This window comes from Thermobia domestica, chromosome 6, assembly GCF_964235325.1.
Source record: "Thermobia domestica chromosome 6, izTheDome1.hap1.1, whole genome shotgun sequence".
Classification (NCBI taxonomy): Eukaryota; Metazoa; Arthropoda; class Insecta; order Zygentoma; family Lepismatidae; genus Thermobia; species Thermobia domestica.
Window position 1 is genome coordinate 233,576,626 of NC_137459.1, and position 72,089 is coordinate 233,648,714.

A 72,089-nucleotide genomic window follows, 5' to 3' on the forward strand; every position below is an offset into this window, starting at 1 on the left:
CTCTAAATTTACTAACCTAGGAGACTCCTAGGTTATCAATCGTTAAGCGCTCCCTGTTTTACATATTAGCGCAAAGTTATAACAGTTTCTATATATTTCAACATTTTTACTACTGAACGAAGCTTTAGAAATCAACTGAAGAGAATATTGTAAATTTAGAAGTGAACTTTCTTTTATTTATATTTGTTTTTTTCTTTCTATTTCTCTTTATATTTGTGTTTTCAATGTTGATGTTCAGTTTCAGTCAAGTGGCCTTGTACTGAGTGAAACTTAGTGAATAAATAAATAAATATTTTGTGAAAAACTTAATTAGACTTATCTTGTCCATTACTCCCGATTTCGAGGCGTCGGAAACTAGATTCGGTGGTTTCGACATGTTTACCTAAACAACAGGCCCAAATTCCCTAGGGGACTCTTGATAAGTAATAAGCAGCTGACAAAGATTGACTTCGTTTCTCTCCGGAATCACTGCGAACAAATGCATGATTTCGTATGAGGGTGTAGCACGTTTTATGCTGGATAGTTTTCCATGATAGGTTTCTCCGAAAATTGAACGATCATCGAGTCTTGAGTGAAAAACGGTTTAAATTTAACGGTTTAAATCGTTAAACTGTGTGTTTCCGGTCGATTGGGGCTTTTGTTTTGGGTTCGCTTGGTAGCTCATGACGAGTTCTTTCGATCGCAATTATCAAATCAGCCCCATTCTGATCTACTACTCTGTCTGATTCCTGGGTAACACTAACGTTAAAATTCGAGCAGTTTTCCCCATTAATGTAGCAGAAATGAGGTAAAAGTTATATTATTAAAGGTAATGGTATTATTAAATCACAATTTTGGTCTATGTCCGTACTAACTTAATGTCAATATATAATATTTAAAACTGAAATAATGACGTTGTTTACCGAGCAGTAATATTCAAATTCGAACAATTTTCAGCAGGAATGTAGCAGAAGTGATCGAAATACTCATATTATTCGTAATTTTTGCATAAGGTACCAGTTGACTTAACTTTAATACGGAATACTTTAAATGTGAATAACTACGTTATTTATCTAACAAAAACGTTCAAACTCGAAAAGTTTTCACGTGCAAAATATCGAAAATGGTTCGCGTTATCAGATTCAAATTTTGAAATTTTGGGACTATTGCCGGGCTAACTTGATGTCAAGTTGGCTGGAACATTCGAAATATTAATAATGCTGTTATACATATCTAACAGTAACGTTTAAACTCGAATAGTTTCCAGCAGAAATGATTCGCGCAGTCAGATTATGGAATTCTGAATGTATCTCAATCATCTTGACGCATAATGTGAAAATAGCTGGTTGAAGGAAAGATATACAAGGTTTCCAGGACGGAGATAAACAGTAGGTGTCCATCTACTTCCCCATTTCCTTACGTTAATTCTATTTTGTTTGAAACTGCAGTATGCGTAAGATTTTATTTATTTACTCACATTTTAAATAAATCATTAAGTGCGAAAATTGCTTTACTTTACTTGTGGCCTGCACTATTGTATATACACTGATGACTATTTGACACACTTAAGACACTGAATTTGACATGTCTGATCAAGTGCATCTAACACAAAGTATGAGACCGGGGCTTGTTGTGACAAAAATAAGTTTTTATTTTTTCTAGGATATCATTTTTATTAAATGTGAGAAAATTTTGTCTTAAAATGAAGTTTGGACATTAGACTACTTCCATATTTTTTCTGCATCTGTATTTTTCATTATAAGAACAATACAATAGAAAAACAAACACAAATGTTTTGTCATAACATGTCCTTGCTGGGGTAGGTTGTGACTTTGATCGAGTAAGTTGTGACAGAAAGAAATATGCCCGATTTCGCCAATGTAATTTTAATATAAATTGTGCTAAACATAACGCAAAAGTAATGTTTCCTAAAAAAATATTTTGCATACATAAAGAAACTACTTTCAATTTCTCATGTTAATACTCTTTCTACATTATCGTTATTGGACACAGTTAAATGCGCCAACAATACTTCCTTCCTAATACTCAGTTTTATAATAGAATCACAATTTCTTTCAGAAATGACTTATGATGCAAACCTAGACCACATAGACCCCCTATCATCGCCCGAGTTGCAATTGTGGCATACATGAATAGGATTACCTTCTGCGCACGCTTCGTGTGACCACTGATTACAGTCAACACATTGAACCCACGATTCTCTGGGTTTGGAATTCGAAAATGGTTCCAGACTCACAAGACAAAAACAATCATCTTCACTATCATCGTCACTATCATTTTTACGTTTTGAAATTTTCATCCCCTTTGTTCATAGAGCCGTTCAGAATATTACGGCTTATACCCTTCTTTAGAGACTTTTCATGTCTTGCTCCTGCTTCTGCTTCTAATACTTCTTTAACTGGAGTATCAGTGAGTACAGCGGACACTCGCTTCTTCCTTCCTCGTTTAGTTTCGCTGGGTATAGCTTTTGGTAACGGACGAAGGGTGCTGGGACTAACATGATGAGAGTTACTGTCATTTCTGGACGTTTTTTTCGTCTTAAGGCATTACTTGCATAGACGACAGTTGTGGTTTTTCTTTACCTGTAGAAGGTCTATTGACAACAGTCGATAAGGTTTCAGATTCTTTACGGTTTGTTCCTGGATAAGGCTGGTTTGTTTCCTCAGGTAAATCTGGGAGTTCTGAATTCACTTCTTGTATAATGTTAGTTGGTCCTTGTTTTTCATTATGACCTGAAAAGTTCGTTGAGGATGAGGATGTTGTTGAACTTGAGTGATGTGTTAGCGAAGTACGTCTTAGTGCTAACTTTATAATGTGGTCATCATCTTCAATGTAACGATCAGTTACCTGCGGTTCCAAAAATTCATCATCTGTAAAAATGTCTCTATTAAAGGGATATATACCAGTTATTCTGAATGCATTAAGAATATTAGATGGATTTACACTAAGAGGAAATGCCGTTTTCACAATAGTCGGAATATCATAGATACTAAATGCACACCCAGGATTGTTTTCCATCCATGTATCCATTCCATTTGCAACTAACTTTTTAAATGAAAAATATACTCCTCTGTCCAGGGGGTGCAGCTTATGGGACGTGCCAGGTGGGAATGACAGAAGAATAACACCATTTTTCTTGGCATAATTGATTACCTGCACTGAGATATGAGATTCGTAGTTATCAAACAACAAAAGGACATGATGTTGTAGAGAACTGCCTGTATGTTTGACAAAATGCTCCTTGAATTGCACAAACAGGTCTCCTGTCATCCAACATGATGGATTATTTCCTGCAATACTTCCAGTAGGACCTTTACCATGAAATCTAAGTCGGTCGAGTCTCTTCTCTATGCAAATTAAGCTGAGTCCTAGGTTATAATTACCTGCAACAAACTGCTTCTTGTAGAATCTGTACAGTGACTGTCTATTAACCTCATATTGTGCTGCACTTGTCTTGAAGATCCATTGTTTTCGTGGTATGCTCGTGCTGCATCTATGTGTACTTCAATTGGTATCTGGTCTTCCTCTTTCTCTTATACGTTCGTACCATCTGCAATGAGAAAGTTTGAAGTAAACATTAAAATGCAAATTCAAATTGATGCAAATTACATGCAAAAGGATGTTATTGTTAATGATGATGTGGTGTTCTGTCCAAAGGCCAGTCTTTGATTCAAAGTATCGGGCATGGTGAACCCATGGCGGTTTACCTTTCTTTTCCATGGGATGGTGATGACGTCCTAAGGAGGGATGTAGAAATAAGGTGGAATCCGAACCATTTGTGTCTCCACCGGGAATCGAACCCGGGATCCCTTGAGTACACTCACCCACAAGAGACATATGCAAAAGAAACCGGTATAAATCTGCAAACATTGATGCATATACAATCAACAGTATGCTAATGATTTTATGCGTTAGAAATCGGAAATTTCTTCCCAATACTATTAACGTATCCACTTCCTAACAAAACATTGATAATATCCCTTATGTAAAATTAATAAAATTAATTAGACAATAAACTTCCATTGACTGGTTTTCTGCGGGGTCAGTTGTGACATTTGTCACAATTTACCCTTAGCAGTTTGTCACAACTAACCCCAATGCGTATTTTTTGCTTTTATTGGCAATTGAGTATTTCAGTTTTACTTTACCAAGGAACAAAACCGTTTAAATGCGTATTATAGTTACTTTAGTTTTTAGAAAATACCATTAATATTTCCAACTATTTTATATTGAAGAAAACAGAAATCAAACTTACCTTCAAAAATAGATCAAGTCCTCCACAGAACCAACATTCTTCTTTGCTGTGGCTCGGCGCGATTCACACTGATGGGAAACAATAGATTGTGAATTCATGACTGTAGGCGTCAATCAGCTTCGCCAGATTGTGTATATTGTTTGCACTTTTAATAGAAGCATAACTGTCACAACCTGCCCCTGTCACAAAAGCCCCAGTCCCCTCTAAACTTCAAGGTGCGTTCACCTTTCCTTCTAGCTTTATCAGACCAGTAAAAACTTAATCTGACGCGAAATAATCGATAAACAAACACAAGAGATTTCTTTCTTTCTTTTCTTAAATAGTAGTTAAAAAAGAGATCACCAGTTTCATGTGCACTCAATGAATAAATATACCCGTAAAATTGTTTTCATATTTAATTTACTACAGATTGTTTTTAATATAATTAGTATTGGTTCAGTACTTTCCTTATAATTAGAATGCTGTGTATTTGCACTTAAATAACACATAAAATCATCCTTGAGGAGTTAATAGTATGAAAGAATATAATGTTTGGAAATCAGTAATATCAGTCATTTAGTAACATGAAACATAAGTGTTAAACTCACGTAACGAAAATCGTATTCAAACCTTCAAGTTAATAAATCAGGTAGACTTTATTTTTACCTCTTGCATCGAGTACTTCATTGTGTGCTCAAGGTCTTTATAATGCGTTTCAGGCCTGAAGCAACAATCATTGAACTTGATGTATTTGCAGAGATCCCTGCTTCTGGTTAACAACCTTCCCTCTTTACAGTGTTGCTTACAACAGATCGGAATTTCCTTCTTTGCCGCACTGCAAAATTCAAGGGCAAGCAAAGTGAATGGTGACGCACGACTTTTTTTCCTATAAACGGAAACTATTACGTCATTTTCAGTGTTAGAATAGGTTTATTATACAAGAAACATTTCTGTAGTTTTAGTAATCTGGACGGCACAACGAGCAGTCTCTTATATCTAGAAAATAAATTTAAGAAAACTAAACTTGTTAATTAAAAAAAATTAAAAAAAACATCGTCTCAAAGTTTTTTTAAACTACCCAGAACTCGAACTATACGAGAACTCAAACTATAAAAATAGTTTTTTTTTAATTATTCTGTAGTGATTGTTTAGAAATGCATACATTTTAGTAGAGATCAAGTAAACGTTCATTATTATTTTTTTTTCTTCCAGTCTCTGCATAAGGAAAAGTTAAGAAATATGACAAACATTAACCTAATAAAACATAACTTTACAAGTCTTAGGTAAATTAATACATGTAATGAAAATTAAATGAAATGCTTCAATTTAACGTCCCACGATTGTGCTCTTTAGGCTAAGTGAGACGGATAATTAAGCCAACTGAATAATGATGGAAAAATCGGTGGAATGATATTGTGGAAGGAAATGGGAGTACTAAGAGAAAATCCACGAATACGATGTTGTCCACCACAAGTTTACTTTGCCGGGGATAGAACCAAACACCACACACTGGAGGTAAGCGCGACCACTGAGCCCCCATGATCCAGTAGATACGTTAATAGTTTACTGTTATAGTTCAAAACAGTTATTATAAACCACAAATTATGCAGCAATTCATGTATGTACAGCCTTGTTCAACAAAATTGTTCCAAAAAATGTATCAAAAAATTGCGATCTTTGCCAATAATTAGTTTTTGAATCAGGGGCCACAAAAGTTTTGAACGGTGACTAAATCGAGTTTTCTTATTTTCTATGGAGTAAACACATCGTACTGAGTTAAGTGTAAGTTTGCGTTTTTCTACACTATATGAAGTTCTACAGATATAAACCCTACTAAAAAATGTTTGATTGAAATATATTGGATCTTTTGATCCAAAAATAAACATCTACCAGCAACCTCAATCTTAAATGCTCTATATTCTAACCCACAGTTGGAGTTCAATCAAACAAAAATATTGATTTTTTTAAACCTGCCGTTTCTACTTAGATACAAAGTATTTCAATTTCCTATGCGCTGTTACCAGAATAAGACCTTTTGAAAAACGTCGGTGTCCAAGATTTTTGAACAAGACTGTACATGCATGTTCATTCATTGTTGTTATATTATATAATCTATGCACTGTGTATATGAAATTAGGTCCATCACCATCAACATTCCGTTGTCGCTGGTATGACACTTACCGTGAATGAACACTGCTGTTCACAATGGTCATCATATGTAACTTCCGGGAGACTCGATTTCCATTTCAGTGAGAGGTCATATTGTTCTGATCCTACGTTAAGCTGTAGGTCCGTCTTTCATATAGTCTCGCTGCTGAACAGGATGTTTAACTTTAAATAAATCAATATTCTCTTTTAAGATTATACAGCATGTCGGAAAAGTACAGGAACTTTTTCTTCCGGATAACCACTAGCTCCATTTATTGAAACAACATATCATCGAATAGCTGGATATCTGCTTAACAAAACGAGATCAAATCCTGAGAACCGATTAACGGAGTGTCAAATTATAGCAAGAAAAGTGAGTGTATCTAGTGTCACGTCGTCACAAAAACACGACAGAGCAAGGATCCAATATTATTTTTTTTTTCAAACTAGGTAAAACATTTACACAAACATTGCAAATGATTAAACAAGTGTATGGTTATGAATGCTTGTCTCGTACACGTGTGTTCGAATGATACACGCGATTCCGGGACGGTCGTGAGTCCTTGGAAGACGACCCAAAGCCAGGCAAACCGAAAAACAAAAATCGCGATGAGTTGGTTCAACAAGTGCGTGAAATGATTGTCCACGATGTGAATTCGACTACTATGAGATGGATGGCGTTAGGAATTAAATACGATGAAAGACATGATTCACGAAATTTTGACAAAAGATTTAAAGGAACGGAAAATCTGAGTTCGATTTGTTCCGCACACCTTATCTGACGACCAGAAACTTGCTCGCGTTGAACACGGCAAAAAGCTGATTAAAACAGCCAGACGGAAGGGAACATTACTGGAATCGATTGTAACTGGTGATGAGACTTGGCGCTTCAAGTACGACCCGCAAACAAAACGCCAAAGTGTTGCGTGGAAGTACCCAGTTCTCCGAAAGTTTTTTTTTTTTAAGCGTTTACAAAACTTACGTAAAAAGACAACGTTGATTTGTTTTTACGATCCCAAAGGTATTATACTTCGGGAATTCGTTCCACAGGGTCAAACTATTAATGGTGATTATTACCTGTGTGTTATGGAGCGTTTGTGGAAGCGAATCGTTCGCATAAGGCCCGAATATCGAGCGCCATACAGTTGGTCTTTATTGCAAGACAATGCACCATGTCACAGAACCGTTCGTGACTTTTGGCTTTAAAACAAATCTATGTGCATCCACACCCTCCGTATTCGCCTGATTTATCACCGTGTGACTATTTTCCATTCAAAACTTAAAATTGGCCATGAAAGGAGCACATTATGACAATGTTACACATGTATAGTTTGCCGTGACGAGGATCATTGAAGCGATTCCAGAAAAGGACATTTAAAACTCTATGCGAGCATTGGTTGAACGTGCTCATCGGTGTATTGATGGGAAAGGAATGTATTTTGAGTAGGAAGAACTACACTTGGTAAAATACCTAATTCATTTTGTTTAATATAAAAAGTTCCGTTATTTTTCCTACATACTGTGTATACAGAGTGTTTCAAAACAACACCGATAACATTTGGGAGATGATTCCTGACACCAAGATAAGATGAAAAGTATAGACCAACCTGGGTGCACAAATGCTTCCTTTCGGAGTTATAGGCTGCCGAAATCATGAAAAATTTAAGTTTAAAGGTTCGTAGCTCCAAAACTATGGGATCTACCGTAGTCGGGTCAAGATTTCACTTAGGAACTAATATGTGTTCTATCCAAATTTCCATGTTACAGAACCCTGAGGTATTCATGCAACAATTTTTATAGATGGAGTTTGGTTAGGGGCTTATTATTTGAAGTACTCACCAAGTACCTGGAGCTCCTTCGTGGCTAAGCGGTTAGCGTACGCGCCTTTGGCGTGGGAGGCCCGGATTCGATTCCCGTCGGGAGCTCATGTGGTTCGGATTCCATGTTAATCAGTAGATCCAAGTCTCATATAGCCTGGCTGCTGAACGGGACGTTAAACTCAAAATCAACTCAACTCAACTTACCAACTACCTCTATAAAAATTGTTGCGGAAGTACCGCAGGATTCTGAAACATGGTAATTTTGAAAAGAACACATATTAGTTCCTAAGTGAAGTCTTGACTCGACTACGGCAGGTCCCATAGTTTTGGAGCTATGGAACTTTAAAGTTCAATTTTCCATGATTTCGGCAGCCTATAACTCTGAAAGGAAGCATTTGTGCACCCAAGTTGTTCTGTACTTTTCGTCTTATCTTGGTGTTAGGAATCACTTCCCAAACGTTGTCAGTGTTGGTTTGAAACCAGGGCCGGATCTCGAATCCTGCGAACTACGCATTAGTAGAAGACGCCACGCGAAGAGGGCGCCAAAGTGGAAAATGAATTTTGTGTTTTAAATGTGAATATTTATTAAAGAAAATGTTATGATGAAAAATGTTCCAAATAGCTTCATATAAATATTGTACAGACTGAGATACTGATAAAAATACATTAAGAGGACAATAAAGTCAAATCTTTGCGTGGTTGACGTGGTAAAAACACCTCTTTACAATTGAAATGAACTCATATACCAATTGGCACCAATACCACATTCATAAGTGATGCCAGTTTGAGGAAAATTTCTGCGGCGCAGGGAGATTATATAAATACGAGATAAAAGGTAGTAAAATTTATCTTTTCAATGTGTGTTATATTAAGTACTACGGCAGTATGACTACAGACGGAGGCATTCTTTGCACAATCCCACCACATACACAAAATACAAATATAATACTATTCATTTCTTTCCCAACAACCCTTCCGCGACCTTCCTAGAGAATATCATTACCAAATATGTCTTTGAATTGGGAATGGATCAACAAACGAAAGAAAGTTAACTGTACATGTTGCTTATGGATTGGGTGGTATTATCACAGTAGAAAGAAATGTCTTCAAGGGTGCTTCGCCTTGTCATAAATAGTGTCCCCCCATTGTGGTTCCGTTTAATGACTGCAGTTAAGGATTGAGAAAGGTCAGCGTAAATGAATTGCATATTATTGAAGTTCAAACGGCCACGCTTTTGTTCTCCATTGGTCCAGGGAGGGGAGCAAATAGTAAGACAAGTCGCGTGCTACAAATTGAATTTTTGATCCAATGATGTGACTTTTTACTTTTCAATAGTACTTTGTTTTACGTGTAATAATAATGGCCAACGATAAAAAGCCAAGTAATTATTTTATCGGAAAAGAAAGCTACGATACTTTAAAGATGATGATATGCAAACGAAAGCTCTATAAGGTTTCCTTCGGCCTCTGGACAGAATTTCGAAAGGGATAATCATACGAATGTTGAGGTGGGGGAGTTGTCAATACCAGTTACTTTTAACGAAGCATCTGTAAGTCAAACTTTTGAAACTAAATTTATTTTACTTAATTGCAGTAATTTAATTGGAATGGATACGGCCTCTTCGGTTATGAGTTAAATTTAATGTATTTCAAAATTTGTTAGAATACAGTTAGTTTTCACGCAGTAAATGGGTATATAACTCCAAAGGGTAATTGCAATCGAAAGGTCATTATAAGTAACATTTTTTAAGAACTCTCACTGTCAATCATAGCAGCGTATACATATATTCGTTGTATTATAACAGTGTAACAATCATGATCAATCCATTCTGTCGTATTAAATTTAGATGAAGCGATATTTTTAAACATTTGGTAACAGTCCTAATGCAAAATAGAGTTTTGATTATTAGTTACTTTTGTTCAGGGGCACCGACGGACGTGTCCTGAGAGTGTGGATTCACCAGAACTTTTAATTTTAAAGAAAATTAGCACTATTTCAGGGGCAAATACACTAAATTATTTGCATTTTGAGGCTACTCCGAAAAATCTTCGGACCAAAATGAGAAATCTTGGGTGCGCCAATGTCTGTGTTTACATTGTGTTACACATTATCTGATTTCGAACATCTATGTTGGAAAGAGATATGAAATGATTAAATTATTTATAGGCCTAAGGGACCCTGAAAATAATTGTTGCGAGCGGTTGATTTTGAAGCCTGCCACCGGATCAAAGACAAATATTGATTAAGGCACAAACTTTTCTCATTTATTGTGTATTAAAGAAGTTCAGCTAAAATTAATAAAGAATTATTTGAAATCAACTATATCTCAAGAACGATTAAATAAATTAGCCTTGATAACCATTGAAAATGACATACTCAACGAAATAAATACGGATGCAATAATAAGAGACTTTGCCAAATTGAAAACCAGAAAAGTGTCTTTATAACATGAACAAAGAAAACGAGAAATTAAGCTAATTACCATATCGTATCATTACCATCGTAGAAAATACTATGTAAATATGGTTTTTTTATGAAGCATAAGAGCTTCAAAATCAAACCTGTACTAAGGTTAGACTTGAAGCTTTTGAGTTTTATTTTGTTTCAATTGTATTTGTCAAAATACATCTTAAGTGTATATCTTAGTTGTGTCTTGTGATTATTTAATAAACATGGTATTATTATTAAAATTGCAACTTTGTTCAGTATTTATCCACGGTCAATTAGTTATAATTTCGCCATTTTTGGTTAATATTCACAAGGAGACTACAGGTATTGAAGAAATTCGCAACTGTAACAATTATTTGAAGAATATTTTTCCATTATAACTTTCTACTCTTTTATTATCAGTTAGGTGAGGGCGCGTAATTATTGTTTGCTTACACTTAAGAAATGTCTAGAACCGTCCCTGTTTGAAACAACTTGTATATATTAACGTATGAGTAAGTAACCACTTTCATTACACAGAGTACTAGAACTTTTTTTAAAAAAATAAAGCATTTCCATTTTTATAAATTCCTTGGTTTTGTCCAACATTTTTGTGGTCAGTATAACATTTGTAATTTATTGTCTAATATTTGTAAGATGTTATATTATCATTAGCAAGAGTTGAAAGCTGGTGAATTGTCAAGCGACAAAATGACAGCCAATAGTCCGATTACGGTTTGGGAGTACAGTGTTTGTATTAACACTTTCGTATGTGTACAACAGTTGTAGCATTATTAAGAAAACGTGGGACTTCTAGAACATTGCTAAGAAATGCGAATCACACATTTAACTTCGTTAAACACAATCATCTGATATACTTTGCCTATCAATGATCTTGATTGAGGATTCTATTAAACGTTTAATAGCCTAAATACTTCAACATACCGCTGAACAAGGTAAACACATATTTAAACAAGAAGTACTCAGAAACATACTGTACATAAACTCCGACTTAACTTTACTTCCAAAATGTTTAAGCCAATTGCACAATCGATGCGAATTTTGCTGATTAAAGAAGACTTTGGAACAATTCGACAAATTAGATTACAGTCCGTCTATTTTACAGCCTACTGGTCGCTGGAGCGGTAATTGTGATAAAAAAAAAAGAATCCACCTACAATCCGAATACCAAATCGACTCAACACACAGCAGCTCTCATACCGGAATTGATTGTAATGCATTTACATTATTGAGCGGCCTTGTCAAAACTGTAGGTAGAGGAACTATAGGGCGTGGCGACATTTTCTCATCGGGGTGTTACTTTAGGTAATAAAAATTATTATTTAATGAAGATGGGGTCATATATGTTATTTCACTTACTATATATATATGGGTAGTGGCACAGGGGTAGCACAGGTAATTAGCACAGGGGTAATTTATATATATGATAAATTACATTACTATTGAATGCGAATGCGATCATTATTCAACTCGCGTGTCCGTGGATGAACCTCCTATGGAAATACAGTTCTGTTATAATTTAACAGTGGTCCTCCAACTATTGCGCATCAATCATACATAGCAAACATAAAAAACATTGTTCCTACCAGGGCCGGATATGCGAGTGTAGAGAACTAGTTAGTGTGTGGACAGTTTTGTGTGAACAAATAAATTCAGTGACAGTAAAAATAGCAATATGGCGGCGTACGTGAACGTCAGGTAAAACATTTCCCGCGCGTCTGTGTCAGTGCGGTGGTGCCACATCACACCCAGATCGGAGAGAAGAGGTCCAGGATTGCAGCAGCAGAGCAGTATCCAGACAGCAGCTTTGCAACCAAAGGTCAGTAAGTATCTGGCTCATCCTTTATTTTCCTTGCTTGTTTAAATCAAATTTAGAAATGAGTGAGACACAACGCCTGTTACGCCAACGTGCTGCGTACAAAGGGAAAATTTCGCGCATACAGACATTTATAAATGAATTTGATGAAGCCCAACAAAATGTAGAAGACATTAAAGCACGGGTGGAGCATCTGGACAGAGTGTGGTTAAAACTGCAAGAAATACAAGATGCCATTGAAATTGAACAAGAGGATGATACCGACAGCACAGGGGTAGAAATCGAAAGCTTGTATTTCGGTGTAAAGGCACAATTACAAACGCTTCTGTCGAAACAGGAACACAAAAATCAGTCCTCAGATCATGACGCATCAAGAGCAAATACACACACACAAATAAAGTTGCCCGCGATTGAGATTCCTGACTTTGACGGGGATTACAAACAGTGGCTTCCCTATGAAGACACATTCAGATCCCTTATGCACAACAATAAAGACATTGCCACTATTCAAAAACTGCAGTATTTGAGATCAACTTTGAAAGGGGAAGCGCTAAAATTGGTACAAAATCTGCCCATCACAGAAGCAAATTACACTGTAGCATGGAAATTACTGTCAGACAGGTACTCAAATAAACCACTAATAGCTGCATCGTACATTCAAGAGATCCTTAATATTCGTCAGGTGCAAAAAGAAAACGCAGCAGAACTCAGGGAGTTTGTAAACACCGCGGCAAGCAACATGAACGCATTACAAGCGCTCAAAACAGATGGTCAGCTATTAGACATGATTCTTATACAGCATTTTGTGTCACGATTAGACAATAGCAGTAGAAAAGCATGGGAACTACGCAAAACTGAAACACCACCACGCTTCCCACGCTTGACGAATTCCTGTCCTTTTTGGAGAAAAGATGCCAAGGGTTGGAAACAATGAATGCAAACACAAGTGAAGTAAAGGGGGCAAGAATACATCAATCACAAACAAAGGGTGTTAAGGGCAATCATACGAAGGCGTATGTGTCCACAGTTTCTCGTGCATGCCAGTTTTGCAAGGAAGCTCATCCTATATTTGCATGCCAATCATTTATTAAAGCTAGTGACAAACAAAAGAATGTGTGTGTTCGCAAGAATGATCTCTGTATTAACTGTCTGCGGGAAAATCATCGAGCAAGCGAATGAAAATCAAGTTCATGCAAAAAAAAAATGCGGCAAGAAGCATAATACATTGTTGCATTATAATAAACAATCAAGTGGATTATCGTCTTCAGAGGGAAGAAAGACAGAGAATAACAGAAGCAGCAACACGCCCAATGGAACTCAAGAGGAGCAAGATAATGTCCTGGGTTCATAATGTACACTTAAAGGGTTGCATACATCACATGTGTTACTCTCCACGGCCATGGTGAAGGTTAAGGACAGCAGTGGACAGTGCATTACATGTCGGGGCCTTCTGGACAGCGCATCCCAAAGCCATTTTATTTCAGAGGCATTGGTCCAGCGTCTGCGTCTCAAGAAGCACAGAAGGCACATGCTCATTCAAGGCATAAACGATGCTGCGTCAGAAGCACGGTTTTGTGTTGATATCGCACTACAGTCAATGGTGACGTCATATCAGGCAAACATCAGTTGTTCAGTGTTGCCACGCATCACTGGAAATTTACCGGCGGAAAGAGTGGACTGCAGAAATTGGAAAATCCCGAAGAATATAGCACTGGCGGATTCCACTTTCAACGTTCCAGGGAAGGTCAACTTGTTGTTGGGTGCGGAAGTATTCTTCAGGATACTCAAAGCGGAACGGAAGTTGCTGGGAGAAGAGCTTCCGGTACTACAAGACACACAGCTGGGTTGGGTCATCGCAGGAAGCATCCCATCAGAGTGCCACAGAAACAGTCCAGTGACGTCATTCTTCACCAGAACAGAAGACAATCTTCACGATCAACTACGTCGTTTTTGGGAGCTGGAAGAAGTGTTCACCAACCCTCGGACCGCCGAAGAGTCAGCATGTGAAACGGATTTCCAGAAAAATTTGGTGCGAGACGAGACAGGCAAATTTGTGGTTCGTTTGCCATTGCGTGAAGGCAGATCTGTACTTGGTGACTCATTGCAACAAGCAAAAGTTAGACTACAGCAACTGGAGCGGAAACTGAAGCGTCAACCCGAGCTACATGCGGCATATGTAAAATTTCTTGAGGAAAACGAACAACTGGGACACATGAAAGAAATTCAAGAATCGCAGTTAAGAGAAGAAAACAAAGGAGCAGACTTTTACCTACCACATCACGCCATGTTCAATCCCAGCAGTACCACAACGAAGTTCCGAGTGGTGTTCGATGCATCAGCTAAATCTACAAGTGGCAAGTCACTAAATGACATTCTCATGGTGGGTCCTACGTTGCAGCAAGATCTGTTCTCCATCGTATTGCGATTTCGTGCCCATTCTATAGTGTTTACTGCTGACGTAGAGAAAATGTACCGCGCCATTAGAGTACATCCCGATGACACATCATTGCAACGTATTCTATGGCGAAGATCACTTGAAAAAACAATTCGAACATTCGAGCTTCAGACCGTAACCTATGGCATGGCTTCATCATCATTTTTAGCTACAAAATGCTTGCAACAGCTGGCGGAAGAGAAATCACATCTATTCCCTCAGGCATAGAAAATATTAAAAGAAGAATTTTTCATGGATGATCTCGCAAGTGGTGCGAGCAGCACAGAGGAGGCCTTAAGGCTACAAGCAGAACTCATTTCTTTGCTTCAAGGGGGAGGATTCAACTTACGCAAATGGTGTTCAAATAGTGCGGCTTTGTTGGAAGCCATTCCGCCAGAAAATCGAGGAATTGAATCTCCCGTCCAGTTTCAAGATGTGGAGGGCGTCAACACATTAGGTCTATCCTGGCATTCAGGCAAGGACAAATTTTTCATTAAACATCGGCCAGCAGACATCATTGCAAATTCAAGTAGCATCACCAAGCGACAGGTGGCATCTGTGGTAGCGACTATCTTTGATCCACTAGGCTTGATAAGCCCAGTAGTAATCACATACAAGTGTTTTCTGCTAAGATTGTGGTTAGAACCAATCACATGGGATGATGAACTACAGCCGGAACTTCACGCAAGATGGCAAACTTGCAGCAGCAATTATCATTCATTAAAGGTATTCAAGTAGATCGTTTCGTTTTAGTAGAAGAAGAACCAGTCAGTATTGAACTATGTGGATTTGCGGACAGCAGCGAATCAGCCTATGGAGCCTGTATCTACGTACGATCAACGAATCAAAATGGTCAAACAAAAACACAATTGATGTGTGCGAAATCACGAGTAGCACCACTAAAGAAAATCACATTAGCCCGTCTAGAATTGTGTGCAGCATTGGTACTCGCAAATTTACTTCATAAAATTTTACCTGTTCTACAGTTCAAGATAGACAAAATTTATTTGTGGTCTGATTCCCAAATTGTGCTTGCTTGGTTATCGTCATCGCCCACAAGATGGAAACCGTTCGTTGCGAACAGAGTTGCCCAAATACAGGACATGACTCAAATCAGCGACTGGCAACACTGCAGATCAGCAGGCAACCCAGCGGATATGATCTTTCGTGGTGTCGAACCTGCTTCCATTCAGGACCGAAAGATCTGGTGGGAGAGGTCTCCAGGTTTGTCACAGCCCAAGGACTCATTGCCTTCTTCAAGAAAGAATTCCAGCATTCAGGACGTTCCCGAAGCAAGAGAAAAAACAATTGAAGCTTTGACTACACAAGAGCCTCAGCATGACGTCATCAGCAAGTTTTCCGGACTAACGAAGCTAGTACGAGTGATAGCTTACTGTCGCCGTTTCATGCACAATGCAAGAAGGGGAAGCGAGCGAAAGACAGGCAGTCTATCAACGAGTGAACTAAACAATTCGCTACAGCTGTGCATCAGATTAGTGCAACAAAGGGAATATAAACAAGAAATCAAGGACGTTAGTGCAGGTCGTCAAATCTCAGCACGTAGCCCTCTCAAAAATTTGTGCCCTCTATTGGATGAGAACCAAGTGAGACGAGTGGGTGGAAGTTTAGAAAACAGTAACCTTCCCTATGAAGGAAAGCATCTAGCCATTATTCCTTCAAATTCGCATCTGGCAACACTGATTTTGGAAAATGAGCATAAAAGACATCTTCACGCTGGGGTACAATTATTAGTATTATCTGTGCGTCAACGATACTGGATCCCTAAGTGTCGTCAATTAGCAAAGAAAATTATTCATCATTGTGTGACATGTGTTCGTCTCAAGGCATCACCTATAACTCAACAAATGGGACAATTGCCATCTCATAGAGTACGGCCAGCATCAGCGTTTTTAAATTGTGCGGTCGATTATGCAGGGCCAATAAACATCAAATCAACTTTCAGAAGCAAATCGCTCAAAAAATGTTATATAGCGGTATTTGTTTGTTTGTCTACAAGAGCCATACATTTGGAAGCGGTCAGTGACCTCACAACGGAATCTTTCCTTGCAGCCATGAGAAGATTCATAGCAAGAAGAGGCAAATGCAGTAATATTTACAGCGATAATGGCAAAACATTTGTAGGTGCAAATAATGCGCTTAAAGAATTATACAAGATGTTACGAGAAGATACATTTCGTAAAGAGGTGGAGAAGTTGACATCTTCGGAAGGCATACAATTGCATTTCATCCCGACGCAATCTCCGCACTTCGGGGGATTGTTGGAGGCAGGAGTGAAATCTATGAAGCATCATCTCGTCAGAACTACAAAGGGCGCGACATTGACCTTTGAGGAACTTTGTACCCTCTTAGCGCAAATTGAGGCGTGTCTGAACTCTCGTCCTATAACAAAAATTAACGACGACCCTAGCGATACAGATATTTTAACCCCTGGTCATTTCCTAATAGGCAAACCTATCACCTCTATCCCTGAGCCAGACATAAGTGACCTCCCTAACAACAGACTAGACCGTTGGCAGCAAACACAAAAATATTTACAAGTGATTTGGAAGCGGTGGTCGAAGGAATACCTGAACGGACTCCAGCAGAGAAACAAGTGGTATTTCCACAGGAACAATATAATCCCAGGTACTATCGTGTTGTTGAAGGAAGCAAACATTCCTTCTTTGCCATGGCGCTTAGGTGTAATTGAAAAAGTGCATCTGGGTAAAGACTCGCTAGTGAGAGTTGTTACTGTACGAACTGCAAGCGGCATCTACAAACGTGCAGTGAATAAACTGGTTCCATTATCTTCCCCAGTTTCTTCCCATCAGTGACAATTATGTGTGAAAGTGTCTCATTGTTTGTTGGTCGCTATCCGACCAAGAGGGGGGAGTATGTTAGTATTTTCTTATTTCCCTTCCAAATAGTGTGCTTTCTTGGCCCAAAGATGGCATTGGAATGCATTTTTTGTAAACAGTACCACTTTCCAACTTTCACCCTAAAGACAACCGTTAAGAAAGGGAGAAGGGGGGAAGAAGTGTCCTCGCCGGAGCGAAGATGGTTCGTCGCAGGGGTGCCAACCATACGATAATTTATCGTGATATACGATAATTTAAGCCGTAATACGATATACGATAATGCCCTTGCGATAATAGGTGAATATACGATAATTTTAGAACGTACACTTTTTAGCAGTTTTTGAATGTGCAAATAAATTGTAGGTGTGCATTAAAGAATTATAAAACACACATTTTTAACAGCCATTCTCGCCAAAATAAATCAGTAACGATTTGAGAATTGGTAACCCTGCATTCCTGCATCCATCACATTTACGTGGAGGTGGCAATATTGTTTGTTCATGATAGATGACTCTATTATTCGCTCACGTGAATGTTAGCGCCTTTGTTTGGATCTCAAAAACAAAGAAGTTGGAATCGTTCTGTGGCAAGTGTAATTACGTATCGCGTAATTACTTTGCGTAATTAAGTATAAGGATAGTGACACCGATGTGGAGTTCGAAAGTGAAGATTGCTAGATAAGTTTATTATATATTATTGCTATTATACTTGTTTCTACAATTATCACGCCTATAACGAATATACGATATTTTTTTGTAATATACGATAATTTTAAGGACGAAAATCGATAATTTTGTTCTCCGAGGTTGGCAACGCTGGTAATTGGTCGCGAGGAACAGAAGTGAGCAAAGATGGAGAGTGCGCGGGTGCTTGTGTAGTGCGTAAAATTAACGTGGAGTGCACTTAGCGTCCGTAGATTTAGCGCCCACATATAATATCGTATACTTAGCGCCCAGAAAATATTTGATGCTTATCAGTGTGCTAGGGTTGACCAAAGAGAGAACTAGTTTATATGTATAAATGTAGTTTCGTACTCAAATCATCTATCCCATCCCCTCTCTTTTGACGACTAAAGAACAAAAATTTTTCACTTGAAAGATCCTGCCTAAGGGGTTTTAAAACTTCCTGCACAATTGTCATGTCACTTTTAAAACCCCTTAGGCAAGTTGAAAGAAATGTGTTCTTTTCTTCCTCTTCTGTTCATCACCGTCAGCTCTAACACTCTGACTTTTCATGTACATCTGTAATTACGTACAATTTAATTAAGACTTAAGAACATTACCATATAACCTATGAGATTTTCATATATGGATGTGAATTCATGTGCCAGCGTTATTTTAAAATTTATATAGTTTTAAATAACAATAATTACACGCACCTTAATGCAAATACTACTGCATGGAAAACAGCAATTATTTATGCACATTGCATAACTTCATTTCCTATCGTAAATACAGGGTGTCAAAAAATTCAAATGCCAAATTTGCTGGGTAATTCTGTATATCAAATGAAAATAAAACGTTCTAATGAACATGTGTCAAGTGTTATAAGCCGCCCTAAACGCAATCAATCACATTTTAAACCCTAGTTTAAAAATAATGGAACATATCGTAAGTAGTTAAAGAAATTCGGCAAGAACTAGTATTTCCTCTATCTAAATATCCATACAAGGATACACTTTTAACCCTAGGACCACGGGCGGCGATTAGGGGGGGCAAAGGGGGGGCAGTTGCCCCTCCACGTTTTGAAATGACCCTTTAATGTATATAGTTTCATTTGGAAATATAAAGTTTTGTATGTATTATTGGTTTATAGAATACAAATGGTGCCATAAAATATTTGCCGTTCCATGAGTACGTATTGGTTATCTTTCCGTGAAGTTAAGAAAGCTACAGAAATTGCGTTTTAAAAATGCCACTAAAAATGGCCCAAAAATTAAGCTGTTGGAGCGAGACAATTCGAGCGTACTTTCATTTCATCTTACAAGGGCTCGATATGTTAGTAAGCCGCTCTGGATCTAATTGAGATATCATTTCGCAAGAAAAGAAGTCTTTCACAAGTTATTCTTTAATTGCACAAAAATTGACAGTTCCTAAAACAGTTCTTTTCTTGAAAAATTGATAGTTCTTTTCTTTTTTATTATAGTAAGGAATATTTTGATTTGATTTTTTTCAGTTTAACATCCTGTTCAGCAGCGAAGCTATATGAGACGTGAACTTAATGATTAACGTAGAGTCCGAACCACGTGAGCTCCCTCCGGGAGTTGAACCCAGGTCTCCCACGTCAAAGGTGCCTACGTTAACAGCTTAGCCACGAAGGAGCTCAGTAAGGAATATATAATTTTGCAGTGTAATATACGAGTTTAGGGGTGTACATATACAGTTTTGTTATACAATTAAATTTAGTAAATTCAACATAATTCTAAATTTTAGGATTATTTTGTATAACTGGAATGTGGAGTGACTAAGTATTGTTGAGTTTTGATGTATTCCAAGAAAATGAAAACTGTATCTAATGGCAACGAACATGTTTCGGGAAGCTGCAAAAATATTTCTTTGAATGTCGTAGCATATGCTTGTAGTATTCACTGTCTTTCTAAGAGTAATAACACATATAATAACATGCGTGGAGTTAAAAATATAAGTTGTTCATTAATTTCCAGTTTCAATATAACTTTTGCAGAACAAGCCTTATTATCCATTACTATGATTATTTGATTAATATTATCCTTTCTATTTATTTGTTTTGCAAATTTGTTATTAAATAGGTCCCTAATCTGATCACACAATTTTCCAGACAGAATTTTAAGATGCATGATTTTATGATTTTTTGATTTCATGAGCAAGGAATCAGATCTCTTCTTACACCTTCGTTGTATAAGAGTACAAAGAGTTAGTATCTTGTGTTGCTCTTGTCAATTTACGTAACAAAATATGAAACAAGATATACGGTATTTTAACTGAAAAAGATAGTTATACAGTTATACAGCCTTTAGTCTATATAACAGTCTCCTAATAGTTATACAGCCTTTAGTCTAACAAAGTGTTACAAGCAACCAGGAAAAGTAACATTGACATACAAATACTGTATTCAGATCATGTCTTGCCTCCCCACTTTTAACGTCCAACCGCCGCCACTGCCTAGAACTACCAGGTGGGTCCATTGCACTCGTACACATACTTTCTTTAATAATTACTAAGGCTTAGTAAGTATTGAAATTCTATGACATTTCCCTGGTTGTGTTCTTGTATTATGTTATTTAAGTATTTTTTTTTTTTTTCATTTCCGTGAGTTAAGTGATAGTTTTTAAAATTTATAGCATTGGGTACCGAGTGGGTCCATTAAACTCGAACCTTAATGAAGAAATATGAGGATAGATTCAGAATAGATTGAGATTGTGGCTCGTAGCGGAGTGAACGTTCTGATAATCTTCTAACTGTCCCAATGAAGTCAGATATATATTGCAACTTTATGTGTTATTATTTAGTTTGATTGATTTAATTATTTGCAATTTTGCTTATTTTAGTAGCAGCTTTTCTTTATTTATTCACTTATGTAAGTCCATTGTCAGAAGCATAATAGTTGCTTTTGTCTATCAAACTGTATTAATTTTTCCATTGTATGCAGTTGCGTATCCAGGGGGAGTTTCCCGGGATATGAACTCCCAAGAACCAAAATTTTAAAAAGTTGCTAGAATAAAATCTAAATGTGTGCTTTCAGTCTCCACATTAACAAAAAAGTTTTCCAGAGTAGGACACTGACCCCCCCCCGAATAGAAATCCTGGCTTTGCCACTGATTGTATGTAAAATTTTGTTTATTGTTAGTGCGTTTTGATCATTGCACGTGGTAGACAAACAGATCACTAACAATAGACGTCACTATTGATGGTAGGGGAGGAATATTTTTGGTAAATCAATAAACAATGAAGAAATTGATTCCCGACAGACGATAAGATATTAGCAGACTTATATACAAATGCAACTGAAGTTTCTTGTTCAGGTACCGATATTGAAATGAGACGTTGAGTAGTTTTCTTATCCAGAGGATTGGTTAGAAGTTTGAAGCGTAGCACCTATAGCTAATGCAAAAGCACGTGCTAATGCAAAAAGCAAAACTCCAGAGAAAAGCGATCCTACATGGGCTGCCTTATGTTTTGATGACAACATCGGCGCTATTAGAATACCTGATGATGAACTGTTCCTAATTTGTGAAGTTGCAGATTCTTCACACACTCTGCAATATAATTTTATTCTTACATATAATATGACTGTAGACGAACAATTTCTCATTTTTTGGGTGCGCTGTCTCTTTTGACAATATATACCCAGTAAGATCACCCATTGCAAAACACAATGCACAACTATCCTGAAGTGGTCACTTCTAGAGCGGAGGAAAAACTCAAAGTTATCATATATTACAACACAACAAAATCACACGTTCACACTAACAATCATATGGCTCCTGTTAGATTACAAAACAATGAACAAAATGGCCTATGACAGTATTTTACATAACTGATGTAAGTGGACTCAACACTTATTGTATTGTGTCATCAAAGCGTAATTTCAAACGAGAAACAGACATTAAAAAAGTTTGAAATGCCGTAAATTCTTCATTTCGTCTGGTTAGCAGTTCGCCAACGTTGAGAAAAAATCACGGAGAATGGAAGCATCCCTGCATACTGAAGAGGAACAGTCTAAGAAATTCTCTCCAGCAAAGAGGGAGCACAAAACAAGAACTTTCTACCGCAAATGCAAGCTACATGAATGTACTGACATGTAACATTTTCGAAGTGTAACACTCCGACTTTGATAAAATTTGGCAGGTAGATATTACACATGAAATAAACGAATACGTGTTTTTTCTTTTCTGGGGAAAACTGTTTTAAGGGTAAAAGCCTCCACCCAAAATTTGGAGAAATTTGAGGTCCGAAAGACAAGAAGAAGTTAGCCGGAGTGAATGAAATTGTGCACAGATATTATAAACGTTAAATGATGGAATATGTGTTTCGTATTTTCCTGGGAAAATGGTTGGGTGGGGCACAGACCCCTTCAAACCTTTGATCTCGAAATATCAAAAGCGCTAATAACAGTACGTCAAAAATGCCTACTGGACATGGAGAATTGCAACGAAACTATGTTTACATTTCATCACGACTTATCAAAGTGCTAATTAGTGTAGTGAAAAGTACCTAAAAAGACATGGAGAATTGTAAAACAATTACCTGTGACTCATTAATTTTTAAATTTTGTTACGCAGAAATAAGTTTTCTTCTTGCAAATTTCAATATTATACTTTTGAATAGTGTTTTACTTCATAATAAAACCTCTTTTTTGCAAAAATAAAAAATAAAAAATAAAAAATAAATAAAAATAATTAATAATAATAATAATAATAATAAATAAATAAATAAATAGGTTTGTATTTAGTTTTATGTCCCATGGTTTTTGCCAGGTAGGCTAAAGAAGACTTGAATTTACTGATTATAGTGGAATCCGAACCACTTTGGTCATTCAATGCTCTCCCACCAGGAATCGAATCTTGAACCTCATACGCCAAAGGCTTGCGTTCTTGCCACTAGACCAGCGAGAAGGGATAAAACAAACATATATAGGAATATGTAAATTAAACTCACAACCAGACGTGGCTAGTGAGGGAAGTCATAAGCTAAAGCGTTCCAGACAAGTCACACGAACACGAAGTACATACTGCAGCACTTGGGATTGGCGAATTTTTATAGGGAGAATGAGAAAGTCCGATTTCTATGGAATGGTGGACGGATTTTTTTTCCGTCTCTCTGACAAGGGTCAGAAGTGATGGATTACTTACAGCAAATCGTACCAGAAGAAACTGAAGAATTCCTAATTTATTTTGATCAACATTACGCATCAGGTAGTATCTGGAGTATGCGACTTTCATCTTACGGTGATCTTACGATTCAATTTCTTTGCTAGCCTCTTTTGTTTCTTCGCAACATACCCGTTCATATAGCAAAATTACAGAAAGAGACACGAACGAGTAAATTGATAGAAGCTTCGATTTTGAAATTCCAAAAGGTTGAACCTGTCCATCCTTCCTTGTGGATGGACATTACAAAAGGATGAGGCCATGGTTTCAACTGCATCGAACAAGAGCAGCGATATGAATTACCGAAGAAGAGGGTAAAATGGAAGACAACTAGCCTTCAAAGGCGCTTGTTCAACTTAGTGATGGATTATTCTCAAAGAAACACCAAACTCGTTCAATATCTGATTGGAATTGATTACTGCATAAGGCTGTAACTTTAGGGTATAATGTGTACAATAAGGTTCGTAGAGCGATTAACTTATTGGTTCATAAAGCAACGTTCTTTTTATTATAGAACGTTACGTTGTTTTTCAGTGCTTGTAGTGTATGATATCAATTGCTTAACTATATAGATATATATTACGCATAAAGCTGTGAAATATGTATCAGACTTAATGCGGATAGCTTGTTAGATTTTTTTTTCTGAAACTGTGTAATACCATATGATAATATGACTTCTTTTCTTTTTTAGTATCAAACCCGATGTTGTATAACAAAATACTTTGGCTTGTGTAATATTTACCTGTACCTTGGGCAGAAAGTACTCATACATATGCACTATACTTAGTAGAATGTTCATTTCATATTAACAAAAGAAGAATGTTTTTAATATATGTAAGTGATTATTATGGGATAGTTGTTGCTATGGACATGTTTTATGGTTACCTAGTCAGTGAGTTTGTGTACTTAACAGTTTAAAGAAAAGGATATTTAAGTTATATCAAATAATAAACCAGTTTAACACCATTTATAGACGTTGTCATATTTATTAAAAAGGTGAGATTAATGGTATTTACATATCAAAGCTAATTTTTACATGAGGAAGAAATACTACCACTTCGAATTTTTATTTTAGCAAACGAACCAGGTTTACGACTATCTTTTTGATAAGTCGTTGTAAAAATTTGGTTTACCTCACCCGGGACTTTGTAAATTCAGTTCCCGAAGAAGAGTAAGATTGAATTTACTTTTATACTACATTTAATGAATATGAACTTAACCGTATTACGAAGTGGTAAAGTAATCATAAGAAAAATGGACAACGAAACAATGCTGCAGGAATCAAATACTAGTGACAGCGATGAGACTAGTGTAACTCCAGGATTGACATCGGAAGATATCTTGTTAGCTTTACAGCGACAAATGATGCAAATGTCTACCGAGATAAAGCAGACCATAGAGCAGAAGTCTGACGAAGCTAACAAGCGATACGAAGAATTAAAGCAGACCATGGAACAGAAGTTCCACGAATCTAACACGACCATGGAACAGAAGTTCCACGAATCTAACACGACCATGGAACAGAAGTTCAACGAAGCTAACAAACAAAATGAAGAATTAAAGCAGACCATGGAACAGAAATTTAACGAATCTAACAAGACCATGGAACAGAAGATAGAACTGAAGTTTGACGAAGCTAACAAGCAATATGAAGAATTAAGTAGACGGATAGAACGGATTGAACAGAAATCAGATGAAACGAAACAAACAATTGTCCAGGTGGTGAACGACATATCCTCACAGTTCGAGGAAAAGTTAAAAAGGATATCCGATGATTGTCAAGAAAAGCACAATCACCAAAACCAAGAAATTAGTGCTTTAAAAAAAGATTTAGAAGTAATAGAATCTTCCATTAAACAGCAAAAGATCCAGGTTAGCAACAATTCTAATAACATACGTGTAAATACACAGTTGTTAGCTACTATTCAGGAAGAGATTAGAACGTTACAGGCTAAAGACAACATTTACCGTAATAACCTGGGTAGTGATCGCTTTGAATTTCCCCACTCACCAGAGATGAACTCGCCTTCGCCGGGGTCTGATGAAGATATTATACTAGAAGAAAGTTGTCCGAAGAGTACTGATGAGCGAAACATAGATGGTGTGACGACACAGCATGTCATGGATAGGAACTATCACTCAACAAGAACAAGGAATGAGAAAAAGAAGGTAAAATTAAGTGTTAAGATGAGTGAAATCCGAGCTATGAGCAAATTCAGTGGTAAGTGTAATGAGAATGCTACTTCTTTCTTAGAGAAATTCCAAGACGAATGCAATATAATGTGTATTGATCAATCACAATATATGAAATTAATACCCCATGTATTACTCCCACCTTGTTCCTTATGGTTTAAAGCGATACGTGATCACATTAGTACATATGAGGAATTCAAAGCGGCATTGATCGCAAATTATGAAAATGACTTTTTGCTGGCAAATAGAGATGCCACCCTTAGAAATCAACACTTCAATCCTCGATTGCACAAATCTCTTGTAGAATTTGTTGTAAATGTCTACAACGAATTAAAGGTCGTTAATCCTTTGCAATCGGAATCGAGAATAATAGCATCGATTCGAAATTTGCTTCCATTTAAATTGCAACAGATCTTATTTTCCACACAGTGTATGAGTTTCAGCCATTTATTGATGCTTGTCCAATGCTACGAAACTCAATACCATGCCATGAATCTACAATCAGGAATAGGTAAAAATAAGAATAATTCAGATCATTTGGTGCCTGTTCGGAATTTAAATATTCGGAGTGTGAATAATACAGAACCTAACCTAAGCCTAGTATACTCTAGCAATCCAAATGAGCAAAATAGACAAGGTTATGTAGGGAATCCGCCTAACCTAACTAATCATGGTAATTATGATGTCAGATCACTCAACAGCAGTAGACATAAAAATAATCGAAGTACTGAGCGAAACTCCAGAAATACAGCGAACTACGTGGATAGACGTAATTGGAGATCAAGAGATGGGACTTCATATCAAAATCAAAATCACGATGAAAGACATGTACAACATCATGTAGAACCTAATCATGATAGCGCAGTACAGTGTACTTTATTAGAACCGTATGCAAGTTCGAATGTAACCTGATTACCGTTACTGAAATTAGGTTAAATTCATGTTAACTATAGTTTCTTGTAAATTTTCATTTTAAAGTTTATGTGTTAATATCAATAATGAAAACGATTCTTAAAAATACTTGAAGTGCTTAAATAGAGTTTTAGGTAGACTGGAAAATTAATTTTCAAATGATTTTTATTCTTTCTTGTTAATATGAGAAATTATAATTCGATTTATAATTAATTAAAAGCAAAGATTATTTATATTAGATTGATTTGTGTTGAAAATTTAATTGTCAAAGATTATGTTAAAAAGAAGCTCTATTCTATAAAATTAATTATTCAACGAATACCTTGTAGGAAATTCTTCTTTATTATAACATCTTAGTGCCACTATGTATACCTTTAAATGCAACATCCGACTTATTTGTTATTTAATGCGCCCGCAAAGATTGATATTACTTGTAAACCACGTTTGTCCTTTACATTTTTTGAAATCGCACTCTCCGACGACTAATTAAATGAGCGACGATATTTTTAATAAGAATGTATATTAATAATATAGTGGATAATAATATAATGAAATAAATATAATTAATGTAATTAAAGATAAATATTGATGAAATGAAAGAATTGTTATGAATGTATTTATATATATGTATATGTATATGTGAAATGTAATGAATAGATATACAAGGTGCGATCAAAATATGATGGACATATACCATGTAAAAACACTAATGTAAACGGACCAGTGGTTCTTGAAGATAAAAGCCAAGCCTACTCATGACTTTTATATTCAGTCCCTTTGTCGAGCGACATTTTATATAACAAAATACTTTGGCTTGTGTAATATTTACCTGTACCTTGGGCAGAAAGTACTCATACATATGCACTATACTTAGTAGAATGTTCATTTCATATTAACAAAAGAAGAATGTTTTTAATATATGTAAGTGATTATTATGGGATAGTTGTTGCTATGGACATGTTTTATGGTTACCTAGTCAGTGAGTTTGTGTACTTAACAGTTTAAAGAAAAGGATATTTAAGTTATATCAAATAATAAACCAGTTTAACACCATTTATAGACGTTGTCATATTTATTAAAAAGGTGAGATTAATGGTATTTACATATCAAAGCTAATTTTTACATGAGGAAGAAATACTACCACTTCGAATTTTTATTTTAGCAAACGAACCAGGTTTACGACTATCTTTTTGATAAGTCGTTGTAGTTGTTATATAGTCAGAGTTACGATATGACAGATTTTTACCGGGACAGTCCCGGTTTGGAAGCTCTTGAAATGAAATGAAATCTTTGGATTTTACATCCCACGATTAAGGAGATTGGAGTAGGATAGAGGAGACGGTGATTGTGAGAATGAATGAAATGGTGTAATGAAGAAAGTGAGAGAAAACGAGAGAACTCCGAGTTTATCCATGCACGCAGCGTTTGACTACCACAAAGCCCATTTGACGCAAGATGGGATAAAACCAGGGATCCTATGAACCAAATGTGAGTGTTTCTACCACTGAACCACCGTGACCTCCATGAAGACTCTTATCCCGGTGTTTCGCCAGTTTACATTTTGTCCCGGTTCTCAGTCGTGAGAATATGTTCACCGTTTTTTGTATGCCTTATCCTCATTGCGGTATTCTAGATTACGTCTGTTTTACAGTTTTCACATTAAAAGCTAAATATGTAACCTTAGTTTATAGTACATTTAAATATTGTAGAGCATTGCATACCACGGAGTACAGTTACATACATGCATACATGCATACATACACACACACACACACACATATATATATATATATATATATATATATATATATATATATATATATATATATATATATATATATATATACGTTTCTGCGTTTCACCCTTTCCCCCGGAGGTTATGATTCATTGAAGCGTCATAATCAGTGCTATTGGCTGGTCTCTCTGTCTCTCTCTCGCTCTCTCTCTCTCCCTCTTCATAACAGTTTTACTTAGTGGACGCTAAGTACACGGAACATGGATATAAGAAAATAACAGGAATTAACGACCTGTGGAAAGAGTGGTAAAATGAACTGGACATCCCTGATTGTGAGATAAAATCAATATAAAATTCCTTCTGTGAGCCAGAAACACTGGGCGCTAAGTCTACGGGCGCTACATGCACGGAACCAAAATTAACATTCACTATTCACATAAACAATCAATTTTCTCATTATGCACAGTAATCAAGTGCAGTAGTGCAAGACAATGTGCTTTTATCACGTCTATTTTGGTTTCCGATTATAAGGAAGCAAAAAAATCGATCAAGTGAAACAATAGATTCAATTTATATTCGTTTAACTTTATTCATTTACAATCATATTTCGTTAATTAATATATATGTTATTCCACTTACTATATATATATATATATATATATATATATATATATATATATATATATATATATATATATATATGATAAATTAAATTACTATTGAATGCGAATGCGATCATTATTCAACTCGCGTATCCGTGGATGAACCTCCTATGGAAATACAGTTCTGTTATAATTTAACAGTGATCCTCCAACTATTGCACATCAATCACACATACCAAACATAACAAACACAATCTATTCTGAAATCTTAGAGTACTTGCATTACTAACACATTAACTACCTATAAGTGGGTGCACAACCAATTTTGGGGCAGACAGAAAATCGTACAGGTGTCGACTATCTGTCTTGAAAAAAATGAAATGAAATCTTTGAGTTTTACGTCCCACGTTTATGCCGGTTAGGCTAAAGGAGACGGTGATGATGAGGAATGAATGAAATGGTGGAATGAAGAAAGTGGGAGGAAACGGGAGTACCCCGAGAAAACCCACGCACACGGTGTTTGTCCACCACAAAGTTCACTTGGCCGAGACTGGGATCGAACCCGGGACCCGAAGCACCAGAGGTGAACGCTCTACCACTGAGCCACCGCGGCCCGACTATCTGTCTTGAGTATGCACTGAGAAAAATGATTGGGTTGAAACGTAACCACGCGATGTGGTTAAAAATTTTGAAACCAAATTGAGTTGTTTGGGAACGGTGGGTGGTCACTTGCAACACAACTGCATTAACCTTTGGGTCAAAAATATTACTATATGTCACTGTAGAGTATTTTAACCCTATAATACCCCGCGTTACATATATGTAACATTGGGATTTTACTTCTTTATATTGAATACAATGGTGTTTTGCTGCTAATGCTCACTGTGACACATCTGTAACAGTACGTTCAACACCACCTACTGGATTATTGCTGAACTTCTTGTCATTTTGTCCTCCCAGAAGTACTTGAAAGCATATTTGTTTGATTCTATGATATCACACTCTGGGTATTATAGGGTTAAACCAATACTTAGGTCATACCTTGTTAACGGAAAGTGTCATATCTAAAGGAAGCTGATTTGCGTGGACAATTTAGTACTACGAACATTACAACGCACAGTGGAGGCTCGTGAGTATATGATATGGTAGTGCCAAAACGTACATAATAAAAATGTATTTCCGTAAAAAAAGAAGAAGAAGAAGAAGTAATGCAAAGGCAGAAATAACATCATTTTAGAATTATTTTCTTACATTGTACATATATATAAAATGAAGCTGTTTGTGCCTACATTAAACTTACTATAAACATAATGCAAAATGAATAGTTTTTAACTTACCTAGCATGTGGTGACTTCTGTTAAATATAAGAAGATGGGAGAAGCCTAATGGGAGCGGTAAACAAAGTCCATCCGACGATTCTTCTGTTTGGCAAATAGGTCAATGACCTTCCCATTGAAATCACTTATATCGTTCACAAAACTTTTCTCACACGATAACATTCCTAAAGCACTGAGTCTTTCCTCTTTCATACTGTTCCTGAGGAATGTCTTTATCCTCTTCAAGGCAGAAAAACATCTTTCAGCCTCAGATGTAGACATCGGCATTGTGACTAGCAATTTTAACAGCTTTACAGTTTCACTAAATGATTCACGCAAACCGTCTTCGATGAGTAGAGACAAAAGTGGAACAGCTCCAGAAATAGTTTTTAGCTCTTCCCTTTCATACAGTACTGCAAGTTCATTCTTGGGGGCCGCGGTGGCTCAGTGGTAGAGCGTTCACCTCTGGTGCTAGGGGTCTCTGGTTCAAACCCTGCTCCCGCCAAGTGAACTTTGTGGTGGACAAACACCGTGTGCGTGGGTTTTCTCGGGGTTCTCCCGTTTCCTCCCACTTTCTTCATTCCACCATTTCATTCTTTACTCATTATCACCGTCTCCTTTAGCCTAACCGGCATAACCGTGGGACGTAAAACTCAAAATTTCATTTCATTTTTCATTTTCAAGTTCATTCTTCAGTCTATTCTTTATTAAAACAGGATACTTGTCTACCATTTCACTAAGGTATTCGTCAGGGAATCTTACGTGATAGTTGTCAAATTCTTCAACTAGGAATAGGTTAGTAGCTATGAGATGACCAGAAAATTCAAATCTATTTTTAATTTCCACTGCTATTGTGTCACACACTTCCATCGCATCTCTTTTCATGGTGTCTAGTTCTTTATTATCAGTGCGTGGCCTTTTTGATGGAATGTTATCAAATTCCAACTCATTCCGAACTTCCTCAATTATAAGATCAATTTCCCCCCTTACTTTCTGAATGCCCATTTCGAAATTGTGAATTTGTTCCCTGACTTTAACGGGATCTGTGATTTTCTTCTGCAACTGTGAAAAAAATATCTCAACGTGAGGCATGATTCTATGTAAAAATGTTAGCCAGAATACAAATGTACGATCTTGAAGCCTCAGTTTATATGAACCAGCTTGTTCAATGGTACTGTGCAATTTAATATCTTCACTGTTTTCAATTGTTTCCATTACCTCAATCAGTTCTTTTCTGTACTCCACGCGAATGAAAGTTCCATCTGGTTAGTGATGTACGAGGCAGTCTTCTCTGTACAATAGCATCGAGGATTTTTGTTCTTTCCGTTGATTGTGAAAAAAGTGCGCATATCCCAGACAAATATGCGAAGAAGATACGAGCATGGCGGTTTATGGATGCTGCACGAGACATTATGAGATTAAATTGATGCGCATAACAGTGGATGTAATTTGCATTGGGATAATTATCTTTTATGATTTTTTGCACCTCATTTGTGCATCCACTCATAACCGAAGCACCATCAAAACTTTGTGCTATTAGTTTCTCTGGATTTTTGCTGAGCAAGGAATCCAGTTGGTTTAATATGCAATTTGCTATTGCACGAGCACCATGACCATCGGGATTTACAAAATTCCAGAATCTCTCTACTGGGATTCCTCCAACGATATACCTCAGTACTAAAACTAACTGAAACTGGGTAGATATATCTGTTGTTTCATCAGCTATAATGGCAACGTAATCCACACTTCTGATTTCTTTAGCTACTTCATCATGATACACTTGTAACATACAGGAAAGCAGTTCGTTTTGTATTGTTTTTGATGTGCCTTTGAACACGGATGACTGACTTAGGTGGCTTTTCAAATCTTTATCCAGTTCTGCACTGAAATCAATTAATTCTCGAAAGACACCTTTATTTGAAGAGTCCTCAGACTCATCATGCCCCCTTAATGCAAGTTCTAAAGCTCCGCAGAAACGAATGCAGTTTATAATCAAATTCAAAATGTATCTGTTTTTATTTACTTGTTCATTATGCTTAACTATGGAATGATGATATTGAGAATCCAGCCGAGCTTGGATATTTGTCTTCCCTAACAAAGACAAACTTAGTACATTGTTCAGATGTACTGCTGACTTTTCATGTTTTTTAATCTTATCCCAAATATGCACTAAGTCTGTGACGCCAGATTTTGTCCAGCTTGCGTCCCCCCCAAAAAACATACACGGAAAACAGAATAAAGCATTGGCTACATCACAACCACAAATCCAACTGTTTTTCAAATATATGTTCATGTTAAATTGACGCAATCTTTCCTTATTACGGATCACTTGCTTAACAGACAATTTTAAATTAGGCATTGGCCTTCCTAAATTTTTAACACTTAGTTTGTCGTCATATGATAGGGATGAAAACGGAATTTTCAGTAAATTAACTTACTTACCGCATTCATCGTTATGTATTGTCCTGGTTTCACGGAAAGTACTTATAAATACGAAGAAAGAAGAAAACAACACTACACTTAATTAAACGCCATCAAAAATTCGCAAAAAATATATAATTCGCAAGTTATACACACACACACCACATTCGACACCCAAACACTCATGCGCACAATGTGTTTTTATCTATTACCGGGGGGAAAAGCATACCTGCGTTGACAACACAATAACGAAAAAAACTCCAAATCGATTTTTTGGGAGGGTCAAATCCAGATGGTACATATTGATATGTAATAAGTAGCTAGTTTGGAAACACTGCAATAGAAACAAGTGAATTAGGAATCACGTGTTGGAATTCCAGGCGACTGTAGCTCCGAAACAATGCCCCCTCTCCTAGCGAAACAAATCTCCCGCTTCGAGCCACCTTCAATCGTGGCACAAAACGCTAGTTATTTCTCCGTACTTTTCTCCTGCTCTCCAACTAACAAGCATGCGCACAAACCATTTTTAGAACAGTCGGGAGAGCAACGTAGAATTTGGCACGAACAGAGTAGAAAGATATGTACTGCTAGCGCGCAACCACCGCGCAACTCAAACCAGCATCTCGTGAGCAATGATGACGTTGCAAGTAAAGTACTGTGCGTAAAATTGAGAAATGTATTTAGCAAGAGGCAAATTATATTATTTATATTATTTTGTTGTATTATTTGTGGTAGTGCCATGGCACATTGGCTCCCCCCCAGCGGCCGCCGCTGACAACACATGTTTCTTTTTTACTGTCTATTTAGTCGAAATTATACAGATATATATTTTGACAGAGCACGATTACTATAGCACATTAGCTCCGGCCCAAGCGGATAATTACAGACGAAGAAAATAGGGCCGAAAAGAAAAAAAAAAAGAACATTGCATAGAAGCCACAACGCATGAATAGCAGTGCCGTCATTTTTCCTTATATGTTATTCTTATATTCTAGCACATAAGAACAACAGATGGAGTAACTTTTATTCGTGCAACGTTTGTCAGACTATTTACAAGTTTAAGAAACGATTGTTGTGACCAATTACAGGAAACATATAACATTATTTGTTACTTGGCATCAGTGATGAAAATTTTCCGATTTATAAAAACATACCCCACTTACTCCTACATCTTTGTTTAGCCGTAAAATTTATTGGTAATAAACAATGATGTGAGGTGGAAAATTTTCCGCTATATTTTCCACGACTTTTTTTCCGTTCTAAAATATAAGTGATCAAGTAACAATTCTTCATTAATCATAAGATTTATTAAATTCATGTATAAAAATTTTAAAAAGTGAAAGATCGCTTAAAGAATCTGAAAATGTTCATGGCTTAGACAATTTCCAGTACTATGTAGGAAAAAGTGAAACAAATTTTCGTGAATCGAAAAATTCGTATGGAAAAATTGAAAAACTTTTTATGAGTCGGAGAATGTTCATCACTTTTGAAGCAAAAAGTAAAACATTATTTTTGTGAATCGAAAAGTTTTTTGCTCTGTAGGGACAAGTGAAAGGAATTTTTGTGGATCGGAAAATTTTCATTACGACGTAGAAATACGTGGAAAAACTTTTAATAATCCAGATAATTTCGAATACTGATGTTAGGTGGAAAATTTTCAACTAAATTGAACTGCACATTGAGGTATAAAATTGAATTGAAAACTTTCGGGCAAAAACCCATTAAGTCCAAAAAATGAAAGTCTAAAGGAGGAAGCTTCACAAGGGTTTCTCGTCGTCCGATTTTCTTCAAACTTAACACATATGTACTAGACCGAAAATAAATCGACACGTAGTTTTTAGTTTCTTTCGGTAAAAGGTTGAGAGGGCAAAGGGCCCCTTTTCAAAAAAGGGTCCCCTTGACTAAAAGAGCTACATTAAAGAAACGAAACTCTCCTGATGCAAAGATGACTTCAAAGTAGGAATAACGGGTTTTGTCGTTTTTGCGAGAAAAGAGTTTCAGGGGGCAATGGCTCCCTTCGAAATGACAAAGAACCCCGCACAATCCTTACGGAAATTAATTTCGGTGGAATTGCTTGAAATCGTGATATGTTTTAGATATTGTGTACTGAGAAAAAGTCTCATTGGGCACAACCAAAAATTACTGACCGTTTAGCCACTACAGGGCCACTTTTTAAAAAACAGCCGAAGATAACGATATACCGGATTTCAGTATGAATGACTGAAACCGTGATATGTTGTAGATATTGTGATCCTGAGAAAAAGTTTTAACGGACGTAACCACCAATCACTGACCGTTTGGCCACTACAGGGCCACTTTCTGAAAGCAGCCGAAGATAGTGATATTCTGGGTTTTGACGAAAATGACTGAAACTGTGATATGTTGTAGATAGTGATGAGCAAATGCAAGACCCAGATCAAGACCGGGGTGGTCTTGGTCTTGGTCTTGGTCTTGCTTGCAAGTCTTGGAAGTCTTGCTTTTAAGAAATCTGATGCTTTTCATAGGTAAATTTTACTCTTGATATAAGGGATAATAAATTCTACAATACTCCAATAGTAACGGAAATACAATGTATGTTTCTAAATGTAACATAGTTTATCTTCGTGTAAGTACGATAATAGTGTACAACATAAGTGATGGCCTTTATTTATTTATTTTTTTTATTGGGTGCCCACGCTTCGCTACTTGTAAGATAAATCACGACGTTTCGTAATCTTTTTATATTTTTTAACAGATCCAACACTCCACTGGTTCCCAAACTGGGGAGGCTAGCCCTGAAACGAATGAAAGAAAATCAAAACGGTACAGATTATTGAAATACCATGAACTGCAAAATTATTTTTACACTCTAAATGCGTTAGATTTTTCTTTTCAAGCACGATTAGCTAATCTTTGTATTAACCAAACTTATAATTAAATATTGAGATTTTGTTTTACTGATTCCAATGGGCAGAAACATAGACATTACGCAAAAGCGATGGAAAAAAAATGCAGACTTTCGAAACCTGGGCATGGAGAAGAAATGAGAGAAATAGCTGTGTTTAACCGAAAGCGAATGAGGAGTTGTTAGAATTATTAGCAGTAGGAAAGAAAAGAAGAAGAAAAGAAGAAGAAGAGAAGAATTTTAAATATTAATAAGAGAAGAAAGAGGAACTGGTTGGGATAATGGCTGTGGAGGACGTGCTAGAGGGTATGGTGAAGTGAAAGAGAGAGAGGGAGCAAAGGAGATTGTAGTTGAAGGAAGGTATTAAAACAGAAAATTACTATATTTAAACAAAGAGACTAGCTGAGGACCACAGTACATCGAGGTTTCTCAGTTGCAGCAAGCAACCTGCCAATAATGGCAGAATAACTTTGATGATGATTATGATGATATGCTTAGCATATCGACCAAAAAAGAGAGAAAAATATAATAATTATTATAATCGAAACTTAATATTTTAGAATAATTTGAGTGAAAACTAAAAACGACTAAACTGTCTGTGTCTTTTCTACAATTTCAATTTGTATAAATACTTTTGACCTATATTAGAAATACAAAATAACAACATCTAACTACAAGTTATTTAAAATATCTGTACAAAATCAGTCTCACTTGTGAATATAGATTACTAGCACCAATTACCCACTTCGTTGGGTTAAATTTAAAAAAAAATAATATGTTTCGTTAATCAATCACTTTTTATCATTACTAAAGCGCTTTCTGATATCGGTCAATTTCGATGATTTTTATATTTCTCTCCCCTCCTTTTCCCCAAGTTGCGGGACTGAATTTGGGTTTAAACGGCATCAGAAACGTCACTGATCATCTTAGAGACACTGAAAACTATGGATTCGGCACTAATATCGGTCTTTTTGAATAAATTTATATATCTCCGTCTCCCCACGTTGCAAGGCATCGGAAGTGTCATTGTTCATCTCAGTGACCTCGAAAACCATGAATTTGACATTGATAATAATGGTCATTTTCGATAATTTTTACATAACTCCTGTAATTTTTACATACATCGCAAGTGTCACTGTTTATGTCAGCGATCCCCAAAAATATAGACTCTACTCTAATAGCGGTCATTTTCGATCATTTTTAAATATCTCTCCTCTCCCACTCTCCTAAGCACCACCGTCAAAGTGATATGACAGAAATCGTTTCAGGTCCGAACCTCATCTATGTTGAAAATGTAATCGAGATCGGTTGGGTGGTTCAAGAGTTATTAAGTTTTATTGATTTTTGTACACTTCCCCTCCCCTCCTCCTTCCCTTAGTTCTACCGTAAAAATGATATGATACAAAACACCAAAACACCTCAAGCCCGAAACTCATCTGTGTTGAAAATTTCATTAAGATCTATTGGCTGGTCCAAGAGTAATGAAGTCAGAAAGAGAGTCACTTTACTTTTATTTTTTTTTTACATATATCTCCCTCCTCCCCAAACCCTATGTTGCTCCGTCAAAGTAAAATGATGCCAACCTGAGCTTCGTCTATGTTGAAAATTTGATCGAGATCGGTCGGGTGTTTCAAGAGTTATTAAGTTTTATTTATTTGTATGTATACCTTCCCGTCCCCTAGGTTCTACAATCAAAGTGAAACTATGAAAAACTTTCCAGTTCCGAACCTCATACATGTTAAAAATTTGATTATGATCGGTCTGATGGTTCAAGAATTATTAAGTCACAAACTTAGTCACTTTTATTTTTATTTATTTTGATTTTTGTATACCTCCCCTCCTCCTCCACCTATTCTTTGCTTCTACAAACTCAACTGACAAGTAAGATTCCAGGCCCAAACCTGATCTATATTGAAAATTTGATCGATCTCTAGCGACTGGTTCAAGAAATTAGGAGTCCCAAACATAGTCACTTTCAATTTTATAATATAGATTTACTGTTGTAGTATAATGTTATATCGCTCAATCTTCGATGTGCCGTATACCTAAGGAGGCTAAAAGTTATATTGTAACAAATCTTAAAAATAATATGATTGATTGAATGATTGACTAAGATTGAGAGAGGTAGTATAGAGTTAGAAATTCTCTTTTATAGGCATTACATGAAGAAAACTAATCTATTACAATTATATATAACAAAGAGCATATAAGATAAACCATTACCAAAAGAGCTTATTAAATGAATGATATTAACAAGATAATTGAAGGGTTCACATTCTCGTTTTACATGTCAGGACTGTCTATGTGTATTTTTCACTAGAGTCACTAACAGAGCTCTTTGTGAGCGTACTTACAGTGTCTTTACGTCCATTGCCATCAGAAACTGCACTATTCCTTCCCAATGTCACTTTTCGACGAAGCAAGAGTGGTAACTAGGAGGTTGATAGAGGTTCTTCTGCACCCCTTGAGTGAATTGTCTACGGTTTTTATAGTACTTTCATTTCACGGAACTGGAATTGTTTTTGTTTTCACTTTTCTAAATTCGTCCGTGTTACCTACAAACATGTTGTTAGTTCTATTTAAAAATGTTTTCACTCTGCTATATTGTTCTAGAAACTTAGAGTTGATCCGTTAACTGTGTACTTCTATATTATTATTTTTAAACCTCAAAATGAGGAATGTCTTAATCCTCGGCTCAAAAAAATATATGTCATCTGTTCTTATGAACTAGTGACTTTTAAACCTCAAAATAAAACACTAAAGGGTGTGAACACATGGGATGGAAAGAAAAAAAACACTGACATGCGAAGAAGGTCCATGTGAAAATGCAGAAGGCTGCAAACTGGAATGCCGTAGAGTAATGCTGGTTGCATATCGTACCGGTGCACTAGGAGCAGGGCTGGCTGCGTCGCTCTGGAGCTGGAAGTCTCTGGAGACAGGGCTGTTTGCATCTCTCAGGAACAGGAATTCCCTGGAGGCATGCTGGCTGCATTACTCAGGAACAAGAAGTCTCTGCAGACAGGGCTGTTTGCATCTCTCAGGAACAGGAATTCTCTGGAGGCATGCTGGCTGCATTTCTCAGGAACAAGAAGTCTCTGCAGACAGGGCTGTTTGCATCTCTCAGGAACAGGAATTCCCTGGAGGCATGCTGGCTGCATTTCTCAGGAACAAGAAGTCTCTCCAGACAGGGCTGTTTGCATCTCTCAGGAACAGGAATTCTCTGCAGGCATGTTGGCTGCATTTCTCAGGAACAAGAAATCTCTGTAGACAGGGCTGTTTGCATCTCTCAGGAACAGGAATTCTCTGGAGGCATGCTGGCTGCATTTCTCAGGAACAAGAAATCTCTGTAAACAGGGCTGTTTGTATCTCCCAGGAACAGGAATTCTCTGGAGATATTGCTGGCTGCATTTCTCAGGAACAAGAAGTCTCTGTAGACAGGGCTGTTTGCATCTCTCAGGAACAGGAATTCTCTGGAGACATTGCTGGCTGCATCCCTCTGGATTCTGGAAATGGCTGTCCCAGGACGGGTGGAGCACGGGTCCAGGAAGTAGGACGTAAATGAAAGGAACTCAAAAAACATAAAATACGCTTGTGTATGAGTATCTCTGTTAGGTTGTAGGCAAGGCTGTTTATATTCAAATTTCATTATATGAAAAGAAGAGAAAAAAAGGAAAGAAAGGTGAAAAGAAAAATAATGAGAAGACATGTCTGATACCATGTATGCACCACAAAATTACTGTTGACAAAGGTCACGGGTGAAAAAAAGTAATCGGCGACAGACAGAAAATAGTGCAAGTTGTTTGTAGGAGGCAATAATTATTGCAAGTGATTGAAGCTAATCGGGAGTCGAAGGCAGGAATTTTGTGGAACGAGGGACAACACAATAAACTGCAAGGAGGAAAAGGGATCTAAGTAGGGGTGAATTATTATTATTATTATTATTATTATTATTATTATTATTATTATTATTATTATTATTATTATTATTATTATTGTAGTCCCTATAATCTGGTGTAGTTCTTTTTGTTGTGGTCCTCAACGGAAACAAAATATTTTGGTAGAAGAGTAACGGTATGGAGAGGCGATTTTGTGCACTAGCATAAGTAGGTCATACTGCATCATAGAGAATTCATGGTAAATGTCCTGTGCGGAGGTATATTCTTGGAGGTTTGTACCGTAATTGTGTGCGAGTAGAAGGAAGGTTCAAGGGTGAAAGTTTAGTGTTTGTGTAAGTGCTGTGGGAACCGGATATTATTATGAGAGAGGAAGAAATTTGGTACGTATTACCTAGAAATTCTCATTTATTTTTATTTATTTATTTTCGTCGTTGTTGTTGTTGTTGTTGTGGAAATAAAATAAACACCTAAATTTGAAGATAAACAGTATGTTACGCTGAATTAGTGAGTGATTATGATGTGCCGAAGGCAAAGGGGTCGTAGGAAAGGAAAGGACATAGTGGCGGAATTAGTATTCGTTGGGGTGGGTCACGACGTAACCGTATATTTGAATCGAAAGAAACAAAATTTTAGTCGCTTTGTATTAAGATGCCATGAAAATGGTAAAGGGTGGGTGTGTCTGTTCTTATATAAATAATGTCTATTGAGCGTGAGTTGTATGGAAATATTCAACATATTTCATTCGTGTATCCTAAGGTGTGCACAAATGTTTAAACAGAACCAGCTGTTTAAAATTAAGATACAAGAAGGAAATAAGTGAATATAAACAAGTACTTTTCCTTGCATGCTTAGGAAAAGGTGTGCTGAGTACATTCAGCGTCGCTATTGCTTAAGTGGCGGGTTACGTACGGGAAGGGAAGAAAGGGGAAAAGGGATAAGAGAGTAAGGTGGTATGTCGGGCAGTGAACCAATGCCTCAATATGAAATCAGGATTTAGGAGGTGAGATATGAATGCATTGTACGACCGAAAATGATTGCACGGGAGAAAGATTTTGTGAAGTGTGTTGCCTACCTAACAGGGGATTTGAAAATAAAGTTCCTTTTGAAATATGATTCCAGGGCAGAACGAGAGACAAAGTCGGAAGTTTTGCCAGCTGAAAACTTTAATTAGACGATTTCAAAAAACGCTTATATTTCATTTCGAACTCTGAATTAGGTGTTGTTGGTGGTACATAATGTTTCAAACGAGTCTTTCCTATAAGGATAGGTTTACCCTCTATGTCAACGAGGACTTCGTTTGGAGAAACAGTTGATATGAGCCTATAAGGTCCTTTATAAATTCTGGACAGTGGTTTACAAGTACCAGGCTGAGAAGATGTGTCCAAAATCATAACTTGAGAGTCTGGTAGAAACTCTGTGGGCGATTTGCTTGATTCGACTTTTTTCTTTTTTCTTGAAGTCAAGAAATGCTTGGTGCTTTCTATATTCAACTAAATCCCTCATGTCTTTCAGTGCCAAAAGGCGGTCCTGTAAATCTAGATGTTCTTTCTCAACATGTAGCAAGTTATCTATGGGTAGGCGAGGAGGTACTCCATATAACAATTCATGAAATGAGACACCTAAAGATGTTGATGGAGTCTTGTTAATTGCGGAAGTGGCGTGAGGCAAATATTTTGGCCAGAGTTTTTGGTTATATTGACACAGAAATTTAAGACTGGTTTGCAATGTGCCCAGACGTTGTTCAACATTTCCTAGTGTGAAATGCTGATATGGTAATCCATACTTAACTGTAATGTTGAGTGATTTGAGAAAGCTCAGGGATAAAGTGGAAGTGTGGCTTGACTGACGGTCAGTATAAATACAGGAAGGAACACCAAAGGGAATGATTATTTGGTTCGTAATGGAGGAGATGAAATTGTCAGTATTTGGGGTAGTGATGGGTTGTGTAATGGTAAAGCCTGTGCAATGTTCGGTTGCGGCATAGAAATATTGGAATTTCTCTGGGTCACTGGCTATGAATTTCCCTGCTAAGTCCAAGCTATAAACCGAAAATAGGGGAGTTTGGGGAAAACGTTGTATGTTGGGGTTGTAGGGCAAATAATTGCGTTTGAAAATTGCACACTGTTTGCAAGATTTGAGTTCACTCGCTAACCAAGATTTCAAGCGTGGTACGTAATATTTATAACGTATCATGCAGTAAAGTTTGTTAAAGCCTACATGAGTAAGTTCACCGTGATATTCCTGAAATAAAGCAGGTTTTAGCGCGTCCGGAATACAGACAAGCAAACGGGTTTGCGAGGCACGATACATTTTTCTGTACAAGATGTTGTTCTTAAGAACGTACTGTTTTGTGAGACGTTGAAAGGCCGGGTCTGATTCATTTTTGGTATTTAGAGTCGTAATAATTTTGCCAAAAAAACAGTCCTGAAGCTGGAGATTTGGTAGGTCAGTGTTGTCACCTATTGTAGTTAGAACAGTAGGAGGAGTGTCCTCCAAGGATGGGTGGGTCTGGTCAGTATCAGTCGTATTGGTAAAGAGGACGGCATCGGGAGTGTCATCCTGTTCTAAGGCAATGGCGTCTGGTGAGACGTCCAAAGGAAAACGGCTAAGTAGGTCGGCCACTGCGTTAGACTGACTTTTTACGTGTTTGATTGTAAAAGTGAAAGTGTTGATATAAGTGATCCACCGGAGAATTTTTGCGTTTGGGATAACAGTTTTCCTAATAGCGAGAAGGGAAATGTTATCAGTGATCAAAGTAAAATGTTTTCCCAGAAGGTATTTTTGTAATTTCTTAAGCGAAAAGAAAATTGCATATAATTCCTGATGAAAAATCGGGAGTGGGTTGACAGTTTTTGGATGCCTGGAAGAAACATAACAGACGGGCTGAATGACATTAGAGCTAAGGTCTTTTTGTAACAATACGGCGCCAACGCCTAGGGCTGAGGAATCGCACATTAAAATATGTTCTGTGTTCTTTGTTGAGTACAAAGCAAGAACTGGTGGGGAAGTGAGGAGGTGCTTCATCTGGTCGAAGGCACGGTCTCTTTCAGGTGTCCATATCAATTTGCGATTTCCATTCGAAATAGCTTCATAAAGTGGGGCTAATATGAGAGAAATGTGAGGGAAAAATTTCCTAAAGTAATTAGCCGAAGCTAACCAACTTTTTAACACTTTGATGGTGGTCGGTTTGGGTGCATTGGCGAGGGCAGCGGTTTTCTCGGGATCAGGTTTGACTGTATGATTTTCCACAATATGACCTAAGCATTTAATCCGTCTAGCGCCAAATACTGATTTGTTGATATTGAACAGCAAGAATGTTTTGCAGCTGTATGAAAAAATGCGCGTAAAACTGTCATCATGTGATCAAAAGAATCAGCATGGATATACATGTCATCTACGAACGAAGTGATGTTATTGGTATATAAATCCCGAAAGATAGTTTGCAGTACCTGTTGTAATAAAATAGATGAATTTTTGAAACCCTGTGGAATTGAAGTGAGTTGCATATGATTGAAGGGCAAAGAGAGGCAGTCTTAACAACGAGAGCTTAAATTCCTCGGGGGGAGCCATAACAAATCTTAAAAATAATCTGATTGATTGAATGATTGACTAAGATTGAGAGAGGTAGTATAGAGTTAGAAATTCTCTTTTATAGGCATTACATGAAGAAAACTAATTTATTACAATTATATATAACAAAGAGCATATAAGATAAACCATTACCAAAAGAGCTTATTAAATGAATGATATTAACAAGATAATTGAAGGGTTCACATTCTCGTTTTACATGTCAGGACTGTCTATGTGTATTTTTCACCAGAGTCACTAACAGAGCTCTTTGTGAGCGTACTTACAGTGTCTTTACGTCCATTGCCATCAGAAACTGCACTATTCCTTCCCAATGTCACTTTTCGACGAAGCAAGAGTGGTAACTAGGAGGTTGATAGAGATTCTTCTGCACCCCTTGACTGAACTGTCTACGGTTTTTATAGTACTTTCATTTCACGGAACTGGAATTGTTTTTGTTTTCGCTTTTCTAAATTCGTCCGTGTTACCTACAAACATGTTGTTAGTTCTATTTAAAAATGTTTTCACTCTGCTATATTGTTCTAGAAACTTAGAGTTGATCCGTTAACTGTGTACTTCTATATTATTATTTTTAAACCTCAAAATGAGGAATGTCTTAATTGATAAACAATTATTCAACGTATAAGCATCCGCCCATGAAATCAAATTTGCGGTCAGATGCACTAAATTTTTTGTCAATGTCATGAAAATGTTATTTCGATATTAATTTTATGAGCACACATTAAAAATTTCCAACGGATGCTTGAGTCTTGGAGCCAAGGCCATACCCATGTAGTCAGCACCTATGATGTACGGAATTACCGATGTTCAATACTACATTTCTCTTCAGTTTAGGAAGAATAACACTACTAGTACGCTTTGAAATGAAATGAAGTATCTAGTTTAACGTCCCACAGTTATGCACCAAGGCTAAGGGAGACGATGATGATGAAAAATGACTAAAATGTGGAATGAAGAAAGAAGGAATGGCGCAAGACGACACCTGTGTGGCTTGAAAACGAGCAATATCTACAGAAAAAGCGAACAATCAATTCAGGAAACGATGCACTGTAGGTATATGCTACAAGGGCAGATCGACTCACACGGATTGCATAAAACTACTGGGAACACATTCACTCCAGTGACATTTTTACTGAAGGCAAAAAATTCAAGTAAAAGACGTAATGATTTTTCTCCTTTTTTTACATTCTATAAAAAAAACAAGCAGTACCAGTACTTGTGCAAGAGTCTTGGTCTTGCATAGGTATTCCTGGTCTTGGTCTTGGTCTTGCATGAAAGACACTTGCAAAACGTGCAAGACCAAGACTCTTGCGCTCATCACTAATTGTAGATATTGTGATCCTGAGAAAAAGTCTCAATAGGGACAGCCACCAATCACTGACCATTTGGCCACTACAGGGCTACATTTTTGAAGACAGAGAAAATAACGGTATTCTGGATTTCGGTAAAAATTAATGAAACCGTGATGTGTTGTAGCTATTGTGATCCTGAGGAAAAGTCTCAATTTGTTCAACCATCCATCACTGACAGTTTGGCCACTGCAGAGACTTTTGTAAAGAAAGAAAAAAAAAGAAAAAAGAAAGAAAAAGCAGAAGGTAAAGTTATTCTGAGTTTCGTATTCTAAATTTCGGTGGAGTTGCTTGAAACAGCGATATGTTGTAGATATTGTGATCTTGAGAAAACGTCTTAATGGTCAAAACCACCAATTACTGACCATCTGGCCCGTACGAGGCCACATTTTTGAAAGCAGACGAGCCGAAGATAGCTGCTGGTTTTCAGTGAAAATTACAGAAACCGTGATATGTTGTAGATATTGTCATCCTGAGTTAACGTCTTAATGGACACAACCACAAGTCACTAATCGTTTGGTCACCACAGAGTCACTTTCCTGAAAACAGCCACGTATAACGATGTTCTGGATTTCTGTAAGAATTAGCAAATTTGTGATATGTTGTAGATCTCATTGTGAGAGAAAGTCTTAATGGACACAACGATCAGTTGTTGACCGTATGGCCACTGCAGTTCCCCAGATTTCCAGGTATTACGATACTTTTGATTTGTAAATGAATGAAACTGTGATGTTTTGTAGATGACATGATCCTGAGAAAAATTCTCTACTGCTGTTCAGGGTTTTCCTTTGTCCCTCATGACGAACATCGGAATGTTGTCTATGTTTAAATTATCTTAGACGCTACTCTCCCCATCCCTTTTCCGGGTTGTTGGATATGAATTTACGTGGATTCATACAGTTCAACCAAAATTCCAGAATATCCTTACTTTCTGCTGTTTTAAGAAATGTGGTCCAGTAGTTGCCAAATGGTCAGTGATTGGTGGTTGTGTCCATTGAGACGTTTTCTCAGGATCACAATATCTACAATATATCATGGTTTCTACCAATTCCTTCGAAATCCAGACCCACCTTCTGCTAATGTTAAAAAACGTGGTCCTTAAGTGGCCAAACGGTCAGCGATGGGTGGTTGTGCCCATTGAAACTTTTTCTCAGGATCCAATATTAACAGCATATTATGGCTTCAAGGAATTCCACCGAAATTCAGAATACAGTTACTTTCTACTGTTTTCAAAAAAGTGCCTTGTAGTGGGCAAATGGTCAGTAACATATCACAGTTTCAAGCAATTACGCCGAAATCCAGAATTCCGTTACCTTCAGTTCATTTAACCTTTACATGACGAGTGGCTCTAGAGTTGAGCCAGCAGTTTAAACATCCATCACTTCGCTCCTATTTAACCTAAAGAGATGACTTAAGTGTCTTTCTCTTTACGAAGGATCAAACTTTCCAACGATGTGCATTTCGTTTACATCAGGAGTCCAGCAGCGAAGGGTAGAGGGAGAAGTTGGATGTACTAGTTCCCCCTCCCCCCTCAGCATTTGGGGGAAGGTGACTTTTCCTCCAAAGGAGCTACAAGCACAAAAAGTGGTATCAAAAACATCTTAACTAATGACACCCTGTGTATGGCCATTTGTGTACACGACAAATAACAGTGTTGCCAACTTCGAGAAAATGTATTGTATTTATTTGTTTTTTTTTTTTTGAATTTCTTATTCTTCTTCTTTTACGAGTTGGGCAAGAAGGGCACGAAAGTTAGCTCGTTGGAATCTACGTTCCATAACCTTTACGACGAGGTATAGCTCATATCCCTGTGACTATCAGAAAGGGTAATAGGGCCGCCAACGTAAAGGTCTATGATTTTCTTGAAATCCAAATCCGTCCTATAAAAAAGTAGTCCTATAGTGGCCAAACGGTCAGTGATTTTTAGTTGCGCCCGTTAAGACTTTTTCTCAGGTACAGAATATCTACAACATATCACGATTTCAAGCAATTCCACCGAAATCAAATTTCCGTAAGGATTGTGCGGGGTTCTTTGTCATTTCGAAGGGAGCCATTGCCCCCTGAAACTCTTTTCTCGCAAAAAACGACAAAACCCGTATTTCCTACTTTGAAGTCATATTTGCATCAGGAAAGTTTCATTTCTTTAATGTGGCCGTTTTAGTAAAGGGGACCCTTTTTGAAAAGGGGCCCTTTGCCCCCTTAACCTATTTTCCGAAAAAAAAAAAAACAAAAAATATGTGTCGATTTATTTTTGGTCTAGTACATATGTGCTAAGTTTGTAGAAAATCGGGCGACGAGAAACCCTTGTGAAGCTACCTCCTTTACATTTTAATTTTTTGGACTTGAGTTTTTACCCCAATGTCTTCAATTTAAGTTGGCAAGGAGAAACTTACATAGTGTTCCCCCCTCTCTCTCCCTACGAGCTCCCTCGTGGCTAAGCGGTTAGCGTACGTGCCTTTGCCGTGGGACACGTTGGTTCGATTTCCAGCGGGAGCTCATGTTCAGATTCCACGTTAATCCCGTCTCATATAACCTCGTAGCTGAAAGGGACGTTAAAATCAAAATTAACTTAATTCTCTCTCTCTCTCTCTCTCTCTCTCTGTGTGTGTGTGTGTGTGTGTGTGTGTAAAACGCAAGGAACATATATCGAGTTCGTAGAGTACAAATGTCCCATTCCATTATTTAACATGTAACAAGAAAGCCAAAAGAAAGATTTCAATTATTTCAATTATTTCAAAAACAGAAAATTCCTCAATTTTTTGCACATATAGGCTTGCCTATGTAGTGAAATAACTACATGAAAGTTCCTTATGGAGATTATTTTTGTAACAAAATAAGACATGCATTGATTTTATTGTGTTTAATACTCGTAAATTCAATATAGGAGTTTTGTATGATCGATATCTTAAATATGTTTTTTTTTTTATTGGAAAGCTATCATTATTATGTACAAAAATGTATTAGAAATAATAGCTATTCAATAGAGCAAGTACATATATAACAAAAAAGATTTTTTTAATCTTGTAAATTAAAATGAAATCACTTGTTGGTTTTAGAACGTAGCACGTTTCTTTTATTATTTTATTGGAAGAACAAACACATAGTCAGCTTGCTTATTAGTTAGATTTTACTTTGTTTTCTGAGTGAATATTTGAATAAGTAGCCTTTTTTTATACCAGAAAATTACCAGTATTTGTTTTCATGAGTTACCTAAACTGGAATTTTGGAGTCAGAAATTCACAGTAGGCACTTTATATTATCTCTACTTATTTATATATGTTGCAAGTTTGTAAATCCAGAAAAGTAGTAAAGCTATGAGAAAACTTTGTTTTACGTGTATTAAAGTGACGAAATATAATTTTGTGAGATCAAATGTGAATTCTGAGGGAAGAACGCATTGAAATTTTTGAAACATTTTTGCGGGAGTGAAGAATCGTTAGAATTTCACTACATGAAACTTCATCTAGACAATATTTATTCCAGTCATGAAAACTTTCCGTAAAATTTTCCGATTCATAAAACATACTCCACTTATTCCTACAGCGTTGTTTAGCCGTAAAATGTATTGGTAATACAAAACTCCAATATTGAAGTTATAATTTACGAGTGTTAAACACAATGAAATCAAAGCATTTCTTCTTATTTTCTGTTACAAAAATAATCTTCATATGGAACTTTCTTTGTAATTATTTCATTACATAGGCAAGCCTAAATGTCAGGAGATAGTGGGATTTTTCTGTTTTTGAAATAATTGATAAATTCACAAAGCATTCTTGTTACAATTTACATAATGGAATGGGATATGATGTCCCGACAAAACGTACCAGCGACAAAACGTACCACTTAAATTTTCGCGACAAAACGTACCACTTTTGACAACCTGTCATGGACTAATTAAAACATTTCAGATATTTAATCCGCGACAAAACGTACCACTTCAAGGAAAAAGTTGACCTTGAAATATCAGACATTTACTTCGAGGAAATCTGACATTGTAAACAGGGTCGGTGCTGGTTATTAAAATTTACTTTCACCAAAGGTTTTCGTGGGAGGAAAATAGGCCTCCTCGCTACTGAGAACAACTCTACAGAGACAGGGATGTGCGGCGCAAGGAAATACAAAAGAGCCTAACAACTGTAAAGAAGTGTTGTTAGAAGAAGAAACACTCAAGATGCTTGACGATACTTCTTTTCTGTTAGCTGACGACGGAGAAGAAAATAGAATTATATTTTTTTATGGTGATAAGGGCAAAGAGAGCTTGAAACACTTTAATAAATTTTTAATGAATGGTACTTTCAAGTGCTGTAGTAAACAGTTTTCTCAGATTTACAGTATCCATGCAGATTTTGGCAGTTCGTATCAAGAAACCAACATCAATCCGGCAGTGTTTGTTTCATTGTCCAATAAGAATAAAGATACATATATTTGTTTGTTTCGACTCATCCTTTAGTCTGTTCCGGAGTGGAAACCAGAAATAGTGGATGTGGACTTTGAATCGTCGGCCATATCTGCATTTCGGCAAGTATTTCCTTCGACAGAAATTAGTGGAAGCTTCTTCCATTTTAAGAAAGTTCCATTTTAAGTATGCCTTTCGGGCAAAGTTCAGGAGATAGGATTTTCAATGGAGTATCGACAGAATGAGGAAATCAGGCATGGTCTTGGTCTTGCATCCCTTGGTCTTAGTCTTGGTCTTACATCGGTACTTTTCTCGTCACCAATCTTTTCAATTTTAACCTTATTTTGGCCGGTATATATATACTTATATACCGTCCTATCAAGTGGTAAGTTTTGACGCCTGTCATTATTTGATGGCTGATTGGAAAACTCTTCGCAAGTAGCCCTCCAGGCAAGTGGTACGTTTTGTCGCTTGTCATTATTTAAAGTGTTTTTAGAAAACCCATCACAAGCAACCCTCAGGGTAAGTAGTACGTTCTGTCGGTGATACGTTTTGTCGTGTATTCATGGGGTATTTGTACTCTACGAACTCGATGTATATTCCGAATACGCGACAAAACGTACTAGCGACAAAACGTACCACCGACGAAACGTAGCACTTACCCTGAGGGCTGCTTGTGAAGGTTTTTTTAAAAACACTTTAAATAACGACAAGCGACAAAACGTACCACTTGCCTGGGGGGCTACTTGCGAAGAGTCTTCCAATCAGCCATCAAATAATGTCAGGCGACAAAACGTACTACTTGATAGGACGGTATATATAACGGCCAAAATAAGGTTAAAAGTTGAACAGATTGGTGCTGAGAAAAGTACCGATGCAAGACCAAGACTAAGACTAAGGCTAAGACTAAGACCATGCCTGCAAGATTCTCGCAACACCAAGACCAGCAAGAATCTTGCATATGCAATATTTGAATATTTACTGATTTCCATCACGATTTATCCAGGCTTTGGACCAGAGACGGATATGCATTATTAGAGGGGCGCGGGCGCTTTCTCCCACAAGGGCCACTAGCATCTCAATGTCACAAATCAATTGCACAGTTTTCTTTCTACAGTAAGTCAATAGTATTAACAATTGACAATTAAAACCTTATATTCTTTCATCAGTATATTATTCTGAATTGTTCAAAATATTATATGAAGTTCAAGAAGAACGTATACTACATTACAAAATTAGCAGATGTTTTAGTGTACTAGTTTTTGATGCTACTGCATCTATCACTTTTGCATTCGAAATATTTTTTTAATAAATCTTTTTCAATAGACATCAACAAAATGTTTTCAAATATTCTTGAGACATGGTACTCGTTAGCCTATTTTTAATGTATTTCAGTTCATTTCAATTTTGAAAAAAAAATCTTTCACATGTTACCTGAGTTACGGGCAAAGTCAATAAAAAATTGTATGCTGGAAACCGGAATAAGTATTACTGCACAAATTACAATTCTGCAAAATTAAAAAGCAGCACATTGGACAATTTTGCAACACGTTTTGCATTCGCTTTCCTTGTAAACAAATGTATTTTCTCCTAATTCTGAATCACTTGCACCATCAGCACAGTCATTTTTCATCGGTTGTGCTCGTTACCAAGACTGACTTTCAAGGATATCCACGTCCTTCAGAAGTCCAAGAGAATACATTTATAGTATCCTTGGAAACTTCTTAACTGAAGTTTTTTAGAAAATGTGTAAGTTTATCGAAAGGCACGTCTGGAAGTTCTGTTACTTGGTTGAAGTGGCTAGGGTCCAAATAATCCATAAAGTACATTGCTTCTTGAATCTTGAAGAAATACTCAAAACTACCATGTCCAATATTGTGTTGAATGCTTCGATACAGTACCTGGTCATTGAATAGAAGCAGCTTCATCTTCATATTCACAGGAAAAATCTTTGTCCATCTCTGAAGGCGAATAGTCGATAGGTCAATATTAAAAAAGAAATTACGTTCTAAGTCTTCAAATTTGTTATTGGCCCATTCTGCAAAGCTTAGTGCTGCATTCTTAACGGATTCAAAATCATCTCTCCACTCTTTCAGTTCGAACAGAGTAGTCTGCATCATCCGATAAGACTACACTAGCAGCACCCTCTATTTGGAGATAGTTTGGCAGAGAGGTCGTCACTTGAAATATCTTAAGGAACATTTCCGCTGTCTGAATTGTTTTGAACTTGAGAAGATCTTTTATATATCCTTTCGCTTTACACCTAGCTTTTGGTTTGATATTTTCTGTAGAACCAATTTTCTTAATTGTTATTGTCAACTCTATATACAAAGCGCTTTTGGGGTTCGAAAAATGACCAAACTTTTTCTAAAAAACAGTGTGTTTTCTACCATCTTGTTTCCGCAATAACTGTAAGACGCCTTTGTTAATATTTGATTTTCCAAATGTACATTCGCTGATAAGACTCACGCATAAATATCGCACAGTCATTCAGCAGAACAATGAGACAGTATCAATGCAATTTTTTGTCACATCACATATGACATGATTGAGTATATGAGCGTAACACCACACGTTTAACTGAGTTTCTTAGTAGTTAAGCGGTTAGCGTATGCGCCTTTGTCGTAGGAGATCTGGGTTCGATTCCCGGCGGGAGCTCATGTGCTTCGGATTTCCCGTAAATCAGTATGTTCTGTCTCATATAGCCTCGCTGCTAAAAGGGCCGTTAAACCCATAATCAACTGAATCACACGTGTAACTGATCATAGGTGAATTGAATAAATCCGAATATTGTCCTTGCATGTTACTTGAGCCATCAGTTGAATTTCAAATACACTTCTTAACCTCAAGGTTCAACTTCTGCAGACTTTCCAGCAGTAAACCGCAAAGACATTGGCCTGTGGTAGATATGCATTTTACAATGACAACAATACTTTGTTTAACAACCATTTTAACAACATACCGTAAAACAACAGAGCACTGGCCTGAAACTACTATATCTTGAGTAGTGTCTAATAGAACAGAAAATATTAAAGCTTGAGAGACTTCTTTCGAAATATCTTCTCTGATAAGTGTGCTGATAGCATTCAAAATATAATTCACCGTGTTTAGTAAAAGTTATGCGACCACAATCCTGCTTATTTCCTCGTATATGACTCTTCTCGGTGACCTTATCTAAATTACTTTTAAGCGGAAGATCAAATTTGCTTAAGAAAGGAATAATATCCAAAAAGTTTCCATGATCTATAGCTGTGTCTTTCAGTTTATAGGCTGCTACATTTCCTCTGTAAATGAGCCCTCTTTTACCAATGAGTTTCTGCACTTTGACAACTCGATACATTACCTGTCTGTTCTTCTCAACCTTCTACTGCCGTTGTTTTACCTGCTCATGAGGAAGTAGTACGTTTTGTCGCGGATTAAATATCCGAAATGTTTTAATTAGTCCATGACAGGTTATAATTTATATAAGTGGTACGTTTTGTCGTGGAATAAATATCAGAAATGCTTTAATTAATCCGTGATAGGTTGTCATTTATGACAGGTCGTCAAAAGTGGTACGTTTTGTCGCGAAAATTCAAGTGGTACGTTTTGTCGCTGGTACGTTTTGTCGGGACACCGTATATTCCCTGCGCTTTATACACACACGCACACGAACACAGACACACACACACACACACACACACACACACACACGCACACACAAACACATACACACACACAGAGGAAGAGGGGAGAGAGAGAGAGAGAGAGAGAGAGAGAGTTGAGTTGGGTCGATTTTGAGTTTAACTTCCCTTTCAGCAGCGAGACTACACGAGACGGGGGCTTTAAGTTTCGCCTATTCAAGATTCACCTAATACCTTTTAGCTATGCAAACGTCAATCAAAGCGACACAACGCTAATGTTCTTATTAGGGGAAAGTTGAATTTTTTTAAACTTTGGTTTAGCTCTCATACGTTGGTGCACCTCATAAATAGTTAACATTTCCTCTTGAAACTATTTTCGCGCTCTTGTTAAATAGTCCAGTATGTAGGGGAAAATTTTGATAAACCAAGCAAAAATTAGTAGCTTAATGAAACTTTCAGGATAGTTTATTTTCGTCAAGTACAGCTATATTCTAAAAGTCCCCGAACATCCTTCTTGATCTTTATCCAATGTGGCTGCCGTATCCAATTTGGCCGCTACCGTCTAAAGAACAATCATTTTTTCCTTGATTTCTTACTTTATGTTCAATTTTAAGATCTTGGAACTTGATAATAAAACATGTTGTAAATAAAATTTCATTTGTCTGATATATAATTCATCTCTCTGGGTCAGGTAGATATAAAGTTACAAATGATAGAGTAGACTTATATCGCTTAATCTTGTACCTGTGTTTCTTGCAAGCATATTTTTCTGTTTCCTTGGTTTTTATACATATAATCTATATAAGCAAAATAATTAAATAAAATATGTCAACATGCAATAATTATAATTGATATATATTAAAATACGGCACATTTGAGAATAATATGGCTTTATACGGAAGTTTCTGTAAAATTATTTAGCAAAATTGTCCGTAGAGAAAATGTTATTTAAGTAAAATTCAGTTTTTTATAAGCGATAGAAATAATTTATAGTACATAAAAGACACAAAAATGAACCAATTCTTGGCATTGTGCGTTGTTGGGACATGAACGATACAGTTGGGTTAGATCAGACCTACTGCTGGTTAACCCTTATCCAGGCAAGCTATTTTTGTAACGTAGACTGCAACTGGGGCTTTACCAACTCTATTAGCCTTACCAACTCGATATGTTCATAACTTTAACTTCGACTAAAGATAGAAGAATTCAGAATTTTATGGCATCGAAATATTTATGGTTATTAAGAAATTGGAAGAAAAATATGAAGCTACTGGGCCTGGGAGGCCCCGGTTGCCGGGATAAGGGTTAAAATGAAGAAGGTCGTTGAAACAACCAGTTTTAAAGAGAGCGTTTACATTTTAATAATTTAGGTTTATTATAAGAAAAGCTGCTTCTTTCAGAACAGGAAGGGTACCTATTACTTTGAAAAAACTAAAAAGAGAAAGAAAGAAGGAACTTCGAAAGATTCATAGAAGTAATGCATAATTCAAGGTTAGTTCAACACTAAGAAAACGTCAGCATGTCACTTATCTTGTTTTTTGATTCCCAAAATGTGATTTCCCTACAATTAATGCACATGTCTGAGTAAAACAATTTCGAATAAGAATATTTGCAATACTCCAGCTTCAGAAAAAGAGTTTGATAATTGTATGTCTAATCAAGTAATTGGATAGCATTCTTTATTTTCTCCTCAGATCCCGAATCCATTGCTGGAATATCTTGCTTAAGCGGAGTTTGCTTCTGATAGTACAACTTCACTACGTGTCGGCTGCTCGCACTTGCTCTTATGGGTAAAACCGAGAGCTGAGTGACTGGCATGGAATGAAAATGAAATCTGTGAGTTTTACGTCCCACGGTTATGCCGGTTAGGCTAAAGGAGACGGTGATGATGAGTAACGAATGAAATGGTGGAATGAAGAAAGTGGGAGGAAACGGGAGAATCCCGAGAAAACCCACGCACACGGTGTTTGTCCACCACAAAGTTCACTTGGTGGGGGCTGGGATCGAACCCGGGACCCCAAGCACCAGAGGTGAACGCTCTACCACTGAGCCACCGCGGCCCTTGGCATGGAATGAGTCTTCTGTATTCGAAATACCGACAGAAAGCTTGTGCGTCACTATTACTATTATCCGATGCATAGAAGTGTAATTGGAAATGTTATCCACTTGTAATAGTTCTTCAGGATTCGTAGTAGATTTATTGAATATACTCACAACCTGTTGTAAGTAACTGCCTATCTTTTGAGTAGTTTCTAACAAGTTTTCATCCCTTTCTGGAACAGATACGAAGTCGTGTCACTTCCTGAAAATTCATGTAAAAATAGTATCACATCATCCACGTTTCCTCCTGTATTTTCATGTATTAAAAATTTTGTCTGGTTGATAAAATCTATCTTCTTTATGAAACAGTTAAAACAATCAGAAAAATATATTTGAAAGAAACAGATACAAGATTAAATGGCACAATCATATCATTTGTAACTTTAAATCTACCTAACCTAAAAAGATAAATTATATATCAAACAAAGGAAATTTTATTTGCAAAATGTTTTGTTATAAGATCGAAGACTACAAACTGAACCTAAGGTAAGAAATCAAGGAAAACGTGATTGTTCTGTAGATGACAGCGGCTTGAATATATACAGATTTAAAGATCTTCTGAAACAGTAGCAAGCAGAAAATAAAATGACAATGTATCAACTTCAGACGTGACACGTCGCTAAATCAAAGAAAGCAAAGTGTGGAACAAAAGAAAGTTGGATCGCAAGAAATAGCTATAACGCAGTACGTTGATACAATGTCTCACTGCATTCTACGTTTCCCGTAATATTCTGTAACTTCCGTAACATTTTCATCTATCTCGATGTCAAACAAATAACATCTAGTCATATACAGTAATTGTGCTTATACTATTTTAATATATGCATTTTAAATATTATGTTTTGTTTTTTTAAGAAACAACATATTTTTGAGTCATTTTTTGTCAGTACTACCAACATAATTTCGCATTAGGCAAAACTTGAAAGACGAATCTTGAATTCAAGATTCACCAACACTTTCTCTTGAGTTACCATCTGTAAATTCCATTGCCTGAAGTTATTGGGCGAATCGTGGATAGGTGAAAGTTGAAGTCACCATGAGACGGGACCTGCTGATCAACATGGAATCAAAACCACATAAACTCCCACCGGAATCGAACCTAGGTCTCCCACGGAAAAGGCACGTACGCTAACCGCTTAGCCACGAATGAGCTCGCAGAGAGAGAGAGAGAGAGAGAGAGAGAGAGAGAAACACTATGTAAGTTTTTACTTGATATCTTGAAATATTAGAAAATTTTCCGGTTCCCGAAAGCTAATTGGAAAATTATAATTTGTTGCTGTCTAACTTCCCTCTACATGAATTCAATTTTATAGCTCAATATGCAGTTAAATATAGTGGAAAATTTTCCACCTAACGTCGCTATACATAATATTCAAAATTGTCCGAATTATGAAAAACTTTTCCACCTTTGTCTACATGGTAATGAAAATTTTCTAATCAATGAGAATTCCTTATACTTGTATCTACAGAGCAACAAAACTTTCCGACTCAAGTAGTTGTTTTACTTTCTGCTTCAAAATGATGAAGATTTTCCGACTCATAAAAGTGTTTCAATTTTTCCATACAGAACAGAAAATTTTTCGATTCATGAAAAATTGTTTTTACTTGTACCTACATAGTACTGGAAGTTGTCTGAGGCATGAAAATTTTCAGATTCTTTGAACGATCTTTCACTTTTTAACATTTCTATACATGAATTCAATCAATTTTATGATTGATGAGGAATTGTTACTTGATCACTGATATTTGTTTAGAACGGAAAATTTTCCGGAAAAATATAGCGAAAAATTATCTGAAATGGAAAATTTTCCACCTTAGATCACTACTTGGCATAAACACCAAATATACTGCAGAAAGCTTTGAAATAACTACATAATGGCTGTGAGCAATGCAAATACTCACAGCCAGTAAGTAGTTGTTTCTGATATGCTCGGAAGGCGATGTTTTTGGTGTTCAATAAACACCCAAGTAATACGCTAAAGTTGTAGTCATTTTGTGTTATGTAGTATTGGGTCACCTTTGTAATCAATTGAAGGTTTAACATCAACCACATGTTATGTTAAATCCCGTAACGGTTAATGTGACCTCGACTTATTTAACCCATTCTTTGGTCATGTTTTAACTCCATCGTGGTCAATTTTACCTCATTGTTGGGTTATTTACACTCCCTCCGTTCTCCAAGCGACCCCACAATGTGGTCATTTCTTACCCCACACTTATTCACTTTTAACTACACGTTTGGCCAAACGCATAACCGTGCTAGTGGAACTTACACTTTGTTCGGTCATATTGTATGCCAAGTTGGGTTAAACGTATTAACTGGTTATGTGATTTCACACCAAGTGAATCATTGGGTTGGACTCCTACATTTAACTACATGTTGGGTTAAATTTATTCAACCCAATTTAACTAAACGATTTGACCCTATTTGGGTCGGAGTAGTTTTAACCACTGGTTGTGTTAAAGTATGCATTAATAAGGTTAATTTCAACCCAATCATTTTTCTCAGTGTGGTATCCCTCGATATCTTTAGATCGTGACGTATCTTAATGGTTACTGCTGCCAGAGTTAAATTTTCCTGAATGAAAACCAGAGGTAAGCTGGATGTGTAGTTTATTGTATCCAAATAAGAAACCTTGGCATTGTTTCAGTATGGAGAACACAGGATTTAATTTTTTTGTTTAACTGCATCCCTACAGTCACACACATGAATGCTACTGTATTCGAGACGGAAACAATTTTCATCGCAGAATAACATAGACCTTCGTTTGCCTCGCCACTGCAGTTTCTCCAAACGTCACTGACAAACATTTTAATACGTTAGTGTGTTTAGGATCCTTATATATATATACGATGTAACTAGTTTTTGTACCGTTTGTATGAATAACTAAATTTTAAATTTGAATATATTTAGGAACATATTTTGCACTTTTTTCCTGCACTTTCTTGCATCTATTCAACCAAAAGTTTTGCTCCTGAACTTCCTATATATATGTGGATTAGATATTATACGAATAAGTAACTATATGTCAGGCAGAGTGATATCATTTGAATCAGGGTTTGTCAAGGTTACTTACTAGGGTTTTGCTTTTAAGATTACTGCAATGTGTGTAGCAGTTCATGTAGTTGAATAGCATTTATATTAACCGCTTAACTTATAATTTTCTTCGCAAAAGTCGTTCCAAATTTTGTATTTTTTTACTGGTTATTTCTTTCTTTCTTCCTTTTTTTGTACGTTGAAGGTAAAAGTACGTGGAAGCAAACCACTGAAACTGTCTAAAATTTAGGCCCGAATTAGGCACTTGAAAATCACCGATTTTAAAACCACAAGTATATTCGTTCGTAATAAAAGCAGATGTATCTTAATGTTAGTCTTACTTTTTTTAACACTTTTTGTGTACATGAAGCGACAACGAATCTTTTACAATGTTTTATTCAGGTCGTTCAATTTATTTGAACTGCAAGCTGATCAAAATTGAGATTTAAATTTTCCCGCAAGAAATATTAAAATTCTGAATATTTACGTTCCACAATAAACATTACCAAATTACACTAGCATCTTGAGAAAACGAAACAGTGGAGAAAATGAGTACAATATAAGTAGACATTCCATTCAATTTACTACGAATTTTTGTGTTCTTTTTACAAAAAAAAAAAAAAAGAAAAAAAAGAAAAAAAAAGAAAAACATTATTTCAAAGAGAAATAACAGACAAATGATTTCTCGGTACAATGTAGATATGCTATTTCAGTTCCGTCATTTCGTCAATAAGCATTGGCCTCCAATGCAAAATATTAGCCGAAAATAGTTAAATGAATCTTACCCAAGGGCTCCGATCCTAGGGGCCGGGGGGCCCAGGCCCCCCAAAGCTCATGTGGGCTTCCCTAGTGTATTTATGAATATGCAATATTTGGCATAATTTGAATGCAATTTGTCTTAATATCATCATATATACACCTTCTGCGTCTGAGTGCCCCCCCAAAAAATACAGAGAAATCGGCGCCCTTGATCTTACCCACATCTATCGGACACCCACATACTCAGCTGCGTATGGCGAACGTAAGGAATCGCCGCTTAAAATTATATTCAGGTCTTTTTTATTTGCACTAATATATTCGTGATCATAATTTTAGGGAAAAAAGTAATAATTCGTGGTTTTAAGCTAAGTGGTTAAGTACCAAAGTAAAGTTGTACCTCTAAATCATTATTAAACTCACTTCAATTTCCTTTAAATGTAAAATGAACGGTTTTACGCTGGGTTTGTCTCCGTCCGACTTTCACTTTATATATATATATATATATATATATATATATATATATATATATATATATATATATCGGGTGTTGCAAACTAAGTGTTACAACTCTTGGGAGGTGACTCCTACAACTGAGACAAGAAAAAAAGTTCTATTGAACTTTCGGCTATCGGACATAGTTTCGGATCTACAAGGTGCCGAAAGCGTGGGAAAATGACTTTCGGACGCCAATAGTTCGGAAACTATCCAACCTAAAGAGGGCGGGTAAAAAATTCACTGAAGAAGTCACACCTGCTGTATTGAATTTTGCATGTTTCATAATCCTACCATGCACGCGCAAGGGGTTCCCCAAAGGAACGTAGGGAATCCCGGATAATCTGCCAAATGAAAATTGGTCTAAATGGATATGAATTGATAGGGTTTCTAACAGGTAACAAAAATTCGTTTGTATTAAGTCGATATCTGGAACAAATACAAAATGGCGGACACCTTCATGCCCGTTGTGTGTGGTTGCATAATCGCCAGGTACGGATGCTGGCCAACAGTGACGTTCTGAGTATTAAGTGTAGAGAATTTGTATTCAAATGCTCTAGAAAGACATCTGGAGTGTCGGTAGAGCACAACAGATGAAGTAGGGTGATTCACATGTGTGGAAACACGTAACGAATAATGCCCAGAAATGCACTCATACTCAGTAAAGGTGCGTTCAAAGTGTCAGAAATGTAAAGATTAGCGTCAAGAACATGAAAGCCACTGCCGATTCACCAATAATATTCCATGAATCCGATGCAATATGATGTGTACTGTTGCATACCAATAAGGATGCAATAACTGAGACCAAGTTAAAATTGTGCAAGGGGACTCACAAAAAAAAAAAAAAACTGGGTAAACTAAATGAATGTCACTAATGGGATCGCATGATCGATATTGAAATGTGGCCAATGTGTGTGTTGATATCAACATGTAGCTAATGGACAAATGTCAACATGTCCCACTACTGCTGGGACACCGTCCCACGTGCGAAAAATAGGAAAATAAGAAAACTGCAAGCGCTCTAGCCCTGAGGCTTCGAGGGAGCCTCAGTTTCTCTGTATTCATTTTTTTGAGGAGTACCCACTTTGTTTGGCAAGCGCTCTTGTACAGCCTCCCGACATGCTTGTGTGTTTCATTTTGTTACTCCTACTGCACAGTTGTAAACAATCAGAGCTTTAAGAAGTTTCTTCCTATTTCTCAATGTCGTTTTATTCTCCATATGTATGGCGTTCCAGCAGTAGTGTTACATGTGCCAAATTACTTCATTTTCGTCTTTGTCTTGGCATGTGCACTGTGTGTAAGATACGAATTTCTGGAGGTATTTTCCTATATTTCGAGTACGTCATATGTCCCAGAAGACGTGGGACATGATACAAGTTTTGTTATTTTCAATTCAATATAAGAATTTGAACCATGGGTTAAGAGATATCTTTACATATATGTCGACTGTGGGGCAATGTCCCTAATAAAGAGGGACATTGATACAATCTTGTTCTAGTTACGTTCTACCAATAAGTGCACCAGATGTAACAGCAGTATGTACAACGTTATTCTCCTAGTTTTCGCACTTCGGACGGTGTCCAAGTAGTAGTGGGACATGTTGACATTTGTCAATTTGCTACATGTTGATATCAACACACACATTGGCCACATTTCAATATCGGTCATGCGATCCCACTAGTGACATTTATTTAGTTTACCCAGTTTCTTTGTGAGTCCCCTTGCACAATTTTAACTTGGCCTCAGGTATTGCATCCTTATTGGTATGCAACTGTACACATCATATTGCATCGGATTCATGGAATATTATTGGTGAATCGGCAGTGGCTTTCATGTTCTTGACGCTAATCTTTACATTTCTGACACTTTGAACTCACCTTTACTGAGTATGAGTGCATTTCTGGGCATTTTTCGTTACGTGTTTCCACACATGTGAATCACCCTGCTTCATCTGTTGTGCTCTACCGACACTCCAGATATCTTTCTAGAGCATTTGAATACAAATTCTCTACACTTAATACTCAGAACGTCACTGTTGGCCAGCATCCGTACCTGGCGATTATGCAACCACACACAACGGGCTTGAAGGTGTCCGCCATTTTGTATTTGTTGCAGATATGGACTTAATACAAACGAATTATTGTTACCTGTTAGAAACCCTATCAATTCATATCCATTTAGACCAATTTTCATTTGACAGATTATCCGGGATTCCCTACGTTCCTTTGGGGAATCCCTTGCGCGTGCATGGTAGGATTGTGAAACATGCAAAATTCAATATAGTAGGTGTGACTTCTTCAGTGAATTTTTTACCCGCCCTCTTTACGTTGGATAGTCTCCGAACTATTGGCGTCCGAAAGTCATTTTCCCACGCTTTCGGCACCTTGTAGATCCGAAACTATGTCCGATAGCCGAAAGTTCAAGAGAACTTTTTTTCTTGTCTCAGTTGTAGGAGTCACCTCTCAAGAGTTGTAACACTTATTTTGCAACACCCGATATATATATATATATATATATATATATATATATATATATATATATATATATATATATATATATAGTGAATGAGCAAAACTCATGGGATAGCAGATCTCTGATTTGTGGATGGACAGCACGTGTGCCCAATGCCACCTGGTAGCCTCAGCGACGGTCTCAGTTGTGTGATAGACAGTGCTGGAAGTGGCTGTGTGAGTGCGCTGGTAAAATGCAACGTCGTCGCGAGTTGACGGCATTCGAACGGGGCATGGTTGTGGGTGCCCGACGCATGGGGCATTCCATTTCGGAAGTGGTTCAGGAATTCGGCTTCCCAAGGTCAACAGTGTCGAGAGTTTACCGAGAATGGGTGAATGAGGGTGTCACAGTCCACAACAGACACCATACCGGGCGTCCACAGACCCTAAATGACCGAGACAGGCGAAACCTGAGACGAGTGGTAATTCGAGATAGGGGAGCAAATGTGCAACGAATCACGGCTGAATTCAACACTGGCCGAGATAGAGACGTTTCCCAGTGGACAATCCGTCGGAACATGCGTGTTCTCGGGTAGGGGAGCCGTCGCCCCACACGTGTGCCACTGCTAACCCGGCGTCATCGGACAATTCGGCGTGCATTTGCCAACAATCACCACGGATGGACACTGCATCAGTGGCGTAACGTGATCTGGTCTGACGAATCACGTTTTCAACTGTTCCATGCAGATGGGAGGCACCGTGTGTGGCGCACACCGCACGAAGCGATGGATCCAGCGTGCCAAGTGGGCACAGTCCAGGCCGGTGGCCTATCTGTCATGGTGTTGGGTGCATTTTCGTGGCATGGAATGGGCCCCCTGTTTGTTCTGGATGCCACGTTGACTGGTCAGCGGTATCGTCAGCTGCTTGGAGACCATCTCCACCCTTTTGTCATGTTTCAACACCCTGACGACATTGCTGTGTATCAAGATGACAACGCAGCATAGTGAATGAGCAAAACTCATGGGATAGCAGGGCTCTGATTTGTGGATGGACAGCACGTGTGCCCAATGCCACCTGGTAGCCTCAGCGACGGTCTCAGTTGTGTGATAGACAGTGCTGGAAGTGGCTGTGTGAGTGCGCTGGTAAAATGCAACGTCGTCGCGAGTTGACGGCATTCGAACGGGGCATGGTTGTGGGTGCCCGACGCATGGGGCATTCCATTTCGGAAGTGGTTCAGGAATTCGGCTTCCCAAGGTCAACAGTGTCGAGAGTTTACCGAGAATGGGTGAATGAGGGTGTCACAGTCCACAACAGACACCATACCGGGCGTCCACAGACCCTAAATGACCGAGACAGGCGAAACCTGAGACGAGTGGTAATTCGAGATAGGGGAGCAAATGTGCAACGAATCACGGCTGAATTCAACACTGGCCGAGATAGAGACGTTTCCCAGTGGACAATCCGTCGGAACATGCGTGTTCTCGGGTAGGGGAGCCGTCGCCCCACACGTGTGCCACTGCTAACCCGGCGTCATCGGACAATTCGGCGTGCATTTGCCAACAATCACCACGGATGGACACTGCATCAGTGGCGTAACGTGATCTGGTCTGACGAATCACGTTTTCAACTGTTCCATGCAGATGGGAGGCACCGTGTGTGGCGCACACCGCACGAAGCGATGGATCCAGCGTGCCAAGTGGGCACAGTCCAGGCCGGTGGCCTATCTGTCATGGTGTTGGGTGCATTTTCGTGGCATGGAATGGGCCCCCTGTTCGTTCTGGATGCCACGTTGACTGGTCAGCGGTATCGTCAGCTGCTTGGAGACCATCTCCACCCTTTTGTCATGTTTCAACACCCTGACGACATTGCTGTGTATCAAGATGACAACGCAGCCCCACATCGCGCCAATATCGTCCGTGCCTGGTTCGACGAGCATGCAGGTGAGATCCAACGACTGAATTGGCCACCTCGCAGTCCGGATATGAACCCCATTGAATATATCTGTGATGCCCTCGAGGTCAGGCTCAGGGTATTGAATCCTCAACCCACGAACAGGACCCAATTGGCTGCCGCTCTGCAGGATGTGTGGTGCCAACTGCCTCCGGACGTGTTCCAGGGCCTTGCTGACTCACTGCCACGCCGTATCGCTGCACTCCGCAGGGCCAGAGGGGGCCCGACCAGATATTAGGTGGGTATCCCATGAGTTTTGCTCATTCAGTGTATATATATATGTAGCAAAAATATATTTCACATTTAGAATCAGCAGCTGAATAACCTACATTTTCGTTCGCCTTTATGTGTGTAACACCTTGTAATCTATTTCAGAATGGAAAGAGCTATAGAAAAAATGACTTCCGGTTTCAGATCACCTTATTATTTTATCAATTCACCTTTCTTTAACGAAATGAGTCAAAAGATTTACCTATGTGTAGTTGTTCTGTCGATTTACATGTGTTATCATACAATGTCATTACTGTACTTTGACAGCGTTAAGAGCTATAGATAAATGTACTTCACAATTCACATTTGAAATCAACTATAGAATACTTAAAATATATTTATCACAGCTGTTGAGCTAAGATGTCCCAACATTGCTGTCACGAGATAAAAAGAATTCAAATTATTTTGAGATGTATTTACCTTGTTCGAGTCTTTATTTTTTTATTGATACTCAGCTTTTGAGTTTTCTTCTCAGACATCGTCGTTTAAAAAAAATACAAGACTCACCGGGGGCTCAAAGCTTGTAGATTGGTAGCAGAAGAAAGAGATAGTCGAAACGATAAATCAACTAGGAGTCAAAGTTTACCTACAGCGCATAATCTATACAAAAGAAAACAAGTTTTAATGAATGCTTTACCCAGAACGGGCTATTAAAAATCACAAATATCGGGTATCTTTGAAAACAGCTTTTGCTTTTGAGGGCACCCTGCAAATTGAATCATAGATTGTATAGTTTTTGCAAGAATACGAGTATTAGAGTTATCTGAATATGCTAACAATATATGTAACGTTGGTTCCTGACATGAAAATAAGAGAAAAAGTCCATGTAGGCCTGTGAGGAAAAGTGTATAGTTTCACGGCTAGTTCTGTTCAAAATTGTGAGAAAGCTAAATGTCAACACTCACCATTTCGAATTCGAGAAACTATGGAGTAGCTACCATATCAGCCAGAGTTGGCGTGGGTCAATGAAAACTTGACCCACAACCCACCACCCACCGTGACCCACTGACCCACCACCCACCGTGACCCACGACCCACTGACCCACCACCTACCATGACCCACTCTGACCCACGACAAACCGTGACCCACTCTGACCCACCACCCACCATGACCCACTGTGACCCACCATAACCCACCACCCACGGTGACCCACTCTGACCCACCACCCACGGCGACCCACTCTGACCCACCACCCACCATGAACGACTCTCATCCACTTTGACCTACTCTGACTCACCGAAATCAATCGTCATCAACTCTGAACACGATCCACTGCCTCTTCTGAACTGACTAAAGAGTTTACACTTGTAATAAAACAAGACTGTGAAATTGTCACTAATCGGAGTTTGAATTTCTACGGTCAATCGCTCAACAAGCACCACTCTGTTACAATAACGGTGGATCTGCCTTTACCATATACAATGGTAAAGTGTTTGTCAGTGAGGAAATTGAAACAGTTTGAGGTGGGGGGAAATTAGTGTGTGCCTAAAATATACTTGTACTAAGAGAGTATTCTTGCAAGTGTTAATTTCTGAACGCATTCCACAAGAAACTTCTATTCGCAGGAAAATACCCCTGTACAATATGGAAAAGGTTAAGGTTTCTCAGTTCACAGTATTTTTCTCATAAAAGACTTGAAAAATCAGTTGTTCATAGGGTATAAAGGTGCTCGGGTACCCTATGTGAGAGCATCTCCATAAAGTATGTTCATAATTGTAATTTCTGCAATCACTAAAACACCACATTAAATTTAAGTTACAAATATGCATAATTGCAATTATTATGAATATTTATTCCAAGTAGTTTACCTAAAGCAAAGAAGACACTTACTAAAAATTAGGTACAAAGTTGAATAACACAAATAAGCCATTAGTACTACAAGTATACATTTTCCGTAACTCATAATTTTCCACCTTAAAACAAATCTGAAATAGGATTTATTTCCTGTTGGTAACTTTTTGGCGGTAAATCATCCGCAGTGGAATGATGTCCATCCTTCAGCCAAGAAATAACTAGCTCGTCTATTTTGAGCTTGTCTAGCGGTGGGCCATTAACATTGATGAACAACAAGTTAGGCAATGTTTGAGCACTTAATCTATTTCTAATATCACCCATCCGTAAATTCATAAGGGGAAATCCCCGTTCGTACTCTGTCGTGGAAATTGATAATACATCTACCCGATTTCTGCAACTTCTCATCGACAATCTACTTGTTAGACTTAAGTCTGATAACGATTTTTCTTGGTCAGTTTTGAAATACTCAGCAAGAAGTATCATCTCTCTATCACCATACAACATCTTTTCCATATCGACCATGTCAGTTAGCAATGTCGACCCATGTAGAACAGAAACTTCATCTACCACGCCTTTGATAGGGAATCTTGTGAATAAATTATCAATTAAAGCCTGATAAACTGATGATTTCTTATTTGTTTATAAATTTAATTTTTGTAATTACACATGAAGGTTTGATACCATTACCAAGTTCCCTCCCCGGCTAGAAAGCGAAAGCGAACGAGGTTTCTGGAAAGTATTCAGAGGTGAATGGGAATTTCCCTCCTTCTTCAACTTCAATTACCACACTGGTGTTTGCCACGTCCAAATTACGATGAATTTCAATTAAATTATCATAGTATAATTATTTCCTTGTTGAATTATCAATACTTTTCAGTGGAAAAAAGAATGAAATTTCAAAGTTCCAAATCAAAGTAAGTAGAAAGGGAAAAAAATGTAAAATTTTCCATGCAATTATGCGTACAATCCAAACTTAAAATTTCAGTGTAATTAAGCTTACAGTACAAATTTTATGCCTATTTTTCTCACAAGTTTAAGGGTTGATTGTCCTGTGCAGTGAGCGCTCCATATAATAAACATAAGCTTCAGCAATTATTATAGCAGAAAGCAATGGATATATGGAGCCAAGCACTGTATTTTTGTTTCTGTTTTTTTGTCCTTAAATAACATCGATCGTTTTCGATCATTTTTACAAACCAACTCACTACCAATTTTCCATATATAGAAAGTGCCCTCCAACCCCTCAACATAAAGGAGAATTTAAAAAAAAAATGCTAGGACACATTCTGTTCATTTTCAATAAAGAGTTAATACACTGAATTTCAGCTCCGTAAGTTTGACGGCTTGCGAGATACTCATTTTTTTCGCAAAAATTCGGATCCTCACTACCTCCTTAGGATATTATGCATTATAATGAAAGCAATATAACATCCCAGTTTGGATTAAGGCCTAACTATATACCAAAAGTAATTTCATTTGACTTCGCAATTTGACCGTGATGATCAGGCACACATAGTTACATTCAATTTTTTTATAAATAATTTATATATTACAGTGATTCAAAAATGTATTTTTTTCCAGTAGTTAGCTCTAAAAACCCACAGGTCTCGAAAGCCAAGTTGTAGTGTAAGTCCTATTGCTATTTTTACTATTAAAAATATCAATATCCAAAAGTGCCTGAAGTTCTTTTTTCACTTGGTTAGATATACTGACCTCAGGTAAGTAGACAGAAACAAGTGGAAAAGAAAGGGAAATGAAGGTTTTGAAAGTAAAACGGTGACAAATTTACCAGTCTCCAGAAGATACTCTCTACAATGCAGTGAGCAGAGAGGGTCGGTAGATCATACTGAGTCGGTGAATCATGGTGGGTGGTGGGTCGCAGTGGGTCATGGTGGGTGGTGGGTCACAGTGGGTCATGGTGGGTGGTGGGTCGCAGTGGGTCATAGTGGGTGGTGGGTCACAGTGGGTTACATGCTGTTGACCCACGACCCACTGACCCACTCAGAAAACTTGACCCATTTACCCACCGCCCCATTGACCCACTCAGAAAACTTGACCCACTTACCCACCGCCCCATTGACCCACTGCATCTCTGATATCAGCATAAAGGAAGTCATCCATACGCGATTAAAAATGTATATTTCATTAAGGAGTAATGGGTGTGTAGATAATTAACTACAGGGTATAATTCCCAAACCTGTTCTCAGAAGGATTGTTAAATATATTTCGACTCCAAGATGGATCCAAAATAGGAAAAGATTAGTCTTGACAACAGTGGACACAAGATGATTCGGTAAGAGGTCGAAAATATTATGAATTGCGAAATCCACGGTTCCTCCTGTTCGGAATAATACTTTCTGTGAGCATTTTGTTACAGTATATGTCTCTGTTTTTTTCTTTCACCTATAAACATGCAAGAGGTACAGCAGGGAATTCTTTTCCCAAACAGAATTTTCACACATTTAGAAGGGTTAGCGTAGGTTTAGTACTACTGTTGTAATGAACCTAGGAAAATTATACTAGGTTTTCAGACAAGAGCACCATATGTAGAATTTGAAAAATTATTATTACCATCGTCACTTAGACGATGGGCTGACCATGCCTCTTTCAGTGTAATGAACGCCACTGACTGGCCATAGATCTATATGGACTCTAGCAAAACCAAATTTAGCACTCCACGTTCACTGCTAGCAAATTGCATCAGTTTCTCAATACCGTGCAACCAAAGAAAGCTTATAAGAATATTACTCTGGTCAGCAATTACTGTCGAAGATACTGGTCAGGGCCAAATTAGGGCATGCTCTGAATAGACTGGAGCCTAGGACCACATATTTGATTCTCTCATATTCAAGCTTGTAAGTTACCGTTGAAGAACTTAACGATTAAATTAATTCGTTAAAAATCTGATAATTTTTAATTTAATCAATTAATTATTGCAGGAGTTAACTCTTAATTGATTTTATCATTTATAAAATCGTGATATTTAAGAAATTGATCGTTACTTTTTCTCAAAATCCATGTGAAATGCAAAAACTTCCTTGTAACTCATTTCAAGGACTTCACGGCGAATTATACTGCAGTTGGATTAATGCAAGATTTTCTTTTTTTTTTTTTTTTTTTTTTTTTTAATTTCCCCAACTTGTCTTCTATTATGGGTCATAGACCTATGGACTATGTAAAGATGAAATCACCATTATTAGAATGTACTTGATATGATTAACACAACACCATAACAACTACAGTCACCATTATTACTGCCTAATTAGATATTACGTAATAAATTGATTTATTGTGCTAGAAATTTCCAATATGGGCTTTTCTCTATTACGAGAATAAATCAATAAGTAACTGCAATATTTTTTTTCTTTTCAGGTTGTTGGCTCTACGACATTTTGTGCTTACCACATGCCAGATATCACCGTTGGCTTTGCCTGTGGTAGGTTGTAGCGTATCACGTCAGTCTGTTTTGCACTGTTGCAGAGCAACGATGGCCCCGTCTTTCCCTGTGTGTACCAAAGAAGAACTTTGTTCTGTCATCCGTGTTTCGTTGTTTGAAAGTGTACCTGGAGCAGAAACTCATAGAATACTTTCAGCACAATACAGGGCAATGTGTTGCAACAGGGAGCTCATTGAACTACAGTAGATTAAGTAATTCAAAAGTGGTCGAACGAGAGTGAAGGATGAAGAAAGAGCAGGGCGTCCAGTTACAGCAGCAACTGATGACATTATTGAACGAGTCCGCGCGTTCATTCTGAATAACAGACGAGTGACTGTTGATGAAGTGGCAACCCATATGCATATTAATCATAGTTTTGCATGTGGGAGCATGCATAGCAGGTTCAACTTTCACAAAGTGTGTGGAGATGGGTTCGAAAAAAAAATAGATGAATAACACAAACGAAGGTGAGAATCTGTCAGCACCTAGTGGACCTGTATGTTAACGTACGTGAAGCATTTCTCATGCGAATCATGACTGGAGATGAAACACGGATTCATTGCTTTGAACCAGAGAGCAAACTCCAGAGCATGGAATGGAAGTACTCCGGATCTGTAGTCAAGAAGAAATTCAAGAGTCAATCTTCTGCAAGGAAAGTGATTCACAGCGTTTTAGGATTTACAAGGGCCAATTGTGGAGCATTACCTGGAAAAGGGGTCAAAAATAAACAGTAAAAGTTACAGCAATGTGCTGGTAAGCAAGTTCAAGCCTGCAATTTGTAATAAATGCAGAGGCCCATTGTCGGAAGGCGTTGTTGTGTTACATGACAGTGCGGGTCCATATACCGCCACCCACGCCACTCACACTCTTTAGACGCTGCATTCGAGGTGCTGAAGCATCCTGCATACAACCCGGATCTCGCACCATCGAATTATTATCTATTTGGTTCACTTAAGGATGCTCTCAGAGGCCATCGATTCAACTCCGAACAACAGATGAAGAAAGAGTACATTCGTGGCTTGCTGCGCAAACCAAAACCTTTTTTAAGCAGAGGTTATCGAAAAGCTTTGCAACAGTAGACCAGGTACATTGAAAAGCAGGGTGACTATGTTGAAAAATGATGTGAACAAAAACACTGTACTGTTGTGATAATAAGACAAAAATTGATTTCAGATATGTATTGACTTACGTTCATATTATTATTAGTATTTCTCTTTCCGAGTGACCCCACCGTATAAACGTGCATTTAACAATGAACTTTTGTGTAGCCGCGATGAAAAGTGGGATTTTTTTAAAAATCCGAATGTGCAAAAGCAGTGGTTTAGCAAGGGCGAACTTCCAGAACCGGCCACAAAACAAGGTTGTTCCGAACAGAAAGTCACGTTCTGTGTGTGGTAGAACTACGAGGGGATAATTCACTTCAAGTCTTCTCCCAACCGTCCGAGCGCAAAATCACATTCGACTCGGAAAACGAACCAAGAAAATGCAAGAACTAGGTGACATCGAAGTTATGCTACACCCGACATGTAGTTCAGACCTTGTCTCTTCGGATTAGTTCCATTTTTTCTTCATGACACTTCTAGAGATCACGGTACTTTATAAACTAGCAGGAGGTGGAAACCGGAATGACTGACTTCATTATCTTGAAGAACGAGACGTGGACTCCAGGAACTACCAAGAGGGTGGTTGCACACAGCCCAATACGACGGGCTACACTTTGGATGTTAACCTGCCTCAATTGTGATGTAATGAAAACAGTTTTTTTGTGTGTGTGTACAGTCAGCGACAGTAGAAAATGGAGGTTGGATACATAAGAAATGATAGCTTTTTCCAGTAGCAGAATAGTTTCACTCGATGTCTGATAGTTGGACAACCAACATGACAGCAAATACGTGCCCGAAAACATAACATGCCAGGATATTCCTCCATTTGGAGGAAAAAGTATTACTATCTGAGAGCATCATTTAGAAAAACAACCACGAGATAAATCTGCAGAAATTCCATTCACATTAAGTTCAAAGAGATAGGAATTAATGCAAAGAAAACGAAAAGAATAATACGCTTCATGCAGAAACCGAAAAAGTACGGAAAGCTAAACAAAATGAGAAAAGAAGGAAAGGAAAGAGCAAAAGACACGGGAATAAATTAAATATTAACACTTAAGGATAAACGATGTCCGTCTTTCCCCCTGCCCCCGTCTTGGTTTTTCTCCCTTCATAGGATAAATCTCTTTCAGTATCAAACGCGAACATCATTTATAGTGTTGAATTCCTTGAAAAAATTTTAACTCAGTCTAGGCCGAGACTCGAACCCCAGACCCTTAGAATGACAGTCTCACGCGGTATCCACTTACCTACACAGGCTCTATCTATAAATAAGCTATTACCCGCGCTGTTATCAAACGTGTTAAATCAGCCATTGTCGGTGAGCCACCCCAGTTCCATTTGAAGTTTAAATTTTATTTACCTCACTTAGCCATCTATGGGTAGCAGTCTCCTTGCTTTCATAAAAAGCATTTGTTCTGTAGATTAAAATCAAGAATGAATTAATCTGTACTCTTGGGAGCTTACTGGTGCACCAACATATCTATCTATCTATCTATCTATCTATCTATCTATATATATATATATATATATATATATATATATATATATATATATATATATATATATATATATATGTGTGTGTGTGTGTGTGTGTGTGTGTGTGTGCGTGCGTGTGTGTGTGTCGGATTGATTGAGGATTGAAAAAGCGACTTCGTAAATTTACGGAACGCGTGTTAACACAAGAGTAAGGACAGCTCGTAACGTTGTTACGTAACACACGCAATGTAAATAAAGTTTCAAAACCAGAAGTCGGAAGATATGCCGTGGGTAAGTCGGTAAGACATCTGCTTGCTGAGTGGAGAAATCCGGGTTCAAATCTGGGCTGTTACGTTTTTCTTTCTGTTCCGTTGAAAATACATTTCTATATTTTTGCGTTTGAAATTGCTTTCTTTCATTTTTTGTAGATTATCTTAAATTAGTGAAGGCCAAGTAAGGTCATATTACATATATGTCTGCTTTATCTGTGTGTACAGTCCAGAGATGGAGTGAGTCAATTGGGTCAAGATTTGTAAGTAGGTCAGTGGGTCGTGGGTCAACAGGACGTGACTCACTGTGACACACCACCCACCGTGACCACTGTGACTCACACTGACCCTACGTTTTAAATTTTAAGGTCTCCCTCTTTATTCGGCCTCCCTCCTTATTATTAAATTCAATGTATAGATAATTATTG

General features: G+C 37.5%; 6 protein-coding genes across 6 annotated transcripts; 5 read left to right on the top strand and 1 right to left on the bottom strand.

Moving 5' to 3' along the window:
* Window positions 1-12,527: 12,527 nt before the first annotated feature.
* On the top strand, window positions 12,528-13,400 carry LOC145687469 (uncharacterized). Its single transcript, XM_081760922.1, has one exon. The coding sequence runs from the start codon at window positions 12,528-12,530 to the stop codon at window positions 13,398-13,400; it is 873 nt and encodes a 290-aa protein (XP_081617048.1).
* A 465-nt stretch (window positions 13,401-13,865) lies between these two features.
* On the top strand, window positions 13,866-15,128 carry LOC145687470 (uncharacterized). Its single transcript, XM_081760923.1, has one exon. It carries the CDS (start codon window positions 13,866-13,868, stop codon window positions 15,126-15,128), a length of 1,263 nt encoding a protein of 420 aa, XP_081617049.1.
* A 461-nt stretch (window positions 15,129-15,589) lies between these two features.
* Window positions 15,590-17,734, top strand: LOC145687472 (uncharacterized). The gene has a single exon (XM_081760924.1). It carries the CDS (start codon window positions 15,590-15,592, stop codon window positions 17,732-17,734), a length of 2,145 nt encoding a protein of 714 aa, XP_081617050.1.
* A 13,849-nt stretch (window positions 17,735-31,583) lies between these two features.
* LOC145687473 (zinc finger MYM-type protein 1-like) lies at window positions 31,584-32,657 on the bottom strand. The gene has a single exon (XM_081760925.1). It carries the CDS (start codon window positions 32,655-32,657, stop codon window positions 31,584-31,586), a length of 1,074 nt encoding a protein of 357 aa, XP_081617051.1.
* Window positions 32,658-61,613: 28,956 nt separating this feature from the next.
* LOC145687474 (uncharacterized) lies at window positions 61,614-61,955 on the top strand. The gene has a single exon (XM_081760926.1). It carries the CDS (start codon window positions 61,614-61,616, stop codon window positions 61,953-61,955), a length of 342 nt encoding a protein of 113 aa, XP_081617052.1.
* A 551-nt stretch (window positions 61,956-62,506) lies between these two features.
* On the top strand, window positions 62,507-62,848 carry LOC145687475 (uncharacterized). Its single transcript, XM_081760928.1, has one exon. It carries the CDS (start codon window positions 62,507-62,509, stop codon window positions 62,846-62,848), a length of 342 nt encoding a protein of 113 aa, XP_081617054.1.
* Window positions 62,849-72,089: the final 9,241 nt, after the last annotated feature.

Bases quoted from the DNA above. Each gene is read 5' to 3' on its own strand.
- LOC145687472 (XM_081760924.1), top strand. From the start codon at position 15,590: ATGGCAAACTTGCAGCAGCAATTATCATTCATTAAAGGTATTCAAGTA.
- LOC145687473 (XM_081760925.1), bottom strand. From the start codon at position 32,657: ATGAACATATATTTGAAAAACAGTTGGATTTGTGGTTGTGATGTAGCC.
- LOC145687475 (XM_081760928.1), top strand. From the start codon at position 62,507: ATGCAACGTCGTCGCGAGTTGACGGCATTCGAACGGGGCATGGTTGTG.
- LOC145687474 (XM_081760926.1), top strand. From the start codon at position 61,614: ATGCAACGTCGTCGCGAGTTGACGGCATTCGAACGGGGCATGGTTGTG.
- LOC145687470 (XM_081760923.1), top strand. From the start codon at position 13,866: ATGGTGAAGGTTAAGGACAGCAGTGGACAGTGCATTACATGTCGGGGC.
- LOC145687469 (XM_081760922.1), top strand. From the start codon at position 12,528: ATGAGTGAGACACAACGCCTGTTACGCCAACGTGCTGCGTACAAAGGG.